Raw genomic sequence first — 72,089 nt, 5'->3', positions numbered from 1 at the left:
ATCCATAATTACTTAATGACCTTATAGTTATATAAACGACTAAACACCCCTTCAAAACTTCTTGATCTGACGTCCGTTTTCGTCTGTCTTTTTACCATTGCGCTACTATTAACGATATTTTTGATTCTCGTTTAGGTTGCGTTGGCCAAAAATCGACCGATCTAAAATTCGAATTTCGGGTTGTGCACTGTTGTGCCAAATCTTAGAAAAATTATAACTTCCTTATACGAAGTCAAATTTTGACGTTGTTTTTATGCACACTCTCGGTTTAACGTCTATTACAACTTACATTTAGATATCTAAGTCTAAAAGGGAGTTTATAAAAAATTCACTTTTTACGTTATGCGGTGACGTGTCGGTTTTGCCGTAAAACTTCGACGAGCCATAACTTCTTCGTTATAACTCGGATTTCGGCGTTCTTTATATGTACGGAACCCTTGTGACATAAAATATAACTTGGTTAAGATTATTAATTCTAAATAATCTTCCATCAAAAATTCATTTTTGACGGTTATTGTCTATAAATTAACTAGCCCGAATCTGCGGGCGTTACAGTTGAAGACAACTGAGCAGATTCAGCAGGTCAGATAGAGGTTACTGACAGCCCAGAGTCCCAGAAGAGTTATGCAGACAGGCGACAATCCGAGCTAGAGTTTCAGGTTGGAGATTTTGTCCTCCTGAAGGTATCCCCATGTAAAGGAGTGATCCGATTCAGGAAACGGGGCAAGCTGGGGCCCCGATACATCGGTCCTTTCAGAGTGACCGCCAGATTGGGCAGGGTAGCATATCGGTTGGAGCTACCTATAGAGTTGAGTCAGATTCGTAACACCTTCCACGTGTCCCAGTTGAGGAAGTGTGTATCTGATGAGACGGCAGTGGTACCCCTAGAGGACATTCAGGTGGATGCGAGCCTGAATTACATTGAGAGGCCAATCGCGATTTTGGATCGAAAGGTGAAGGTTCTGAGGAACAAAGATGTGCCCCTGGTTCAGGTTCAGTGGCAACATCGGAGAGCGTCCGAGTTGACTTGGGAGCCGGAGTCTCAGTTGCGGGAGCAGTATCCAGAGTTTTTTGTTGAGCATGACTTCGAGGGCGATGTCTGATTCTAGTGGGGGAGAATTGTAACATCCCAAGTCCAGGTATACCTTGAAACCCTTGATCTTTTGATCACTTGTCCATTTTAGCCTTTTATTGAGAAAAGGTGGTGAATGAGTACACGGGGCGTACGTGAGTGTACGCTCAGCGTACTCATATGCGTGCATTTGACGCGGAAGCCACCTAGTACGCTGGGCGTACCAGAGGGTACGCTGGGCATACTAGGCCCAGAGTGAAAAATCTAATTTAGGGTAAGTCCCCTATATAAAGGATATGATGGCCTCATTCCTGGCCACCATTCTCAGTCAACAAACCCACGTGTGCCCTAAACCTTCGTACCTAGAGCTTGTGAGTGCATTTGAGAGCGTTTGAGAGTCCTTGTGTGTTCTAGAAGTGAAGAAGAAGCTTTGGAGAAGAAGGAGTGAGAGTCCAGGCCCTTGGATCTGAGCATATCTGTGTTGGGAGCTCCACATAGAGGTATAAAGCTTCAAGCTTTCCCACTCTTTTGTTTTGTGCATCATAGTAGAGTATTTTAGGGTTTTGTCATAAAAGTTGGAGACTTTATGAGATATTGCACCCCAAAGACTATGATCAACCCCCTTTGAGTGTATTTAGTCGTGAAGTGTCATAAAAATCCAGTCTTGGACGTTGGAATCAAGCCATGCATGAGATATGAGCTTTCTGAGATAAGAGAGTGGATGTTTTGTGTGTTTGTGACCATATCAGCAATGCAAAGGCTTAAAGTCACTGACTTTATGGAGTAAGAGCTGTTGGGGAGTCCAGATCTCTGATTTGAGCCAATGTCTTAACTGATTAAGACCAAGTGAGTCAGAAGGGTGAAACTGGGACGTACGCGCAGCGTAGGGGTCGCGCATCCCCGATGCCTGCATGGCAGCTGAGTACGCCCAACGTAGAGAGCCGGTACGCGTAGCGTACTCCCTGCCGTTAACTTTTTGGTTGACTTTTAGGGTTTGGTTAATTTATGGACAATTATGGCCATTGAGGGGTAAAATGGTCTTTTACCCTTCTGTGAGTTCGTAGAAGGGTTAGTGTAGCTACTTGAGAGCTGTGATTAATTAGGGATAATTGTCGTATGTGTTAGGCGGAGGCTAGACCGGTGATTTGAGTTCAAGATTAGCCGATTTCTTGCAAGGTGAGTCTTCTCACTATACTTACCATGAGTGGTATCTTTGCGTGACTGAGATGTCTTATGTGCTTATCTGTGTATTGTGATACTCTACATTATGTCTTTGTGATTTATGCTGAGTATTATTATTATGAGCTTATTGAGTTAGGACCGGAGGATCCACCCGAGTGTGGGACCGGAAGGTGCCCACCGGAACACATTGGCCGAAGGGTCGTATTGAGTTAGCCTCGAGTGGCTAACGTGATGTGTGTGATATTTTGGGGAACTCACTAACCTTCGTGCTTACCGTGTTATGTGTTATGTGTTTCAGGTACTTCTGAGGATCGCGGGAAGGCACCGGCTTGATTGTACACACACTAGCAATGGAGATATGTTTCTGGAGGATCCTGGATTTGTGATAAACAATTTTTGAAAAATGTGTTGATGTTTGATACTTGAGATTTTTTGAGAAATCTGACATGTGTTTATTTGAGTTTGAAAATGAAAAATTTGGTTTGAAAATTTAGGGTGTTACATTATTGTTCGTATTTGAAGACATTCAGTGATTATACTGCTTTATATTATTTCTATTAGTTTTTGTTTTGCTGTTTAATATATAATTAGGAGTTATTTTTCATAAAAGTTCAAAACTTTATAATGGGGAAAAATCCCCGATTACCCATTGGGGATCCCCGTTCCCCATTAGGGATGGGAATGAGGATAGATTTTTAATCCCCGATGGGGATGGGGATTCGGGTATGGGGATGGGGAATACGAAACTCGATATACCCGTACCCATTGCCATCCGTAATTGTGCCTTGGAACTTGGGTGAAGTCGGACGATGCATGCTTCCTTCCGCTTTCTCTTTTGGATCGACACAAGTTAGAGAATAATTAGAGTATTGGGCTTTGAAAAACTAGTCCAAGAGGCTAAAATGAATGGGCTAATACTATATAACCAATATAACAAGTATAAAAATGGGACCCTTTGACATTTGAGGGCCCTGAGCGGTCGTCCAGCTTACCTAGGCTCGTGGACCGACCCTGATTGGAGGGTAAAATCGCTAAGACTGAGGGTAGTAGAGTGGCAAGAAGCTCAGCTATGTAGAGGTGACATATGATGTGGAGAGTTAGGCAAAGACTAGAACACTATCCCCTCATCTTAGCATGCCAAGATTTTGTGTGGAGTTTGGCTTTTTATTGTCGTTTCACTATCTTCGACAAAGGTTGAATCTAGTGTGTAGCTTGACATATTCTACACCACTCCTCTCAGCCTAATAGAGATGGAGAAACTTGGAGGGTACGACTCCAACTGTTAACGTGAATGTGATTGTGCTTTGTTGTTTCATTTCTCTGCCTTTTTCCTATTTCTCAGGGGTTATAAGGATGTTATTTCTCACTTTTTTCTATAAAAAATAGAGTATTAAAAGAGTGGAAAGATAATCAAATTTATCTCTTTTCTTCGTTATCACACTATTAAACAAACAAGAGAATTATCATTACTATTTTTTATTTTATATATATATATATATATATATATATATATATATATATATATATATATATATATATATATATATATATATATATATATATATATATATATATATATATATATATATATATATATATAGGGAAGGGTTGTTTGGAAAACAAACAAACCTTAAAAATCATAAAAATACATAAAAAAAATACTTATAGATCATAAATCTTTTTTTTGACTTTATATATACAAAAATCACAGGTTTTTTAATAAAGTCAAAAAAAAAAAAGATTTGTTATGTCTAAGTATTTTTTATGCATATTTATGATTTTTACGGTTTTTTGTTTTCCATAGAACCTAAACCTAAACATAAACATATATATATATATATATATATATATATATATATATATATATATATATATATATATATATATATATATATATATAAATGAGAAATAAATAATATATTTTTAGGTTTTATACTTTGGCCATAACAATTTTCGTATCTTAATATGTTTGGTTCTTGTGTAGAAATAAATTATAAAAATTGTACATCTAATTTACAGAAAAGGTTTTTGTGTAATTTTTTATATAGAAACAGATCAATGTGTTTAAAACTTTCATATGTTGGCATGTTTGGTTCCTATATAGAAAATAAATTCTAAAAATTGTCCTTGTAATTTATATAAAATGTCCATGTGCATATATTTTTACAGAAACAGTCTATATATTTTAAAAAATTATAAAAATAGGTTATATCTAATAGAAAATTTACTGATTATGCCCCATAAAACGAAAGTAATATCACCCTAGTTATAACAAATTTTATTTCTTTGTATCCATTTGATTTATATAGGAAACATTGAAAGTGCAATCTATAAGAAAACGTTGTTCGTTGATATCTTTGTGTATATATATAACACTTGACGTTTTAAGAAACATTATGTTTACTCTGTATATCAATAAGTGAGTTGGGTAACGTGTCAAATTATATAATTCTCATACATGTCAAAACAGATCACATTGACTAGGGTGACCTTCAAACATCTAATAATATGATGATAAAAAGGGAATTTTAATAGTTAAAATAATAGTTAAGTTTCTAATAAATACAATTTACAAATACATAAATATTTATAAATACTTTGAACGATTTTTCATTCATTTATTTTCACTGTGTCTTTTAAAATTTTATATATCCGATCATGCGAAAGTAAAATACATCCTAAAGCTTCGACATCGAATCAGATGTTCTTAATTTCTTTTTTTGCTACCGTGTCATTTTTTCATAAATAGAAACTCACACTAAATGTACTTAACAAAAAAATCGAAAATCACAAATATAAACAATTTAATCATCAATATAATACTGTGAACACTGATGAACAATAGTATGCAAGTTTTCAAATAAATTTCGGTCAAAAACCCAAATCTATTCTTATATCACCATCACATAGATGGTGTCCCGTGACAAAACCCCCTCCCCCCCACACACACAAAAAGAAAAAAAAATATACTTTAATCGTGTTAAATGTCTAATTTGATATAAATTTAACAAAAATAGAATCATAAATGTAATAATTAAAAATGTTTGAATTATGACGACGTGTTAGAGAAGGAACTCATGTAAATCATGTAAATTCTATTTGTTGCATTTTGTGACGAAGATCAAAGTCTTATGATCTTTGTTTTGTTATGTTCTTAGAGATAACAATGGGGAGTAGTACTTAGAGATGAACAAAAATCGGTTCAAACCGGTCCACAAAACGGACTTGGACAAGAGCAATTTAGGACCGAGCATCAATATAATTATATTTGTTGCATTTTGTGATGAAGATGAAAGTCTTATGATCTTTTCATAAGTAGAAAGTAACACTAAATGTACTTAACAAAAAAAAAAATTGTCCACAAAATTCTATTTGTTGCATTTTTTGATGAAGATCAAAGTCTTACTATCTTTTGATAAGTAGAACTCACACTAAATATACTTAACAAAAAATATCGAAAATCACGAATGTAAAAGATTTAAACATCAATATAATATTATCTTTTGTGAACATTGAAGAACAATAGTATGAAAATTTCCAAATAAGATTCGGTCTTAAACCCAAATCTATTCTTATATCATCATTACATAGATGGTTGCCCGTGTGATGACCCCCCCCCCCCCCTACACACACACGCCCACCCAAAGAAAAACATTCTATTTTTATCGGGTTAAATGTATGATTTGATATAAATCTAACAAAAATAGACTCATAATTGCAATAATTAAAAATGTTTGAATTGCAATGACGTGTAAGAGGAGGAGCTCGTGTAAAGCATGTAAATTCTATTTGATGACTTTTGTGATGAAGATCAAAGTCTTGAGACTTTTGTTTTGTTATGTTCTTATAGATAACAACGAGGAGTAGTACTTAGAAGTGAACAAAAATCAGTTCAAAGCGGTCCACAAAACGGACTTGGACTATAGCAGTTTAGGACCGAGCAGATCGAGGCCGATCTAGACCGCCAGTGTAATGCCCATGTTTTCATATCAAGTACACGCAAAAATTTCCTTTCTCATTTAAACTTTTTACAATTAATTTTGGTGTACATTGGTACTCTGGAATACAAGAAGTTATCACAAGGACCGTACTGGCCTCAAGTCAAGTACAATATCGAGTCGGACGTCACAATAATCTACCTGCAAAATAAGCATCACAAAAACATAAGCCTCACGGCTTAGTGAATAACAGCTACACTAATATAACCATATAAATCACATAAATTGCAATTAAGTAATCATCACTAATGTGTAACAAATAAATTACAACTAATGGTATTCTCATATTCTCTCATCAACTCTAATAATAATCAATTTCTCAATAATGATCTATTACTCGATAATGATCTCTCTCTCTCTCTCTCTCTCTCTCTCTTTCTTTCTCTCTCTCTCTTTCTGAGTGTGATCTATCTCTCAGTAATAAATCTCTCTCTCCCTCTCTCTCTATCATAATCAATATCTCACTCGTGATCAATCTCTTAATCATGACCTGTCTTAATCATGATCAGTCTCTTATTCAAGATCTTTCTCTATCATGATCTATCTCTCTCTCAATGTTTATAAATGTTTCTCTATCGAGATCTGTCTCTCTCAAATGTCAATCATTCTCTATATCAATATCTATCTCTCTCAATATTAATCAATATCTTATTAATGATCTATCTCTCTCTCTCTCTCTCTCTCTATCTCTCTTAATCATAATCGATCTCTCAATCATAATCTATCAATCGCGATCAATCCATCAATCGTTATCTCGATAAAATCTATCTCTCAGTAATATCTTTTTCACAATAATAATCAAATATTTAGATCTCTATATAATTTGTATATTATATAACGAAGTTAACATAAATGTAACATCCCAAAAATGCTAAGTAAAAATTTTAATTTTTAAGTCAAACAAAACCATCAATCATTCATTTCAAACCATCAAAGTATGTCAATGTGGAAAAATATTTATCATAGTACAACCCTAAAATCATAAAATGTGGAACACTAGTGGATGCGATGCAATCATGTCGGGCCCTTCCCTTTCGAACCAGAAGTACCTGAAAAATATTTCCTTGAAATGCCATGGGCTACCCTTATGGTCTAACATCCAAGTGTCATGGGTTACCCCCATGGTATTTCATGGAGTTACCATGGGCTACCCCCATGGTCTTTCATAAAAATGTCACGGGCTACCCCCAGGATCTTCCATGCAAGTATCACAAAGAAACTAGCATCCTACATAGTATAGTGAGAATACTCACCTCAATCCGATGATAAACAAATCACACATACGAACTACTGCTACAAAGGCTCCTCACACTGAACATATCCAAAACCAATACTAATTAATAATTAGTGTAATAACCAATAATCAAGGTCCAAAGCATAATCTCCCTTACTAAAGGTAAAAGACCATTCTACCCTCTCCAAGCTAGACCCAATTAAGCATGGCCTAGGGCCCAAAATGGCCGAAATGTACTTCTATGAGTACGCCATGCGCACTCCTCCATTACACCCTGCGCACTAAGCTGCAACAGAAAGGGATTCGGGACTAAACCCGTTACGCCATGTGTACCCAGAGGTTACGCCCTACGTAATCCTCTGTTGTCCAAAACCACCTTTTAAGCTCTTAATGCCTAAAGACTAAACACCCAGCTCACATATCTTAATCTTGGGCAAGTCTTAACTGATAAAGTCGACAACGTTAAGCTTTTGCATGTCTTAATAGAGCCCAAGACCGGACCCTAAGTCCATAATACTCTTTAATAACCTCAAACTCTTGCATGAGTGGGAAATAGAACCAAATACTTCATTTTTATGACACAAGATCCTCAAAAACAACATAAAGTGACAAACTTGAGCTTTGGAGTAGCTTTTACTCACAAGAACCGGACCATGGGACCAAAAGCATGCAAATCTCAAAGATAGTATAGATCTAATCATAGAACCATAAGGGTAGGAGCTTTATACCTACAAAAGCTTGCAAAGGCGATGAAGGCCCTAGATTTTCAAGCTCTAGCCATAACAATCCTCAAGGAAAAGCTTCTACTCATTTACTATGCACCAAGAACACACAAAAGAGGCTCACACAAGCTAATCAATGATTAGGGTTTCGAGACACTGGTTGGGGAGGATGGAGGCTGAATATGAGGAGGCCTCAAGGGACTTAAGGTCCTTAAATAGGGGCTCAACCCTAAAATTTTGGGTTTGGAGTTTGTATGAGTACGCCCTACGTACTCCTCACGTATGTCATGCGTACTCGACAAAACCCATGTCCAACTTACATGACCTAAGCCCAACGTACGCATCAGGTACACCATGCGTAGGTACTAATTTTTCAAAGAATTTGTTATTTAGGTTAGAAATGATAATACCTCGAAACAGGTGTTACAACTCTTCCCTACTTGAATCAGACTTCATCCTCAAAGACCACCTCCACAAATAACTCTGGATAATGCTCCATCATCTCATCCTCAGGTTCCCAAGTCCACTTTGATCCTTTTCGGTGCTGCCATTGCACCTTCACTAAACCTACCTCCTTGTTTTTCAGAGTGTTCGTCTACCTATCGAGGATCACAACTGGTCTCTCTATGTAGTTCAGGCACTCGTCCACCTAAATATCCTCTAATGGCACCACTGCGGAGTCATCAAGCAAACACTTCCACAGGTGAGAGACATGAAAAGTGTTGTGGATCTGATTGAGCTCGTCGAGTAGCTCCAAACGGTATGCAACCTTGCCCACCCGGACAACAACCCTGAAAGGACCAATATATCTGGGGCCCAACTTGCCTCACTTCCTGAACCGGATGACACCTTTTCAAGGTGACACATTCAAGAGTACCATGTCACTGACCTAAAACTCTAAATCCGATCAGCACCTATCAACATAACTATTCTTCCGACTCTGCATGATCAGCAATCTACAATGCCCCTGTTGGATCAACTCGGTAGTCCGGAGCAACACCTCCGTGCTACCCATGACTCGTTGACCAACCTCGCCCCAACAAATCGGGGTCTGAAACTTCCTCCCGTAGAGCATCTCAAAAGGAGGTCGATCAATACTGGCGTGGTAGCTGTTGTTGTAAGAAAACTCAACCAATAGGAGATATGTATCCCAGCTACCGCCAAAATCCAGCACACATGCCAGAAGCACATCCTCCAAGGTCTAAATAGTCTGCTCACTCTACCCATCAGTATATGTATGAAAAGTCGTGCTGGAGTGTAGTTGAGTACCCAACTCCTCATGAAATCTCTTCCAGAACCTGGAAGTGAACCGAACATACCGATCTGAAACCACTAAGACTGGGACCCCATGACGTGTCACCACCTCCCGAATATAAACATCTGCCAATTCTCTACAGAGATGCTCTCCTGAATAGGAATGAAATGAGCACTCTTGGTTGACCGATCCATAATGAACCATATCGAATCCACCCTTCGCGATGTCCGTGGTAGCTTTGTGATGAAATCCATCGTGATCTTTTCCCATTTCCAGACGGGAATACTCGGCGAGTCCAGCTTGCCGTCAGGTCGTTGATGCTCGGCCTTGAATTTCCTGCAAGTCAAGCCCCTCTCCACATACCAGGCCACATCCCGCTTCATGCAAGTCCACCAATAATCAGGTCTGAGGTCTCTGTACATCTTTGTTGCACCCGGATGAATAGAAAATCTCGACATTTGTGACTCTTCCATAAGAATCTGACGATTACCTCCTAAATACAGAACCCAAACTCTCCAATGAAGGTTCAACAACCTCCGACTATCATAATCAAAAGAGGACACTCAACCCAATATCCCTCACTCTTCCGGTGCTCCTCTTTTATAGCCTCAACCCGAGCCTCACATATCTACTCTAAGAGTGGGGTAATCACTGTCATCCTCAAACATACATCCCTGATAGGAGCACCAACCGCCTTGCGTCTAAGATAATCAGCCACCACGTTGGCCTTCCCAGTGTGATAAGGGATCTCACTAAAAATCCCAAAAATCAAGGAAAAAATTTTCATTTTTAAATCAAGTAAAATCATTGTTTTCAGATACCATCCAAATTAAAACCATTCATTTACAAAACATTGTTCTTAAAAATAGAAATCATATATTAGAGTGTCCCCAAATTAGTATCATCAAAACCAATAGGATGTGAACGAAGCTTATTGAGTCCCCCCAAAGTACCAATACACAAACATATAACATATACAATCATGCATGTTGGGTCCATAACCTCCCGGTTGGATTACGCTTGCCTACAACCTCCCAGTTGGATTGCCCTACATATCGTATACTGGGTCGATAACCTCCCGGTTGGATTACCCTGGTCCACAACCTCCTAGTTTGATTGCCATACACATCACATACTGGGTCCACAAACTCCCGGTTGGATTATCATGGCCCACAACCTACTGGTTGGATTGCCGTACATATCGCATACTCGGTCCACAATCTCTCGGTTGGATCACCCTGGCCCACAACCTCCCGGTTCAATTGCCCCGGGTTTGTTGAATGGCAGCACAAAGCGGTACAATCTCAACCCAACCATACTATGTTCATATATGCATCAGATAAACATAAAACTAGTCAGCAGACAAACAGCCAGATCTACAGATCACTATCGTATAGCAACATCCTATATACTAGGATATAGATCTAACAGATCGCTACATCATAACAACATCCTATATAGCAGGATACATAGCCTAGTGGGTTGGCATTGGTGCATTCCAGCCACAGTACAGTGAGGAAAACTAACCTCTCAGTCTAAAAAGATCGTTGAACAGGAAACTGCTCCGAATATCAACTCTATCGGTCACATATTCATTGGAACATGACCAAACTTAACTTATAATAAAATACCCAAAATACCCCTAAGTCAAACTTGGAAAAAACAAGTCAATGTCAAAAAGTCAAAAGTCAATCCGAGTCAACTCAGCTAACTACGCCTAGTGTAGTTAGCTTGTACGCTTAACTTACTCGAGCCTTGACCAAAAATTGGGTCTTTGACCTCGTACGTGCAGCGTGCCTCGGGTACGCCCAACGTACTTAGTTGCTTCCTTAACTTCTATTAAGAGCTTAATTCCTTAAGCTCTTTCGTCCAAATTCCAGATCTAGTCCTCAAATGTTGTTCTTAACCATAAAGTTCCCAACTTTATGGTCTTGCATGCTCATTAAGTGTTCAATACCAAAAACCCCAACTTCTAAACTCATTAAGACATCCTAGCTCATGCATGGAAGGTAACTAATGACCAAGATTACATTTTTATGGTTACTAATGGCCATATAATGGATAAAGTTTCCAACTTTATCCATTAGAATGGTCGCAATAAACAAGATCTAGTCTTTAATTCTCAAAGGGACCAAAAGTGCATCTTTTCCAACTTAATCCATCAAGTTGAAGTCTCTAACCTTCAGATCTTAATCGACACGATGTTTAGATGGATAAAGTTTCCAACTTTATCCATAACAAGGTTACAAACTTTCAAGATCTAAACTTTATGTACTAAAATGACCAAAAGCTCTTAACACCCAAAACTAGCTAGATCTAACAAATGCATCATCTAAATTCAAGATTTATACCTCTAGAAGAAAGATCAAGGTGAAAAAGGTCTGGATCTATAAGCTCCAATGCAACCAACACTTCTCCAATGAACTCCTTCTTCTCCAAAATGCACAAAGAACTTCAAAACACCTTCTTTTTGCTCTTAAGGCGTAAACTAGTGTTAGGGTTTTAAGGAAGGACATTAAAGGGGTGGAGGATAAGAATGGAAAGCGGTTGGGGGAGTTAAGGAGCTTAAATAGGGCTCAAACCCCTCAAATTAGGGTTTGGCATCTGATTGTGTATGCCTAGCATATGACTGGTACGCCCAGCGTACTAGGTTGGGCCTTCGCGATTGGTCTTCTCTAGCACGCCCAACGTACGCCCCCTATGCCCAATGTACGCATCGTATCCGATTTCGAAGATCTTTATATTCACAGAAAGGTGTTGAGTAGCCCCACAATATTATCTAAATATCTTGGACTAAAAATTCTCGAACAAAACTCCATATTTCATGCAAGAACCCAGCCTATGACTTTTCCCTTTTTACCCTTCGGCCCAAAACTCAATTCAAGGGTTAAATATCTTAACTATTATTACCTCCTTCCAAAAGAACTAAACTTTGTCTCTTTAAGGCGCAAAGCCTTACACAATCGAATTCCGGCCCATGGCCCAGAAATGGTAGGAAATAGGATGTTACGATTCGCCCTTACTTAAATTATATTTCGTCCTCGAAATCAGCTCTCGCTTCCACTTCATGATGCAACCCCTCACATCAACCAAAGTAACCGAAATCCCACAGATTTTCATCAGCTCTAAACCTCCTCGGCCAATCTTCGTCATGCGAATCATGTACATAAGTGCACGATCGCAACGAGAACCAACTGGTCACATACTAGACTAGGCCATGCTCCTACTCGGATCCGATAGCCCTTCTTAGCTATCTACTGACAACACTCTGGCTTACCCCCAATCCACTAACCGACAACAACACAACCCCTGACACCCAGACCAACCTGCACTCAATTACTTGATCCCAACCACTGATAACCACATACCCAGGAGGCTCTAATTCCACACAACATCCACAAACTCCATCACTCATGCAATTGAGAGCAAAGATAATTACTCCATTCATAATGCGAAATCAATTACAACATATCTAAAGAAGATAATTCCATTCAACTGATCATCTAAGATCACAACTGAACTTTGAAAATAAATTAGCCCACTACTCCTATGAGCATAATGATGGTCCATCTAAGAATTTCACGTTGCATCCAAATCTTGTATAAGCTCAGATGTACCTCCACCTGACAAACCACTCAAGACCTTCACAATGAACTTCATGACTCGAGATACCATAACCCATGCCCAACCTCGATCATACTCTTCTATCATGCACACCTCCTTTCACAATATAGGCGGCTACCAACGCAAAATTTAGTCGAAAACATGGTTGCACACAACCATGGAATGAGATAGGCAGTTGCACTCTTGTTCCAATTTAAGGACTACAAACAAATTAAAAACCATGCCAATAGCTTGAACCAAGTGATCTCATGCTACCTTATTTAAACTACACATGTTTCCAAGGGAAACACATGACCAAACCTAGCTCTACTTCACTCATTCTTCTTCACAATCCTTACCCATTGGGTGTGGTACCAGTAGATATAACCGAAATGACGAACCTCAACCATTAACATAAACATCCTCATGAATGGCCGAAGACTAAGATTCCACACCTTGATTGAAACTGCATAGATCCCTTTAATACATAAATAGATCGATAAAACCTCCAGAGCCATCAGAACTCTTGTCAAAACCCTGGTCGATTAGTCCGGCTACCAACCCTGCTGATGCGACATGCCAAAGTTGGATTCTGCCCAGATCCAAAGTCGTACCTGAAAAGCCAACAACGTTGTCCCAGCATCCTACCTTTCAAATAACCTCTACTATTGACGAAGAATGAAAAGTCCAACGATCGAGAGTGCATTGAAAACCTATCCATTGCTTTAATATACTATTGCACAAAGCCCATGAGGGACTAAACATACCAACTCTGAAACTGATTGACCAATCAGCAACTACCCATCCTAGGCTATACATATAAATCTATACAACAAGCTAACAGAATCCCTCAACACTCGATACGCAACCTTAGTGACCAAAACATATCTTGAACTATTCCTCGATGTTTCCGAAAGGAACAACTATCTACATCGAGTTCCTTGGCTAACAGCTTCTTGCCGTGAGGACGCCTCTTGCATTACTGAACACCTACCTCTGATGGAAACTTGCTCTGCACCCCCGTATTGACCAAATCCTGAACCAAAGTCTCTCATAACCGGACCGTAGATCCCTACGGACCCTTCTTCCAATACCTTATACTGAACATACTGATTTTCATCCAAGCAGAATACATAGTTCTCCTCCACTTAGGGTTCGAACTACCACCAGTTGGCGTTGCAAACAAACTATATCTCAAACCGGCTCAACCGGGCACATGACATCCCTGATAACGCAAGATGATCTTCCAGATAAAGACCAAGCAAACCCAAAGAGATTCCGAATATCAAATGGAGACCTCGGGAACTTCCCTAATCACAACCGTATGTAATATCAAGATTCTCATGCAGATGCACAATAATATTTTTGACAATCCATTCAGAACACCAACTCACTATCTAGAACAAATTGACTACCACAATCCTCGATTGCAAAACCCCAACCGTCAGATCGTCGCGAGAACCATTTGCAAACATAAAAGGCTTTATTCTTATAGTCGGGATACATCAGAGACAACAGAAGTTGTCGCTCCCAATTCTCCTGAAATCAACAGGTAGCACCAGACCTGCCTGTATCCCAAGAAGCAGAACATTGGCCTCATCTCAAGGCATCTATACCAAAAAATCCTCTTGTGCATTCTCATACTGTCGTTCTGCCGTCAGAGACCGCAGCCATCCAGCCCCATGTTGGGTTTACATCACAACTCTGAAAATCACATGTCTGCCTTCTCTCTCCTATGAACATGGAAAATCTTGGGAGAATATAATCCCCGGCGTGGATAGTGACCTCCCAATCCATCTGCCAACCGCTCAGCCTCCGGCTGGAATCCTCGAGCCGATCATCGCAATCGCTTCCTTTTTTAGTCTTGCGACTCAATTAGTACTACTGCAAGAAAGTCCCTCGATACCTTAAAATCAGTTAAACCATCTAGGTATGCATAATTCAAAACCATAATAACATGGCCACTAAGGCCCAATCAATCACCATGCCCATCCTCAGCCTGAACAACCATAATCAAAGGATCGATAGAGACAAAAATACTGCTACGAACAATGGTACCCAACCAATTGTCTATTCTCAACCAACTTCTTAGAGTTCCTGAAATTTCCCATGATTCGAGTATGGATCCTGTGCTTCTAGTAGTACGACCCAATACTACCTTCCACACCTATCCATACTTTCCTAAAGAATCATCCCGAGTCCTCTAACTCACCTACTCATAATAGTACTTCCAACACCCGCTAAACTGCGTAGCAACCGCACTAAATCACTTCCTATGCTCTCCTTGGATTCCCTCCTCCCCTACCATCAGCTGCTGAAGAACCCCTATTAATGTCAGGTAACCACTTCATGAATACAATTACATGCAATAAAGCTTATATAATCTTTTGACTAAAAGACTCAACCCTACAACGGTTAGACTCAGACGATAGCTGCATAATAGGACCAATTCCTTTACTCTAATATTATTTAACCTTCGTATCATGTAATTAAATTTATCCATTTGATAGTTAATGCACATCAATATGAGTCCTACAAAGCACAAAGCAATCAACATTCAAGCAGTGGAGTCAACTGGCACTATGATACAATAAAATAAGGCAGATCCTCATACAAAATTCCCGACCTCTAGGCCTAAGCATCTAGGATACACATTCATCATGTATCTACTATCTCAAGAGTGGTAAATCATTCCTCACGCTGGCCTGCTATGAACTGTATGTTGGATATAGTGTCTAAGTCCATAACTATATTTGGTATGTACTTGACCCGACCCGGAATGGTCCATTTGGGTTGCACTTCACCCGAACAATTTATGGATAATCGTTTGAGAATAGTATAAGTTATGATTTATTAATATATTATAAGTCCTAATATATTAATATAAAATCATATTATTTAATTAGTATTGATCTATAATTAATCTAGAATTAATTTAGAGATCAAAAGTATGACTAATTAAATATGGGCTCTTGTATTTATATAGTGTGGGCTAATGCTTATTTGGAATGGGCTAGGCTTGCATGGAAAGTCCATGGATACTCCATGGAGCTTTAACCCATGGATCTCATGGAAATGAAAAGACATGGGTATTAGGGTTTACATGAATGTAACCCTAATCCACCACACTATATAAAGGAGGCTTTGGTTCTTGAAATCACATGAGTTGATGTGTGTAAACCAAGAGGGCCGATTTCAAGAAGTTTGTGACTATTCTCTCAAGTTTCCAAGTTTGTGGTGATTTGTGACTTCCATTTGAGGCATCCACATTATTGGTGCTAGGCTCTAAAACTCCAAGCAATCGACTACAACTACAAGGTAAGTAATTCTACTAGCTTTATTTGATTCAAGTTCCCCATGCCATGCTAGATAGGATAAGAACCTTGGAAAAATAATTATTTGCTTGTATCATAGTCAAACATAGATCCAAGGTTTCTAGGGTTGCATGTACACCATAGGAGTGTTAGAATGCTCAAAACCCATCAGTGGTATCAGAGCCTGGTTTGTTTATTTGATACTTGATGCAAAAAAAAAACCTTGAAAATCGAAGTTTTGTTCAAAAGCTCGTATCAAAATTTCAAGTTTTGTATATGTACTTACGATTCTTGAAATTTCTGATATGAACATTCATAAACATATGAGTTTAGAAGATCATAGAAATTATGTGTTAATAATTGATTAGATTAATTCTTGATCTTTATGTGTTTTAATGGAGTCCATAACTAGTTCTTAAGTTATGGATAACCAAAAGTCACATTTATAAATAACCATTAAAAGAACACATAGGTTACAAAAAATAAAGAGTCTTCATTTTTAATAACCATTAACTCATAAGTTATGAGAAATGAAAAGTTTTGAAAGTTTACAAAACTTGCCCTCAAGTTTTGGAACATGTAAATTCATATTAAAAACTTTAGTTCCAACCCCTAGAATTTTAAAAGTTAAAATTCAACCCTTATACTTTATAATATTATAAGTTTAATAATATTTATATATGTATAAGATCAAGTCGTCTTACCGCTACTACGTCTCATTCACGAAGCCGGTCTATAAGGGGGGAATAAGGTTGTTGCCTATAAAATGGCAACTTAATGGGTGTCCACTCTCACCCACCGCTTCCTTGATCGGTGGAGGGTCGTTAGCCGAACGGGTAGGACAAGGACTTATAAATTCTCATTAAAAGTATAATGATAATACTAAAGTAACAAAACTTTATTGAATTCCCAATCTTAGTTATTTTAGGAAAATGTGAATAAGGTGCTAATCCATGAAATTACACTTTACACTTTGTTTAAGTCGTTAGTGGAGCGTGTGTGGTTAACCGGCACACTAACTTGAACTTAACAAGGTAGGTAAAGGGTGACTTAATGTTTATCATAGTATCGATAGAGCGTGTGTGGTTAACCGGCACATCGATTGAGGGGTAATACATTAAGGGTACCAAGTAATTTGCATGGTTACTTCACACCTTGTTTTGTGATCCTCGGCATCCCAGTCACAAAACTTGAAGGGCACACTCGAGATTGAAACATGCCATTGAAGAAAGTTCAATGAATCTCAAAGAATCTAGGAGTTTCTAAACCAATTAAAACCTAATTAAAGATTTTGTTTTTCATGGTGGAAATTGGTGAATCGTCATTCACCTACCTTCAAATATCTTATAGCTTAGATTACGGCATCCCTCTTCTAAGTTATAAAATATTGTGTTGGGTCCTAGCCTTAATATTATATTTGGGTGTTTTGTTAAGGACTATCTCTATATCTAATCTAATCTATTCCCTCTTCTTTTCAGATGTCTTCCAATAACAATGCTTCTGGCTCAAACCCTACTAGCTCCTTCTCTCTCATGAATCTTTGTGGGATAGTCATCTTTGATGGGTCCAACTTTACAGATTGAATCAGAAACATCAGGATGGTCACTCGGTATGAGAACAAAGAATATGTTCTCGACAAGGAGCTGAAGGTACCCGAGCCAACTGCCACTCCTGAAGAGCTTGCTGAATATGAGGTACATGAAAGAGATGCTACAAAAGTGGCATGCATCATGATGGCCACCATGACAGCCGAGCTCCAAAAGTCCTATGAGGACTATTATCCTTTTGAGATGCACCAGGACTTGATGGACCGCTACCATCAAAGTGCTCGTCAAGAGCGATATGAAATAATCTCCTCCATGATAACAACCCGAATGAAGGATGGTGAACCCATCACGGGCCACATGCAGAAAATTCAAAGGTATGTGGACCGTTTACTGAAGCTGAATGTGAACTTCCCTGAGGAGTTAGCAATAGACATCATTTTGCACTCCTTGCCATCGTGTTATGATCAATTCCGCATGACATATCACATGAACAAGAAAGAAGTCACCCTCAGCAAACTTCAAGGACTCTTGAAGACCGCCGAAAGTGGTCTAAAGGGTAAGTCGGTTGTTACTACTCCTACTCCTACTCCAACTGCGGCCAATGTCTTGGCAATCGGGCATGGCAAAGGGAAGAAGAGAAAGAACCCTTCTAAGGGTACCAAGGGTAAGACCCTTGAAGGCTCCTCTTCAAGCAAAACCAAGAAAGGTTTTGTCACTCCTTCTGCTAACCCTAATGAGGCTGAATGCTTCTATTGCCATGAAAAGTCGCACTGGAAGCGAAACTGCCCAAAGTACCAGCAAGATTTGAAGGATGGGAAAGTAAAACCCAACCATGCAGGTATATACACTATATTGTCTAATAACTCACCTCATTCTAAGTCTTGGGTCCTTGATACAGGTTGTGGTATTCACATATGTTGTGATTTGCAGGGACTAAAAAGAAGTGAGAATCTGGAGCAGGGAAAGATAAACTTGATCATGGGAAACAGGAAAGCTTCACCTGTCACCAAGATAGGAGTTTATTCCTCAGTGCTAAATAGTGGGTTTACATTAGATTTGAATAAATGTTATTATTCGCCAGAAATGGCAAGAAATGTTATTTCCTTTCATGCATTGTATAAACAAGGTTTTACCTTTTATTTTGATAATAATAATGGTAGTATTGATGCTTTCTTTAAAAATGTTCTTTATTTTAAAGCATTACCTTGTGATGGCGTGTATGAAACTGTATCTGTTGTAGATAATCTAGGAAATAATGTATTGTGTATTAACTCTTCCACTAGCTTAGATAAAGCATCCTTATGGCATTGTCGTCTTCGACATGTAAGCAAGAAACGCATAGGCCAACTCCAAAAGGATGGAGTCTTGGAGTCATTTGACCTAAAGTCAGATGATAGTTGTGAATCTTGTTTGCTTGGTAAAATGACAAAGTCACCTTTTACTGGCACTTGTGCTAGGGGTGAAGGTTTGTTGGACCTCATACACACGGATGTGTGTGGACCCTTCAGAACCGCCACAAGAGATGCTAATCGGTTCTATGTAACTTTTACTGATGATTTTAGTAGATATGGATATGTCTACCTAATCAAGCATAAGTCAGAAACCTTTGAGAAATTCAAAGAGTTTAAGCAAGAAGTGGAGAATCAGTTGGGCAGGAACATTAAGATGCTTCGATCCGATCATGGTGGTGAGTATCTTAGTACTGAGTTCCTTGACTATCTTAAGGAATGTGGGATTGTCTCACAATTGACACCTCCTAGGACACCACAGTTGAATGGTGTAGCTGAGAGGCACAATCGGACCTTGTTGGACATGGTTCGTTCCATGATGAGTTGAGCTTCGCTACCAATCTCATTTTGGGGGTATGCCTTAGAGACTGTCACCCATATCCTTAATCTAGTCCCTACAAAGAAGGTTGCCAAAACACCTTACGAGGTGTGGACTGGAAAAGTTCCCAATCTAGACCACATCAAGATTTGGGGTTGCGAGGCTTTCGTGAGACGCGAGACTCACGATAAGCTCGAACCCCGAAGCGAAAGGTGTATTTTTATCGGCTACCCACAGAAATCCTTTGGTTACCTCTTCTACAGACCCTGTGATAATGTGGTCTTTGTAGCAAGAAGATGATTCTTTCGAGAGAGAGAATTCATGAGCCAAGGAGACAGTGGGAGGCAAATTGACCTTGAGGAAATTCAAGAGTCAAGTGGTGAAGGAACCTCAAACCCTAGCCCTCAAACCGAGGAGGAAACTCATGTTGAGCCGACTGAAGAATCTATACCTCTGAGGCGTTCCACCAGAGTTAGGAATGCACCTGAGCATTATTATGGTTTTCATATTACTGCAGAAGGTGAGACACTTATCAGTGATAACACACTGGTAAATCTGGATGAGCCTAACAGCTACACGGAAGCCATGGCAGGCCCTGAGGCTGCTAAATGGAAAGAGGCTATGGATAGCGAGATACAGTCCATGTATGACAATCAAGTTTGGAACTTGGTTGACAATGTACCTGATCGTAAGATAGTTGGGTGCAAATGGATCTTCAAGAAGAAGACCGACATGGATGGTAATGTACACACTTATAAGGCATGACTGGTTGCAAAGGGTTATTCTCAAACTCCGGGAGTTGATTATGATGAGACCTTTTCACCAGTGGCCAAGATTAAGTCTATTAGGGTTCTGTTAGCCATTGCTGCATTTCATGATTATGAAATATGGCAAATGGATGTCAAAACGGCTTTCCTTAATGGAAAGTTGGCTGAAGATGTTTACATGGTTCAGCCAGAGGGTTTTGTCAGTACAGAGTACCCCAGTACAGTGTGTAAGCTCGAGAAATCCATTTATGGATTAAAACAGACACCTCACAGATGGAATCTTTGCTTTGATGAGAAAATCAAAGAATTTGGCTTTTCAAGGAGTGAAGATGAATCTTGTGTCTATATCAAGGCGAGTGGGAGTATAGTCAGCTTTTTGGTACTGTATGTGGATGACATATTACTCATAGGAAATGACATCCCAACCCTGCAGGAAGTAAAGTCCTGGCTTGGGAAGTGTTTCGCTATGAAGGACCTTGGAGAAGCTGCCTATATCCTAGGGATAAGGATTTTGAGAAACAGGAGTAAAAGACTAATTGGACTTAGTCAAAGCACCTATGTGGACAAAGTGTTGAAAAGGTTCAACATGCATAACTCCAAGAAAGGAGAGTTACCCATCCAGAGTAACGCCAGATTGAGTAAGACACAAAGCCCTAGTACTGAGGCTGAGATAGCATAAATGAGTCGAATACCTTATGCTTCAGCTGTAGGATCGATCATGTATGCTATGACGTGTACTCGACCTGATGTAGCCTTTGCTTTGAGCATGGTTAGCAGGTATCAGGGGAACCCTGGCAAGGCACACTGGACTGCGGTAAAGAATATCCTCAAGTACCTACGGAGGACTAAGGACTGGGTCCTTACCCTCGGTGGCAGTGAGGACTTGAGAGTTGTAGGGTACAGTGATGGTAGCTTTCAGACTGACAGGAATAATTTCCGCTCTCAGTCGGGCTGGGTCTTTACTCTAAACGGAGGGGAAATTACTTGGAAAAGTTCCAAGCAGGAGACAGTGGCTGATTCCACTTGTGAATCAGAGTATATAGCAGCAAGCGAGGCAGCAAAGGAGGCTATATGGCTAAAGAACTTCATCGGAGACCTTGGAGTTGTACCAGCTATAAAGGAGCCAATGGAGATTTTCTGTGACAGCAATAGTGCGGTTGCCTTAGCCAAGGAACCAAGAGATCATGGGAGATCCAGACACATTGATAGAAAATATCACTTCATCAGACATCGAATAGAAGAAGGAATCCTTGTGGCAAAGTGGGTATCATCGGATGAGAACCCAACAGATCCCCTCACGAAGGGACTGACTCGGGCTAAGCATCTCCAGCATGCTCGGAGCATAGGGCTGAAGGATGATATTAGTTTTAGTAGTTAGATAATCTTGAAATTTGTAAAATGTAATTGACATTTGATGATAAATAAAAGCTGTTATTTATGAGTAAAGTGTTGCTATCTCTTGTCAATCGTTTACTATTATTTCTTTTTGCATGTTTTGACTTCCAGAATAATTATGTTATGGTTTATATCATATTATTCAAACTCTCCACAGTCGGTCATATGTTAGAAGTAGATATGAATCAAGACTGTCATGGGTTGGCTTGTAGAGGTCTAAGATGTTAGACAAAGCGGGGCTACAGCACTCATGAGTGCTCATAAGTTCTGAGTATTGGATTCAACCCACGCTCACTTGTATCACTTCATGGGATTTATCTCGAGTGATCGTGAGACGATAATATCATATAAGTCTTCAAACCTAGAGATATGATTTGTTACCTATGAGTTGGTTATGCATTGATTGCACGAAAACGTATTGGTAACTCGATGTTATAAACCGTGCTTTTGTGTGTAATTCAACAAGTAGTAGAGCAAACATATGATTCGAAGTTTATCTGTTCCTTCTAGGATTAGAAGCGATATCTGGGCCCCTCGATGATTTTGTTTTGACCTATGTACCGGGCACGGTCAGAACTAAATTGATGTGTTCAGTTAAGTTCTATGTCAAACAAATCGGAAATCGGGAAACAAATGCTGGACAATAAGCAAGACCATGTTCCATGTATTTGTCCGGCTGATATCTAGAACAGAGGATTATATGATCACTTATTTAAAATGGCGCTTCATAGTTCAACAGAGTTTAAAGAGCTACGATTGCTGATCGGTTCCTGAAGTCATACTTGCAACTATAGTTATTAGACTTATCCAAGTGGGAGACTGTTGGATATAGTGTCTAAGTCTATAACTATATTTGGTATGTACTTAACCCGACCCGGCATGGTCCATTTGGGTTGCACTTCACCCGAACAATTTATGGATAATCGTTTGAGAATAGTATAAGTTATGATTTATTAATATATTATAAGTCCTAATATATTAATATAAAATCATATTATTTAATTAGTATTGATCTATAATTAATCTAGAATTAATTTAGAGATCAAAAGTATGACTAATTAAATATGGGCTCTTGTATTTATATAGTGTGGGCTAATGCTTATTTGGAATGGGCTAGGCTTGCATGGAAAGTCCATGGATACTCCATGGAGCTTTAACCCATGGATCTCATGGAAATGAAAAGACATGGGTATTAGGGTTTACATGAATGTAACCCTAATCCACCACACTATATAAAGGAGGCTTTGGTTCTTGAAATCACATGAGTTGATGTGTGTAAACCAAGAGGGCCGATTTCAAGAAGTTTGTGACTATTCTCTCAAGTTTCCAAGTTTGTGGTGATTTGTGACTTCCATTTGAGGCATCCACATTATTGGTGCTAGGCTCTAAAACTCCAAGCAATCAACTACAACTACAAGGTAAGTAATTCTACTAGCTTTATTTGATTCAAGTTCCCCATGCCATGCTAGATAGGATAAGAACCTTGGAAAAATAATTATTTGCTTGTATCATAGTCAAACATAGATCCAAGGTTTCTAGGGTTGCATGTACACCATAAGAGTGTTAGAATGCTCAAAACCCATCACTGTACTCACTCATGAAACTTCCACCAACCATGCGTCCACTCGTGCATGCTAATCATACATAATGCTGGATCTTATAGACAGTCGAATACTTGATTCTAACCTAAGACCTTTATTAGACAAGAACATGATATAAGGCTAAATCAAATATTCTCAAGCTATAAAATCTTAGTTATGTACAACTATGATACAAACATTAAGCAACTACAATAATGATTACAATTTCATTTAGCATATACTAGATGCTCCTAGGCTACCAGGCATCATTCATCAGACAATTCTATCGTGCAATACCTGAAGATCCCTAGCCTACAACTAGCATGCAGTTCTCTCATAAACATCATAAGCAAATAACAGTGTCGGTATCTTAGGGTAAACTTTCTTGCTCCGGCTGATCGTATACATCTCATCCTTCCTTGGTTACTTTTGAAAATAATTTGAATTTAATTTGAAAATAATTTGAAAACTTACATAGATCCTTAGTTTGAGTCTGGATTCACATGAATGTTTATCCAATTCTCTAAAACTAAGGCTCTGATACCAACTTGAAACCTCCCAAAAATCAAGGCAAAAATTTTCATTTTTAAATCAAGTAAAATCATTGTTTTTAGATACCATCCAAATTAAAACCATTCATTTACAAAACATTATCCTCAAAAATAGAAATCATATATTAGAGTGTCCCCAAATAAGTATCATCAAAACCAAGAGGATGTATACGATCACGCCTTCGCCTTGTGTCGATCATCTAAAGTACCTGAAACATAAAACTGAAACTCTAAGCACGAAGTTTAATGAGTTCCCTCAAAGTACCACCACACAAACAGATAACATATATAATTATGCATGCTGGGTCCATAACCTCCCGGTTGGATTACTCTGGCCCACAACCTCCCGGTTGGATTGACCTACATATTGCATACTGGGTCCATAACCTCCTGTTGGATTACCCTGGCCCACAACCTCCCGGTTGGATTACATTGGCCCACAACCTCCTGGTTGGATTGCCCCGGTTTTGTTTACTGGTAGCACAAAGCAGTACAATCTCAACCCAACCACACTATGTCCACATATGCATCTGATAAATATAAAACTAATCAGCAGATAAACAACTAGATCTACTGATCACTATCACATATCAACATCCTATATACCAGGATACAGATCTAAGAGATCACTACAAGTAAACAACATCCTATATACTAGGATACATAACCAAATAGGCTGACATTGGTGCCTTCGACCCACAGTACAATGAGCAAAACCCACATCTCAGTCTGAAAAGATCGTTGAACAAGACACTGCTCCGAATATCAGCTCTACCAGTCACCTATTAATTCGAACATGACCAAACTTAACTTAGAATCAAAATACCCAAAATACCACTAAGTCAAACTTGGTCAAAAACATGTCAATGTCAAAAAGTCAAAAGTCAATCTGAGTCAACTCAGCTGAGTACGCCCAACGTACTCAGCTTGTATGCTTTGCGTATTTGAGCCTTGACCAGAAACGGCGTCTTTGACCTTGTACGTGTTGCATACTTGGGGCACGCCCAACGTACTTAGCTACTTCCTTCCCTTCTATTAAAGCTTAATTCTTTAAGATCTTTCATCCAAATTCCAAATCTAGTCCTCAAATGTTGTTCTTAACCATAAATTTTCCATCTTTATGGTCTTGCATGGCTATTAAGTGCTCAATACCAAAAACTCTAACTTCTAAACTCATTAAGACATCCTAGCTCATGCATGGAAGGGAACTAATGACTAAGGTTACATTTTTATGGTTTCTAATGGCCCCATAATGGATAAAGTTTCCAACTTTATCCATTAGAATGATCGGAACTATTGGATTGGGTGTCTAAGCCCATAACTATAATTGGTATATACTTGAATTGATAGTAGCACAAGCCTTTTGGGTTGCCTTCATACTAGCAACTAGACAAGATGATTAATTGAGAAAGAGGAAGAATTTATTAATTTGATTAATAAATTGAAATAAATCATTTATTAATGTATTATGTGAATAATATATTAATTAGAAATCATATTATTTAAGTAATAGTTAATCAGAAACTAATTGGAATTAATTTTGGGATTAATTGAATTAATTAAAAGTGTAGGGGCTGTTTGGTAATTTATTGATAGTTGAGGAAGAAGCTCTAGAACCCTCCTAAGAGGATTGGACGAAAATCTTCCAGAGAAGCCCTAGAATTTTCTTCCAAGGGTTTGTAGATGGAAGGTTTAAGGCTTGCTTGGTCCTTAAGCAAAACAATTAGGGTTTCCTACTCTTAACCCTAGCTTTGGCTCTAAGTCACCTCACTATATAAAGACCCATACCCTTATGAATTTCGGCCACTAGAAACCCTATAGAGTTGTAGCCAAAATTTGAAGTCTCTTCCACCCTCTCATATCTCATCCTCTTGCTAAGTGTGATTGTGATTCATTAGAGGTATTACACTTGTGATACTTGCTCTCAAGCTTCAAGATCTACAAGGTTTTAGATTGTTATTACTACATAACAATCAAAGGTATGTACCTCAATCCTTATTATGTGATTTTCAGTTATTATCCATAGATCTAATGTTTACATGTTGTTGTTCATATGGTATGTTCAATTAGAGAAAGCATAGATCTTATTAGGGTTGCATGCACACATAGGATTGTATGTTTATGCTAAAACCCATCACCAACAACCAAGATCTAGTCTTTAAGTCTCAAAGTGACCAAAATTGCATCTTTTCCAACTTAATCCACTAAGTTCAAGTCTCTAACCTTCAAATCTAAATCGATATGATTTTTAGATGGATAAAGTTTCCAACTTTATCCATAAGAAGGTCACAAAATTTCAAGATCTAAACTTTATGTATTAAAAAATGACCAAAAGCTCATAACACCTAGAACTAGCTAGATCTAACAAATGCATTATCAAAATTCAAGATTTATACCTCCAGAAGAAAGATCAAGGTGAACAAGGTCTGGATCTACAAGCTCCAATGAAACCAACACATCTCCAATGAGCTCATTCTTCTCCAAAATGCACCAAGACTACTCCAAAGTTCATTAAAACACCTTCTTTTTGCTCATAAGTCTCAAACTAGGGTCAGGTTTTCAAGGAAGGATGTTGAAGGGGTGGAGGCTGAGAATTGAAAGGGTTTGGGGGAGTTAAGGAGCTTAAATAGTGCTCAAAACCCTCAAATTAGGGTTTGGCATTTGATCGCGTATGCCCAGCGTACGCCTAGTACGTCCATCATACTTGGTTGGGCCTCCGCGATTGGTCTTGTCAAGTACACCCAGTGTACGCCCCTACGCCCAGTGTACACGGCTTAACCCAAAACCTTCCTAACTTCAGACGATCATAACTTCTTCGTTCTAACTCTGATTTCGACGATCTTTATATCAACAGAAAAGTGTTGAGGAGCCCCACTATATTATGTAAATATCTTGGATTAAAAACTTCTCGAAAAAAATCCATATTTCATGCAAGAACCAGTCCTATGACTTTTCCCTTTTTAACCTTCGACCCAAAACACAATTCAAGGGTTAAATGTCTTAACTATAATTATCTCCTTCGACAAGGACTAAAATTTTCCTCTTTAAGGCCCAAAGCCTTACACAATTGACTTCCAACCCACGACCCAAAAATGGCAGGAAATAGGATGTTACACTCACAATCATAATCCTTCACCACATCGAGCCACCTGCGTTGTCTCATGTTCAAATTTGGCTGACGATCAATTACCTCAAACTCTTGTGGTCTATGTAAATGATACAATGAACCCCATACAAGTAATGAGGCCAAATCTTGAAGGAAAAAATCATTGCCCCAGCTCCAAATCATGAGTGGGATAGTTCACCTCATGAGGCTTCAGCTGTATCAACACTGTACTTAATCCCAAAATTGACGCACCGTAATATAACACGAAATCATCCATACCCTATGGCAAAGTCAAAATTAGAGCCTCACATAACTACTACCTCAAAGTCTCAAATGTCTTTTGCTGCTCATGCCCTTAATAGTAAGTAACCGAATTCTTTGTCAACCTGATCAACGGAACTGCGATCCTGGAGAAATTCTCAATAAACCTCCAATAATACGGGCCTAAACCAAGGAAACTCCAAATATCAGATTCAGACTTCGGAACCTCGCACTGCATCACGACCTCTATCTTGGCCGTATCAACCAAGATACCCTTTTGATTGACGAGGTGCCCCAAGAACTGTACCTCGCTCAACCAAAAATCACACTTGGAATTTGGCATAAAGCCTCTCCCTCCTCAGAGTCTCCAGAACCTCTTGCGAATGATCATCATGCTACGCCTTGGTCTTAGAATAGACCAAGATACCATAAATGAAAACAATCACTGACTAATCCATCATCGGCCTGCAAAGCCTGTTCCTGAGGTCCATGAACGCTGCTGGTGCATTGGTGAGCTCGAAAGGCATCACCACAAACTCCTAATGACCATAATGAGGTTTGAAGGCTATCTTATTAACATCAAAATATCAAACCCTCGTCTGATGGTAGCCTGAATGCAAATCAATCTTGGAGAACCAATACACACCCTGTAACTGGTCGAACAAATCCTTAATCCTCGGAAGCAAATAACAGTTCTTCACTGTTAACTTGTTTAGCTCCCGGTAGTCAATGCACATCCTATGGGAGCCATCTTTCTTCTTCACAAACAGTATCAATGCTCCCCGGGGTGAATTACTCGGCTTGATAAACCTCTTGTCTAACTACTCCTGCAAATATGTAGACAACTCCTGCATCTCTGAAGATGCTAACCGATAAGGTGCCTTGGCTATTGGAGCCGTACCTGGAACCAGATCAATACAGAACTCAAACTGCCTCTCCAGAGGCACTCTAGGCAAGTCCTCCGGGAACACATCTGGGTAATCTCGAATGATGGGCACATCATAAATCGTCTTCTTACTCTCCTTTATGGTATCCAATACATAAGCCACAAAACCAGAACAACCCTGCTGAAGGTATCTCCTAACTCTCGCTGTTGAACAGAGAGCTAGCCCACATTGAACACCATCACCATGATTGACTACTTCTCCCCCACTTGGGGTTTGAACTCGAACTAACTGCTTCCCGCAATCAATTATCGCCTCATTAGGGCTCAACCAATCCATACCCACGATTACCTTGCTCTCGCGCAAAGGTATAATAACCAAATCAACTGGGTACCGTTCATGAAATAGCTCTAGTACACAACCCCTATGAACCCTCGTTCCACGTACTGGATGATCATCGACGATATCTTCCTCTAGCAAATAATCAAGCTCCCCTGGAGCGTCACCAAATCTCTTGTTCAGCACAAGAGATATGAATGATCGGGCGACGCCCGAATAAAAAAGAACTAAAGTTGGAACACCATTCAATAGGAACGTCCGTGTATAACATCATATATATATATATATATATATATATATATATATATATATATATATATATGTATAATAAGCATAAACATCAAAGCGATAAATGAAATAAGTAGAAGATACATACCAGTAACCACATCTAGTGTTGCACAAGCCTCCTTGGCTGTCCGCTGGAAAGCTCGAATCCTCATGACTAACGCATCCGTCTTGTCCAGGCAGCCAACAGTGATTCTTAATGTTGCTAGAGCGGGGGTTGCAACTGCTCCTCCTGCCAATCTTGAACATTCGGCCTTCTTGTGGCCCGTCTGATTGCAATGGAAACAAATCTTACCTGATCCCTGAGTGCAGTCCATGCTAAAGTGACTGGTCTTGCCGCACTTGTAGCAGCCAGAACCACCCATCCTGCAAACTTCATCATGTATCTTTCCGCACTTGCCACAACGGCCCTGACCCCGTTGGCCCTTCGATCGAGAATCAAAACCCTTGGGCTTCTTTGCAGAGCCCTCTGTCACCTGAGCCTAAATCGACTGCCTCTTCCTCACAGTCTCCAAATCAATCTCCCTGTTCCGGTCCTTCTCTTTGATGTCCTCTAAGGTCCTACAACTGGACAAGCTCACAAACTCACAAATCTCATCCTTCAGCATGTCATGATACCTCACCTTCTTCATCTCCTCGTCACCCACATATTGCAAAACCAAAAAGCCCTCTCACGGAACATGGCGGTCATCTGCGCCATAGTCTCAGTAGTCTGGAGAAGGTCCTGAAACTCCCTCACCAGCTGTTGAACCTCGATCACTGGCGCAAAATTAGCCCCGAATCTTGTCACAAAGTCCTCCCAATACATTGTCTCAACAGCCTCGCCTCCTAAAGAATGGTCTACCTCCTCCCACTAATAACGGCCTCTGTCTTTCAAAAGACAGGATGCAAATCTGAACTTCGACCCTTCGGGGCAGAAGCTAGTCCGGAAGGTATTACCGATGCCCTCTAACCACCATCTGCTAGCAATGGGGTCCTTCTTCCCGAAGAACTCAGGATCCCCACATGCACGAAACGCTCGAAAAGTCAGAGATCGTGAACCCACCATAGCCACCATCTCAGTATGGACTGCACCCAGACGCTCATCTTGCAACTCCATAATGCCCTCCTTGATCCTACCCAAGATCACATGAGTCTGCTCCAGAATACCATGAGTGATCTCTGACTAAATGAACTTTCGCATCTGCTCATCCAAGGGTCCGACTCCAGAGCTCGAATCCGATCCCTCACCAGGACCTGAATCATCTCGAGTGACCACCATACTAAAGATAAACAATACAACCATCAGAAAACACTCGAATAATTTCCACACTTATCAAGTTCTTTAGTATGCTCGTGACTTTCCTTGTCTCGAGTACGGATCCTATGCTTTCAGTAGTACGGGCCCTATACGACCTTCAACACCTATCCGTACTTTCCTCAAGATCTGTTTCGGTTCCCCCAAGTGACTCCTTTACTGCCCATCATTCGCTCTTCCTGCTAAACAACACATTTGCCAAACTAACATACTTCCTAGATTCTCCTAGGATTCCCTTCACACCTTTCTCCGCCATCAGCAGTGGAAGAAACTCCCACTAATACCCACTAACTACCTCACGAGTACTCTTTAATGCAACGAAAACTAAATAATTCTTCGACTGCATGGTCTCACACTACAATGGTTGGACTCAAAACAAAAGCTGCACAATAGAGTTAAACCTAACCTTCTAAAATTATCTAGCTTCTGTAACATGTAACCTATCATATTCGCTTGATAGTTAATTGTTATTAGTGGAGGTCCCTAAAAGCACAAAGCATGAATCATTCGAGCATCGACTTCTAACCAGTGCACTACCTAAACAGGTTGTCCTATCATATCATATGTAATCTATACTAGCATGCAATTCTAGAGGATCATATAGTAGTCATACAAAGGCACCTCTCCAAGCATACAGTTTTGAGCAGATCCTTAGCCCTAATCTAGCATGCTATACATATATTTACATACCGAAACAAATAAACATGTATGGCTATTTTGGGAAATACTTACTTTGGCTCGGCTGATTGCTCGCATCACACACCATTTTTATAAAAACCCTTTAGAAAAACTTTTTGTTTTTTCCAATTCCTCATTTTAAGTTCAGACACACCCGAGAGTGTGCGCGAATCCCTCAAACCAAGGCTCTAATACCAACTTGTAACATCCCAAAAATGCTAAGTAAATTTTTTTTTAAGTCAACCAAATCCATCAATAATTCATTTCAAACCAACAAAGTATGTCAATGTGGAAAAATAGGTATCAGAGTACAATTCCAAAATCCTAAAATGTTGAACACTTGTAGATGCGATGCGATCATGCCAAGCCCTTCCCTTTCGAACCAGAAGTACCTGAAAATCATTTTAAACATAAATTGTAAGCACAACTCTTAGTGAGCTCCCGAATATACTACATACCATACATACATTGCCATGGGCTACCTGTAACATCTCGTTCCCATGTAAAGTCTGTAAGGTTTTTATATATTAAATTTTTTTTTGCAAGGATGACGATTATGCGGGGCGTAACTCTTTAACTTGGATGCACGATTTCTCTTGGGTATGCATGGCATACCTAGAGTACGTAGGACGTACTCGTGGTGAAGGCAACCCCTAATTTTAGGGACTTGGGCCCTATTTAAAGACCTTAAACCCTTGGAAATAACTTCTTATCATCATCTACCACCCTCTCTTTCAGCCACTTTAAAACCCTAGCTCTATTTGTGAGAATCTCAAGCTTTTGTGTGATTTTTGGTGTGTTATAGTGAAGAAGGAGAACTTGGAAGGTGTTCTTGGAGTCCATAGCTTGTAGATCCAGACTCTACTCATCTTCATTATCTTCCAGAAGGTATAAGGTGTCAACCTTTATGATTCTCTTGCATAGATCTAGAATAATTTAGAGTTTTGGCATGTTTTGGTCCCAAGGGTTGGCTCTTGTGAATAGGAGCTACTCCAGAGCTTAGGTTAGCTTTTCTTGATGTTTCAGAGGTCCTTATTGCATAAAAATTGAATCACGTTGTGAATAGTGCAACCATGCATGAGTTATTGACCATTTTATGGAGTTAAGAAGTTAGAGTTTGGTTTTGGGCTCTATTAAGCCATACAAAAACTTAAAGTTGTCAACTTTATCGGTTAAGACCTTCCCAAGAATGAGATCTATGAATTGGACGTTTATACTTTAGGTATTAAGTGCTTAATGGTGATTTTGGGCAACAGAGGAGTATACAGGGCGTACCCTCTTGGTACGCAAGGCGTAGCGGGATTTTCCCAATTTCCCTTTTACTATAGCCCAGTATGCAGGGCATAATTATGGAGTACACATGGTGTACTCCAAAAGCCCATTTGGGCCATTTTTGGGCCTTGGGTCATTATAAGTTTGGGCCAAGTTTAGTTGGTTCAAATATGGGAAAGGTAAAATGGTCTTTTACCCTTAGTAAGATAGCATATGTTTTACACCAATGATTATAGGTTATTACCCTAAATAATAATTAGGGATTGGTTTAGATGTGTTCAGTGTGAGGAGACATTGTAACCACAACTCGAGTATGTTTGACTTGCTTATCATCGGATTCAGGTGAGTCTCTTTAGTGTACTCGTGGGTCGAAGGCACCAATGCCGACCCACTGGATTATGTTTGTAGGATGCTAGTTGTCCGTGTGATGCTTGCATATTTTGTATGTTGGGCGGGAACCGTTATGCGATTTAGGGTGAGGCCCGTTATACTCATAGGGTGCGGCCTGTTATGCGAGTTAGGGCGAGGGTTGTTACACTCATTTGGGCGGGCTCGTTACTTGTATGGTACGTGGTATTTTGGGGAACTCACTGAGATTTGCGCTTTTGGTTTATGTTTAAATGTTTTTCAGGTACTTAAGTTTCGAAAGGGAAGGGCCCGACATGATTGCATCACATCCACCAGTTTTTAGTATTTATGATTTTGGGATTGTACTCTGATAACTATTTTTCAACAATGTTATACTTTTGATGGTTTTGGTTGATATAAAAACAAATGTTTATCTAGTATTTTTGGGATGTTACACTACCCACATTGTCTTTTCCCTGGAATGCCATGGGCTACCTCCAGGGTCTTACAACCAAGTTTCATGGGCTACCCCATAATTTTTTCTTGAAATGCCATGGGCTACCTTCATGGTATAACATCCAAGTGTCATGGGCTACCCCATGGTCTTTCATGCAATTTCCATGGGCTACCCCCATGGTCTTTCATACAAATTCCACAGACTACCCTCGGGGTCTTCCATGCAAGTATCAAGAAGACAACTAGCATCCTACATATTATAGTGAGAATACTCACCTCAATCTGATGATAAACAAATAACACATTCAAGATGCTGCTACAAAGACTCCTCACATTGAACATATCCGAAACCAACCCTAATTAATAATTAGGGTAATAACCCTTAATCAAGGTCCAAAACATAATCTCCCTTACTAAAGTTAAAAGTCCATTCTACCCTCTCTAAGCTGGACCCAACTAAGCATGGCCCAAGGCCCAAAATAGCCTAAGGCCCAAAATGGCCTAAGGCCCAAAAATGGCCCAAATGTACTTCTGGGAGTACGCCATGCATACTCCTCCATTACACCTTACGTACTGAGTTTCAACAGAAAGGGATTCGGGGCTAAACTCATTATGCCATGCGTACCCAAAGGTTACGCCTTGTGTAATCCTCTGTTGTCAAAAACCACCTTTTAAGCTCTTAATGCCTATAGACTAAACATCCAACTCATATATCTTAATCTTGGGAAGGTCTTAACTGATAAAGTCGACAACTTTAAGCTTTTTCATGGCTTAATAGAGCCCAAGACCAAACCCTAAGTCCATAATACTCTTTAATAACCTCAAAATCTTGCCTGAATGGGAAATAGCAACAAAGACTTCGTTTTTATAACACAAGATCCTAAAAAACAACATAAAGTGACAAACTTGAGCTCTAGAGTAGCTTTTACTCACAAGAACCAAACCATGAGACCGAAAGCATGAAAATCTCAAAGCTAGTCTAGATCTAAGCCATAGAACCATAAAGGTAGGAGATTTATACCTACAAAACATTGCAAAGGTGATGAAGGCCTTAGATCTTCAAGCTTTACCCACAAAAATCCTCAAGGAAAAGCTTCTACTCCTTTAATATGCACCAAGAACACATAAAAGAGGCTCACACAAGCTAATCAAGTATTAGGGTTTTGAGACACTGGTTGAGGAGACTGGAGGTTGAATATGGGGAGGCCTCAAGGGACTTAAGGTCCTTAAATAGAGGCTCATACCTAAAATTTAGGGTTTGGAGTCTACATGAGTACACCATGTGTACTCCTTACGTACGCCCTGCGTACTCAACAAAACCCGCGTCTAACTTACACGACCTACGCCCAACGTACGCATCAGGTACGCCATGCGTAGGGATTAATTTTGCAAAGAATTTGTAATTTAAGCTGGAAATGAAAATACCTGGAAATGGATGTTACAATAAATATCATATATGCCACATATATAATACAAACAATTACTCATCTTGAATTTACTTTCAATATCATCTATCTCTCGGTTATAATCTGTCTCATCAAGGATCTAACTCATTTATAAGTTATCCTTCAATTAATAACCCATCTCTTAATTAAAATCAATCTTTCAATCAAATATTAATCTATCAGAATAATCAATCTCTTAGATGTCATTTGATTACTTGATAATAATTAATCATATAACTCATGTAATGCGTATCACATATAACATATTAATGGATATTAGAGTAGTGTTACTGAGCTAGTTAGTTAGCAGACTAATTCCAGTTTTGATCCTTTGTTGCCTATTAGCTCATCACATGGTAACATCTATTCTTCAAATAACAAGCTCCTCTGAATCTGTCATGACTCATTACTAGTTATATCCTATGACCTCTTTTCATAACAATAATCAAACATTATAATATAATCACAATAGTCTTAACCCGTAAGCCATTAGCTAATTCTCTCATAACGGGTATTTCTCAAATATTAGGGTTTATAACCTTTACAGTCTTTACGAAATATTTAGTTGTAAGATTTGCTCACAATCTCACCAACGGGTCCATAATAGCGCCATGTCACGAACACCCGTGACATATACTCGGGTCTATCAAGTCTCAATATCTATCACATATCATAATTACAAATTAACGGGGTAAAAGATGTTGGTTTTTTTGTACTATAACACTCCTATGGTGCATATACAGCCCAAACAGCTTTGGATCTAAGTTTTCTCTAGTTATACATGCAACAAAAATTTCCAAAGCTTGAAACCTACAACTACCATACAATATTGGTAATTAAAACATAAAAGTAAGTTAAAAGAATACCTCTTAATTGTAGCTTGTAGGAATCGGTCTTTCAAGAGCCTAGCACCTCAAGTGTGATGCCTCAAATGTATTATACAATACAAGTTGCATGATTCCAAGTTTCTTTCCAAATGAAACATGGTTGATGAGAATCTTTCCTTATTTGGTAAATCTTGACACTACCACAAACGAAAGAATCAAATCCATTTTCAACATTGCTAACAATAGAAACATACAAACATCAATCTTCACAAATGCCATTGCAAGGAAATGTAAAATAAGATAAAATCAAAATTTTTCTTTATTTATAAAAAATTGCGAAAAACTTGTCCTTACAATGCAAATACATATGAAAACTATGTTACTAAATATTTCTAAGCAATCCATCATAACTCCTAAGTAGCAGCTCAAAGATCCGATCATCGAACCATGCGATCAAAATCCATCTCTTCGCGATCAGACTCTTCTTACTCTTCCTTTAAGCTTCCTTTCTTTTCTTCGATCCTACAAAGACATCAAAATGCAATCTTATCACATCATTTAGTAAGAATCTATAAATAGGAACTTAATAGAGTTAGACAGTGGGCTTACCTGAAGCAGAGTCAAACACTTTGAGTTTACCATCCTTGTGGTCCTTCAGGTAGATAGGGCAGCTTCGCAACCAATGCCCCATCTCTTGGAAATAGAGACAAACATACTCTTTTGGAATGGCACATGGAACAATCTCAGACTTAGTCTTTCTCTTTACCATTTGGTCAAACGGTTTGACCATGGCTGATCCCTTTCCATAGGGAAGAGAAGACTTTTCTGGACTTCCAATGTTTCCATTGTCAATGTCCATGGAAGTTTAGGAAGTAGATCTTCCAATCAAATTTGCATTACCAGTGCGCCAAATCATTGCTGATTCAGCAACAATTAGCAAATAGGTAAGATCGATAAGGGTCACGTCGTGGACTGTCATATAGTAGTCTTTAATGAACTCACTATACGACTTAGGAAGTGATTGAAGAACCAAGTCAACAACCAACTTCCTCGACACAACGACACCTAACATTCCCAGCCGGTCAATGTGTGACTTCATCTCTAAAAGATGTGCACACACAGACCTTCCATCTTTGTGTTTGCTTGCCAATAGGGTTTGAGTGACCTTGAACTTTCAAGTCGACGAACATGTGGGTTAGAGAGAACTTTTGGAGGAGGTGGAGGAAGTAAAGCATGATATTCATTTCCACGATCTAATCGTGGGACATCATCTTCATGAGGAAAGCTTTTTCCATAAGATTCGGGAAGACCATAGCTGTCTGAACTAGACATCTACAAGGGAGAAATTCAAGTAAGTTGATTTAAGTCCTTAATATACCACCCAAATGAAATATTAAGGCTAGGACCTAACATAATAATTTACAATTCGGAAAAGGGATGCCGTAATCCAATTGCAAATTATTTGAAGGTAGGTAAATGACGATTTACCAATTTCCACCATGAAAAATGAAAATGAATTTTTGGTTTTAAATGAATTGAAATTCCTAGATTCTTTGAGATTCATTGAACTTTTCAATGGCATGTTTAATCTCGATTATGCCCTTCAAGTTTGTGACTGGGATGTCGATGATCACAAACAAGGTGTGAATAACCATGCAAATATGTTTGGTACTCTCAATGTTACAAATCACCTAATCAATGTGTCGGTTAACCACACACGCTCAACTAACAACTTAGCAAGGTGCAAAGTGCAATTTCATGGAATAGCAGCAAATTCACATTTTTCCTAAGTAACTAAGATTGAGAATTTATAAAAATTTTAGTTACTTTATATTTCATTATACTTTTAATGAGGATTTAAATGTCCTGTCAAACCCATTCGGCTAACGACCCTCCACTGGTCAAGAGTGTGGTGGGTAAGAGTGTATACCCAATGGCGGTCATTTTATAGGCCGCTTCCTTAAACACCCCTTATAGACTAGCTTTGTGAATGAGGCCTACTAACGGTAAGACTGACTTTTTAACTTATACATTTATAATATATTATAGTTTTAATGTTATATAGTATAAGGGTGTATTTTAAACATTTAAAATACTAGATGGTTTAATCTATTAATTAAACTAGACTTTTAACTTAATTAAACTCAAACCATATAATTATGGATTTATTAGTACTCTTTTAATTAATTATCAACAAAACCATAATTAAAAACTTTTAATTATAAACTTAAGTTATGAAGTCAAAAGGTTTAGCATTTAATATTTCACAATTAAAACCTTTTTTAATCAACTTTTAAATTCCAAAACTTGAGGGCAAATTTTGAAACTTTTTTTAAAAACCCTTTAGTTTTATAACTTATAATTTTATGTCACATAAATGAGACTTTCCAAGTTCCATAACTTGAGGACAAGTTATGAAACTCTTCAAGACCTTTGGACTCCAAAACTTGATGGCTAGATTTGTAACCTTTCAAGACTCTTGAATTCCATAACTGAAGGAGTTAATTTGTTTTATGAATGAGACTTTTCATATCCATAACTTATGGAGGTTTCATGAACTTTTTAGATCAATCTTTTAAATTAATAAAATAATCAAATAATTTCATCTTTAACTAATTTGACCTAATTCAAGTTCATATATCAAAATGATTCAAATTTTACGAATAATTAGTTTTTCATAAAATCAAGTAATTATCTTAAAATTTGACAATCATCATGTTATTGGATGGGGATAATCATTACCATATTAACAAAATCAAATTTTATGAACCAAAATAGTTTGTGGTAATGATCCTAATCTAAAATAGGCCAAAAAAACTCGAAAATTATGCAACCAGACTGCCCAACTTGTCTAATCAAGGCATGGACTCGACGAGTTCATCCCTAGATGATCCAACTCGACGAGTTCCCTTATGGACTCGTCGAGTCCAGCAGTCAGAATGCAGTTTTTCCAGCTTTGAACAATTAATCAAGCAACAATATAACAGAAAACTACCCATGACTCTGATACTACTGTTAGGTTTTGTGTACTATAACACTCCTATGGTGCACATACAACCCTAATAGTTTTGGATCTAAGTTTTCTCTAGTTATACATGCAACAAAAATTTCCAAAGCTTGAAACCTACAACTAGCATACAATATTGGTAATTGAAACATAAAAGTAAGTTAGAAGAATACCTCTTAATTGTAGCTTGTAGGAATCGGTCTTTCAAGAGCCTAGCACCTCAAGTGTGATGCCTCAAATGTATTATAACAAACCAAGAACAAGAGGAGGAACTTAAGAGAGAGGTTTGGAAACACAAAAATCATCTACAGCTTTTTGGAATCACTAGTGCACGATTTTTGGCTTAGGGGTTACATTTATATAGTGTAGAATCCAAGAGTTAAACCCTAATCCACTTCCTTAGGCCTAAATCCAATAATCCATATGATAAGCCCTTTGGACTAACTCTTCATGGAGTCTTACATGAACTTAGTCCATTACTAATCAATATGGATCATTAGCCCAAACTATATATCACTGATTTACAGAATCAGTCCCTGTTAATTTAATTAGCCTCTTTTGATCACTAAATTAATTCCAAATTAATTCTTGATCGATACTAATTAAATAATATGATTTCTCAATGGACCATGCTTGTATCGGGTCAAGTACATACCAATTATAGTTATGGGCTTAGACACCTAATCTAACAAAAAATACCTCAACGAATCTCGCACTCAACCTCGTATCTCCCATACAATGACATATCACCTTCGTCATAATCTCCCAAGAATGATTCCTGGGCATCGTCAGGTCATGGCCATATTTGTGCCATGTTGTGGAGATCAAGTAGAGCCCGATTTTTCCACGTGGCACTCTCTCCCACCAAGTGTCCCGATGACTTGCCTTATGCCACGTTGTAGTGAATCTTCTACCACGTTGTGGTGATCATATTTCCATATGTTTCTCTCTTGTTGACATGTATCTCGCGGAGTCATTCATTGCCACGCCATGGAAAATAAACCTCTACGTCGTTTTGGTCAAAATTTTGACCGTTGACTTTGACTTCCATTGACTTTCTCAACTTCAAACTCCATTTTCGAAGATCTTTATAACGATGAAATCTTCTAAACAAAATCTACAACTCTTCTCAATTATCTTTTTTTGAATAACATTTCTTAATTTCAAGCAACTCTATTCTCTATTTCGCCTACTTATCTCATATCAATTTACATTTTCCGAAGTAATTCCTGCTACGAAAAATAGCTGTAACATGCAGTGTCAGACCGTTTGTTTTTCATGTACCTGACGGTCCTTAAGAGATCTCAAGTCAGTCTGAGTGAAGTTCCAACAATTAGATTTTAATACAGGTCACCCAATAAATACCTAATATTTTTCAACCATTTTCTTACCCAAAGAATTATTTCTCTTTTGAAATCTCTCATTTTATCTCTTGAAATCTCTTATTCTTAGCAATTTTCAATTTTCAAAAATATCGATATTCGAGGGAAGTAGAGTGTCAGTCGGTTCAGATCCATTAGCAGCAAATAAGCAATCTAGCAAACCAAGTCGTACCATACCAATTTGGAATAATTCCGCATAACTCAAACAAAACAACATTTTTTTAGTAGATTCTATCGATGACGACCTTCAATAGCATGTTAGATTGACATAATGTAAGTTTTTGTGATTATTATCGCCTTAATAGTTTAGTTATTTTATAATTTATTTAGCTTAATTATACTATTTTAATATTTTTGTTTTTTATAATTAGTTTATTATACTTTTTATTAGTCATTTTTATTATCTAATCTAATTATTAGTTGCAATTGTAGTGACTAGTTATTCTTCACTAATAAGTATCGACCAAAGGGCCTTTGGCCTAACGATATTTAGAGTTGAGTGATAGCTGTCCTTTAACTTTGGTTGAGGGTTCAAGTCTCGTTTGAGACGAAAGGTGTAGAATATGAGTAGTATAGTGGGTGCGTGGGTAGCCGTTCAAAAAAAGAAATAAGTATCGACATATCATGGTTTCATGATTATTCTTAATCAAAATATTCAAAAGTTCAAAAGCTTTTAAAGAACTTTCAGTTTATAAAGCAAACGACTATACTTGTAATGTAATTGCCAAGAATTTATAAACTTTGATATTTTAAAATGGCTAGTGACATACTAATAATCTAAACTACCAGTATAGCTTCAAAATCTTATTTTTCTCTTATTGAAAGGATATTAAGTGCAAGAATGTATATGTTTACATAATAATCGCTGTAGAATTTCGTAATGCTTAAAGACTACTATTATTTGATTAAGAGAGCAAAAAACTACTCGGGTCTTGAAGAAGGTATAAAACATATGGAAAAGTAGATTTTGAAGAGTACATGTCGAAAATGTGAAAATAAATGTCATCATATAATAAAACCGATATTGAAGAAATTTGCAAAGACTTAACTGCTGACACTCATGAACAAAATCCAACTTGCACAACCAGTACATCATCCAACACTACTCTTGGACAAGAATACTTCATATTGCAATGATAACTACAATTATTCGAATTTCCATTTGGTTATGTTGTTCCAATAATATTGATGTTCACAAAAGTACCTACTAGTTTTAAATTTATAAACCTAACTAACTTAACTAAATTATGCACCTATAGGCAGTGTACCTAGTTGGTTTATAGAATAGCTTACGTAAGTCGGGTGTCGAACACAGATAACGGAATTTAATTAATTAATATACCTACTTCTAGTTAAACTAAAAAAAGAAACTTAAATTAGGGTTTTTACTAATTTTTCAAGATCAGAGGAACTTGATTCAAATTACTACCAAATTAACAACTAAACAAACAAATAAAAACAAATTTACTTCAAGATTTAAAGAGTACTTATGTTTAGATCCGATTTCCCCTTCTCCTATGGTTGATTTCTGATGGATGGAGTATACTGATTACCAATTCATTAACTAGTTATCATGATCAAATACCTAGATGTATCAATTTATGAATTACCATGCAATAGTCAAGCATAGGTTAAACATAAAATCGATATAAACACAAATTGGACTATGAATGATAAATATATTAGCTGCTTTCCTATGATCAAATTAAGCAACCAAGCACAAAATAAAATTAATTATGCTCTCTAACACAGTTAAAGTTACTAGCTTTAATTACCTGGTCTAAGATGTGATTAACCCTAGCTCTAATTATTTAATGATCATAAACAATTAGGTAACAAATTCATGCAACTAGATTGATCATCTACCACACATAACTTGATTAATAGGTAATATAAATTAGAACTTCAACATGCTAGGATTTTAATTATCAAGCACAAGCAAAATCAACATATATCATCCATAAATCGAAATCAACACAATAAGATTAGGTTCATCTTAACCAAACAGTTGTATAAGGTTTTTAGCCTCTTATAATAGCATAAAAACACACTAAATCAATGCAATTTAAAATAGACATGAGTAATGCTTAGCAAACTGAATAGATCTATGTAGAATTCTTCTATATCTCTTCAATTCTTGAGCTCCAATCGATTCCTGATCTTTTCCAAGGTTTCCAGAGGGTTTTAGTCGCAATCCCTCTCAGAAAATCGGCTAGAAGTCCCCCATTCGACCTAATGTTCGAATATATATATAGTTTTCATAAATTTGATCACCACGACGTGGGGATAAGTGCCACGCCGTGGGTATCTTTTAAATCATGTATGCGGCAAGTCATTGGAAACTTCTAGGTTAGGACAGGTGTCGCATCATGGTTTTTACATTGCCACGTCGTGGCATGCAAATCTACACAACTTCACTTCTTTTTTTCCATGTGGTTGCTATCTTTGACCTCCAACTTTCCAAATTCTGTTATCTTTGGTCCTTTTCCTTCAAGAATGTCCTTTTTGGCTGCAAAAATGTAATTTAACTCAATACGTACCAAATATCTTTGCAAATAACCAAGATATAGCTTAAAATGTATTAAAATACTGCCTAAAATATATATAAATATGGCAATATCAAAATACACCACACTTGTCTTTTGTTTTCCCTCAAGCAAAACTGATTTTTATTATCATAGCATCACATTAAAACCCTAGCTACCAATATCGAACAAGATAATCCATTTTGAGCCTCTCCATTACATCAAGACCGCAACATATGTATTTGTGTCTAATTTTCCTAAAAACTTCCCCAATCCTAAATACTCACAATCATCATAAACACTTCCCTACTTCTTTTGAACAACATTCTTTTTATGCATCCCTCCAAACATATCCTCCGAAATCTTTCTTAACCTCAAGGTAAACTCCCTAGCATACATATGAAAAAATAACGTAGAAAGAAAAGATACAACAAAGAATAGGTTGGCAAATTGCCTTATTATTGAGTCTTCGATTTTTGAAATTTTCTTCATATTTGTTGATCTTCATAGCTTTGTAGACTCTTATTCTCTCAAAATTTTGCAACTTTTTTTTCTTTATCTATTTTTTTTTCATTTTCTCACTTTTTTTTCACTCAAAACTAAAAATCCTTAAAAAGAAACAAATGCTTAAGCAAGGGAACTTAACTTCAACTCTTATTGGTTAGAGGTATTAGTCTAAGGTGTAATGACTACATAAGCTCTACTGGATACATTTCTGGTACATGATGCTAACCATATTATGGCCCTCAAACTAAGTAAGGTCGTGTTTTTGTTCCATGATTTCACTAGGACATGGAAGCCAGAAATACACTAGAACATATATTGGCTCAAATAAACATTGAAACTCGCATCAGATCGTCCCACACAACACTAGCAACCTAGGTATCATCACAACAACACAACAATTTTTTTAACTAGATTCATTTTTAGATTCTTATTTCAAATCTTTCTAATAATTTTTTTAAAATCCTAGTCATTTTTTAATCATTTGTATAACTATTCTTGCATTCCTAAGTTCAACCCCCTACCCCACACTTAATTGATGCAATGTCCTTATTGCATACGTAAACAATAAAAGAACATTAAAGTAAAAAAAGGAAAAATTAGAACAAAATCCCCTGGGATAGTAGCAGTGAGATCGAATTCTTGAAAGTGTGTGGGAAAGATTGGGCATCTCGTATAATGGCTGGAAACAATACTTTTGGGCTCTTTTCACGTGAATGTAAATGTGCCAAATCAAAATAAACCAAAGAACCATCTTCAAAAAGTATGTTGAACCACAACCATGACGTGGTAAAGCAACGCCATGTCATGTTGTCAAGTAAGAAGTCGTCGTGATCGTGAAATATAAGAACGCCACGTCGTGGTCTAATGATGCCATGTCGTGGTGACAGATCTACAAGAGTTTTTTATCATGATAAACTCAAATACCACAGTGTGGTCTGGTGATGCCACGTCGTGGTGACTTCTCATAAGGTCTTCTAGATCCAAAATTTTATGCATCTTTACTTCTTAATGACTTAAAACCATTTCCGACCTTTTCTTTTTGTAGAATTATTCAAACTATTCTACACATCTTATAGGAACCCCACACTTATTCTAATAATATGGTCTTCATTTATAATCTTTAAAAATCTCTCGGTTTTTTTCTTCAATTAAGTTCCTTCACTGCTTCACTTGCTTACGACAAAATAAGATCAAAAGACTAAAGAAACACATGATCATTTGGTTAAAATGAAATAAAAACTAAAAATAAAAACAAAAACTAAAAAGAAATCAAAAGGAAAAGAAAATGCAAACTCTTAAAAATATTGGGTTGCCTCCTTAGAAGCGCTTCTTTTTGGAGGAGTTATGAGCTAGACTCCTTCCTGCTCTACGTTGTTGCGGGCGAAAGTGGGTCCTCCCGCTTTTCCTTCTGCTCTTTCCACTTTCTCTTGTATGCTTGTAGCCTTAAGATGTACTCTTTCTTCAAGTTTTCCTTTTTCTTTTGATTGGCACTTTCTTCATGTTTTCGTTTCATCCCTTTATTCTTTTCAGCTAAGTTCGTCTTCCCTTCCTTTCATATTTCTTCCATTGCTTCAAATTCCATCTTGACAATGATCATATCATTTTTTCTTATTCAATCTCCATCTTGTTCATCTCTTCTTCATCACTTGCTTCAACCTCTTGAGCCTTGGGTGAAAGGTCCAGTATGCTCAAGAGTCATACTAAAGTGATATTGCTAAATAACATATGATACTAATGGGTCACACTAACAGCAACTTGATACAATTGATTATTTAATAGAAATTTATTTTAATAAATATTCAATAAAACTCTTATAATTAAATTGGAAATTATTTATTTCATGGAAATAATAAATTCCATTAGCAAGTAACTTAATATATATCATATGGTATGATTTGTAAGTCATGTACAAACTTTTGGACTAGTTGAATCCTTTTGTCTTTTTCCTAAAAGACAAGGTTTATATTTTATAAAACAGTTTATAAAAGTTTGACTTTATTTCTTCTTCTTTATGAAATTTTCGAGATATGCATAAAAAGAAGAAGTGTATGACTTGTCTAATCATGCTTTAAAGGCATGGGAGACATGCTTATGACAATGGGGACAAGTTTGCTTAAAGTGCTAAGGACTAATGGTTAATAACTTCACTTTATGCATATAAATAAGAGAGCTTCCATTTGGATTATTTTCTCATTCATTCCTTGATGCAAAATCCGAATCCTCTCTTCCCTCTCCCTTTCTCTCTAGTTTTGGTTAGAAACCTTGAAGAACACTTGCATCTTCAAGCCCTCTTTAAGTTCATATTGGTTATGAACTTAAAGCTTAAGGGTTTAAGAGTTTTGGACTAGCATCCACATCAATTTGATTCATGGTTGGTGTCTCAAAGGTTCCATATTCTTCATTAACTTCCAAGCCTCCCGAGAGGACCCAAAGAACTACAAAGGTTGTTATTTCTCCACCTCTTCTTTGGTTGGTGTTTTAATCTTTCTATAACTTGCAAGAAGATCCTTGGTGGGTATAAAATGTTTATGTTATTTCAAAAATTAAAGTCTTCCGTTGCCATAGTTTTAAAGTTTATGAAACTTTTTTTTGAACTAAAACCCAACATTGGGTGTAGTGAATGCAAATACTTCAAAGGTCATAATTTGAACACTTTACTTCTTTAATTTTAGGCTTTTCCCACATTTTCAACTCCTCGTCCATCAACTTCTCCATCTCATCTAATTCGTTGAGATTTATTTCTTCCAAAGCATTCGCCCCTAACACTTCATCTTTTGGCTTGTCATAACTCACTTCTTGATTCATTTCAAAAGTTATTTCGTCATCTTCAACACCAGTGTGATCTTTGAGTCATGAATGTCAACGAGGGCTCTTGCGATACTCAAGAATCGTCTTCGCAAAATTATGAGAAGGTCTCCATCTTCTTTCATGTCTAGAACAACAATTCCGCGTGGGTTAGTGATTGAGTGATCCGCCATTCAAAGTGTCATCTTTGTGTTTTGGAGCCTTGGTAGATTGAGATTCTTGTAGAAAGAATATGGTAAAAGATTGATGTTTTCCCTCAAATCGGCTAAAGCATTTATTGAGATAGAATTGCCAAATTCACAAGGCAAAGTTAGCCGACCCAGATCTCCCATTTTGATTAGCAATCCATCAATGAATTAAAAAAAATACAACTAATTTAACACGATGGTAGATGTTTTCTCCAATTCTTTTCAGTTAGTCATAACATCTTTATAAAATTTGGGAATTTTAGCCATGGACTTTAAAAACAGAGCATTTATTAATAGAGATAGCACTTGTTCCATAAACTTCTTATGTTCTAGCTCTAGAGTATGCTTAAGGGCTCGAGATGCGAATGACAGAGGAGGCTGGTACAGTTGTAAAAACGAAAATTTTTCATCCTCCAGTGGCCACGTCGTGGGCACTGGGCATATGATTTTTCTTTTTCTGCTTCGTGCTCTAGTTTTTCCGGATGTGAATCGGGTTGTGGCTTTGGATTGGGATTTGTAGGAGGTAACCTCTCGTTAACAAGTGTTGTTAATTGCCTAAGTTGAGTCTCAAATTTCTTAATGGATGCTTGATGATTTCTCATGGTAGCATCAGTAGTGTCATGTCTCTTCTCAGAAACGGCTGCAAAACACGCAAGCATTGACTCGAAATCGGATTTGTTGTCAGATGGTGATTGATCTTTTTGGTAAAAGCCTCGACCAGTTTGCCTAAACTTTTCTTCTTTTTGCTTCAAGAATGCATCATGAGGAAACCACTCTTTCTTGGAATTCCTCCAATCCTCATCAAATCGATCACCACTCGAGTAATAAACTTGTGCTTTTCAGTTTCCATTCTCATATAGATTACAATCCTTGGTAAAGTGAGGTCCACTATAATTATCACACCCTACACAAAATGCATGGATAGATTGATCCATCTTCGTCATCCTTCGCTCCATTGACTCTAGTTTTGCCATAACTACCGCTATGTTCTCATTTCCTCCATCCAAACTTCTTTTGCCTTTTGTAACATCTTCTCATGGGTTATGATATTCAAGCGAATGTGTTGCGAATTCTTCAATCAACTCCTAAATCGTAGTCGGTTCCTTCTTTTTCATTGGTCCTTGAAATTCAAGAAGTTGTCACATGGTTACGTTTATCCCATCGTGGAAAATGGACACTTCTTGTTGGACATTTAGATCATGTTGAGGACAACTCCTAAGTAACCCCTTGTATCTCACATGCTTTATATAAGGAATCTTCATTGTTTTATTGGAAATTAGCTATTTTCTTTTTGAGTTTGGCTATCTTTGAAGGCATGTTGAATTGCTCAATGAAGGCTTCACAAAATTTTGTCCAACTTCTTATTATTCCCAGATCAAGTGGCTTCAACCATATTTTTGCATCCCCTGTAAATGTCACTGGAAGCATCGTAAGGAGTACCACATATCTTGAAACATTTGGCACATAGAACTAGTTGGATATCTCTATCATTTCATCAATGTGTTTGAAAGCGTCTTCATAGTCCTTTCTAGAAAATCAAATGTCCTTCAGCATCGAGAGAATATGTCACTTGAGCTCAAAGTTTGTTGCAGTCGGAATTTCTCGTGGTACAAGCCTTTGTCCATTATCCTCATGGATCCACTTCTTGTAATATCCCTTAATGTGACAATCATCAATTTTTGGCCAAGTCAAAGTCAACTAAAGTCAACAAGTCAAACCGGTCAACTCATTTAACCCTTGTATATTAGGGTTTCCATTATAATTCGTATTGTACTACTCGCAATCTTAAAATAAAGTATCACTTAGAGTTTTCACGTGTTCGGAAATTCTAAACCCTAATCAGGGTAAGTGATGAATCTACTCGATAAAACATTATTCCTTAACCCTCGGGGGCATATAACAATCATAACAAGACTTAACGAGGTTTACAAACCTTGCGTTACAAAGCCAAACACTCAAAAAGGTCACAAAAGAAGTCTCTCCAAATCTCTTTCACTTTAACTCTCCCATAACTCTCTAAGGAGGAGAATCTCTTCAAGTATGTGAAATCTCTCCCAAATCTCACTTTATGAGAAATCTCTCCAAGAATGTCAAATCTCTCCCAAATCTCTCCAAGTATGTGAAATCTCTCCCAAATCTCTCTCTGTATGAGAAATCTCTTCAAGAATGTCAAATATCTCCCAAATCTCTCCAAGTATGTGAAATCTCTCCCAAATCTCTCTCTATATGAGAAATCTCTCCAAGAATGTCAAATCTCTCCCAAATCTCTCCAAGTATGTGAAATCTCTCCCACATCTCTCTCTGTATGAGAAATCTCTCCAAGAATGTCAAATCTCTCCCAAATCTCTCTCTGTATGAGAAATCTCTCCTAGAATGTCAAATCTCTCCTAAATCTCTCTCTGTATGAGAAATCTCTCCAAGAATGTGAAATCTCTCCTAAATCTCTCCAAGTATGTCAAATCTCTCCCAAATCTCTCTCGAGATCTCTCTCAACTTTTTATAATCACTCGGGGCGTCCCGCCCCTCGAATTTGACGAAAACAGCCCAAAAACGGAAGTCTACGCGAAAAACGGACTTAAGGAGCCGAACCCTCTTAGGATCCGAAACCCCTTAGGAACCGAAACCTCTTAGGAACCGAAACCTCTTAGGAACCGAAATGGACCGAGTGCTCAGTCTATTTCGGTCCCTTGACAAATCCGAACCGAGACTCTCCCCTTCCCACCTTCGGCCCGAGAGGGCTTGACCTTCGGTCCGAGAGGACTTGATCTTCGGTCCGAGAAGCGACCCGTGCAGCCGAACCTCCACTCTCGGTTCCTCTTCTACTCTCGGTTCCCATGCACAACCGAGCCTCACCTTCGGTTCTAAGCTCCTAAGGAGCCGAACCTTCGCATCCTCGGCCTGAATTTCGGAATTTTGCAGTTTTTGCCCGGTTTTCAATATTTTTAGCGTTTTGAGCCTGTTTTTCGAGATTTTAACGCGGGATTTTCACCCAAAATCATACTTTAACATATAAAACCCCTTATTTCATAATTAATCACGTTTTGGGGCATAATCCTTATCCAAGAAGAGTGTGTGGGATATTATTGGTGGAGTGTTGACTTTGCTTTAGTGTATGACACAAGCAACCCCCATGCCCACTCCATTAACCACCCTTGTCCTTCCACCATACATGGTCATTCAAAGAGTACTTTCCCCACCATTTGACCAGCCACACTCTTGGTCAAAGGCTGAAAACTCCTATCTCTCCTCACTTTCCTCTCATTTGTCTCATTTTTCCTCCAAAAGACAAACATCATTCTCTCTCAATTCTCTCTCTAGATTTCGAGATTCAAGACCATTCTCCAAGCTTTTCTTCTACTATTGGTAAGTATTATCATCCTCCACAAGATTATTTCACTTCTTTCTACTCAAATCATATACATCTTACATAAACATCATCACATTCATGTTAGATCTTCGAACCTTCAAGGCATCTTCTTAGTGTTCTTGAGTAGAACACTTCTTTTCTTCAACATCCATCCACTAAGAACACACAAGGTGAGTTCATACCCCTACATTTTCATGTTTTCTTCAGTTTTCAAGGGGGGGGGGAATACAAGTTAAAATACCAAAAACTTAACTAAACTCAAACAATAGCTTTCATCAGAAAAGTTGAGTCTTATTCACGGACTGTTTTGACTAACTTAAATTTAATATCTTTCAAAACTGTATAATATTCAAATAGTTCAGGTTCATACCTTTAAAATGACTACTTGCACATCTCCATACGATTTTTCTACAAATTATGGTGATTTTTACAAACCTGCCTATCATTTCAAAAACGAATTCGGACCAGTCTGTGAATATGAACATTTTAACACAAGTTAAAGGCTTCCAAAAATCATAATAAAAATTATGAACAAACTAGACACATTTTATGAACTCTCAGAATTTACGGATTCAGTGTTCGACTTCGTATGATTTTTCTATGATTTTTCTAAAACAGTGCAGAACGGTTAAAAAACTAGTTAACAGCTTATGACTTTCATAACACTTTGTATTATGTTGAGCAGAGTGTATAACCATAAGTTCTAAATATTGAATGTATTTTCTTGTTAGTTTATCATCATAAACTGAAATTTAGTCATTCATGATAAGGTTTACTCATTCATTTCGAATACATATAATAAACTTCAATAAGCATAGTTTATGGATTTTTACTACATGAAAAAGGTTTTACTCTCAAAACAAATGGGTTTTTCATATCTTACGTAATAAACTATAATAGTAATAGTTTAAGGAATTTATATCACTAATTTATTCAGAAAAGGTGATTTTACTTCCTTCACGGAAGAGGTTTTAATATCAAACTATGTGTAAACTAGTTAACTTAGATTGTGAGGCAATTCTCTCCCCGTACGTTCGAGTACGGGATCCCAATTCCTGTAAGTTATAACCAGAGTCTCTTGTAGGGAGAGAGTGATAATTGTGTATAGATCTATATTGGGTTTGACACCCCACACCTTGCTGCTAGCTACAGTGGGACCTGCAGGTCTACGGGTGACAAGAGTCATAGTATCTTAACGTCTGAAAAACGTTGTGCAGGTTATTTCTCGTCATAGTATGGTTATAGCGACTCACATAGGTAGTTAACAATCTTTCAGGTTTACATGGAAAATTTTACTTTGAAAAGGGGTTTACTTCTTCGGTCTTAGGATTAAAGACAACACATAACACATAAAGTTTACGGGATTTTTCTTAAATCAAAAAGGGTTTTATGCCGAATTAAAACCACTTTTATATCTTTAAGTATGGAAAATACTTGTTCATTTTGGGTCCTGGGATTTAGGACCACATAACTTTTATAAGGAAAATGTAGGATTTTCTTTGGATCATATTTCTATCAAAACTATTTCATCTATGATTGTTAGACTTCAGCTATAATTGCTAAGTGTATATGATAGAGTTATATAAGAATTTAGTCACAATCAACTTAGAATTGGTGGGCCCGCCTCATCTCTTGTTCCTTGTTTGGTTGTGGACCTAGGGCAGACCCATTATATTCAACGGTTTATTTAACTTAAATTTTATATAACTTATATACGCTGGACGATTATAGAAGGAATCTACAGGTCTTTCTAGTGTTCATTATTGCATAACATAGGAGCATTCATTTCACGCTTAATTAAGAAAATATCGGATTTTCTGGAAACATACTTTGTCGCTTTTACAAGGAAAACGGTTTCTTTCTCAAACAAAACTCTTATGAACTCACCAACTTAATTGTTGACACTCTTTTCAAAACTACTTGTATTCTCAGGAAATCAGTGAAACAGGGAAAACATCAGCACTTTGAGGATGGGACGTTAAATCGTCAAACAGTTTATTTTGTCATCATAATGTAATTGATTTTGAAACATGTAAACATATACTATAGTGTAACCTTTTCAATTATATTTATGATGGCTGTATTTACTTTGAGCACTATTATACTCGTTGTTGTGATACTTTACATGAAGTCCTCCACCCCCGGACGTTTCCGCCATCCTTGGTTTGGGGGTGTGACAGATTGGTATCAGAGCATTGTTTATAGTGAACTAAGTATATCGAACCACATAAGATATACAAACTATAAATACATTGGGACTAAGGTCTCTGGTTTAACATTTTCAAATAACTATATTTGTAGAAATAAATAGTTTCTTGGTAAAAGTATACATGCATGCATACATATTAAGGACAACATTATACTAGAACAAAACAAAAGTAATGATTGTTGAACGACACGAGTAGGCTTGGGGATGTGTGGTCCGATCTGGGAATGACATAGCTTGATCAACTATGTCTAACCCAGAAGCGATTAGCATATGCCCGGGAATGGTTGTGTTGTTGCAACAAGTCTAAAAACTTACCAACTCTATCTACAAACAAACATTGAAAAACATAAGTCAAACATTAAAATACTATAGGAGTATTTGGTGATACTATAACCAACTTATGTGAAAACTAAAGACCCCTATTAGTAGGCCTATGATAACTGAGTGCATACACCGAGGTTATACATAATTAAAGATATTATAGACTCAGAATCTATGACTATTGCTCTACTTCCTGTTCCTTGTTTGGTTGTGGACTTAGAGTAGAGTCATTTATTCGAAGGTCTATTCTACCTCAGATTATGTATAACTGGTATGCACTACGTGATTATAGACGTGACTAATAAGGATCACCCCCTATAAGTAATTATAGGATTAGGCGTCTATTAATTATCTCTTCTACCCCTATTCTCGCACGAGCAACATGATGGGTAAACCTTAACACCCGTACAAAACCCACTTCTACCCACTACCATAACTCCGTCTCAGGGACGTTAGCAGAAACACCAAGAATAGTTCAGTAAAGTGCGAAATTTATACGTGTGTATATAAATGGTAAGGATACAACCAAAGTATATCAATAAAAATTGGCATGCATTTTATTTCAGTGGGAGTTTACCACATATTACAAAACCTGTTATTACAAACAATTTGCTTATGGTAACTCTAAGATTACTTGATGTATACCTCAAGGTTATGTATAATTAAGAGACGATCGACTTAGAAATGGTAAGTCCGCCTTAGGTCCTGTTCCTTGTTTGGTTGTGGGCTTAGGGCAGACTCATTAAGTTCAATGGCCTATCGGACCTTAATTACACACAACTGGTATACATTGGGTGATCTTAGGGGTAGATCGGGCATGGAACAAATCACAAGATTATAATCGAGACGTTTCTACTACATTCATAAGTTTATTTATATAGACCTCTGGTATGAATTGTTTTCCACATTCGAAGAATCGAGAAATACTATACTTAAAAACTAATAACCATTACTAAATACGTCTTTGAAATTCTATAACAGAAAGATGCCGCCTCGAAGGTCTGTTAGACGCACTAGCGGAACGCAAACAAATCCACCACCGCCGCCTCCCCAATATGATCATGTTATGTTCCAAGCTGCCGTAACCGCAGCCCTAGCTGCCGCAATGTCGCAAATTGGTATGAATGGTACCGGTGGTGCTGGATCTGGAGCCATAAACTCTAACCACGGGGACAGTACGGGACGTACAAGGGAATGTTCGTACAAGGACTTCACTAGTTCCAAACCCGATTCTTTCGATGGAAGCGGGGGCGTCATCACCTTGATGCAATGGTTCGAAAAGACCGAAACGGTCTTCGAAATTTGTGCATGCCCCGAAGCAAACAAGGTCAAATTTGCAACTTACACTTTCTCTGGTCGGGCCCTCACTTGGTGGAAAAACCACGTTAAGTCATTAACGCTTGCAGTGGCTAACTCGTTAAGCTGGGAGGACTTAAAGACAATGATGTTGAAGGAATATTGCCCAAGAGGCGAAGTGCAAAAGCTGGAGCAAGAACTGTGGGATCTTAAGATGACAGGCTCTGACCTTGCAACTTATACCGCCCGATTCTGTGATCTAGCACTCCTTTGTCCCGCTATGGTCACCCCGGAAGACAAAAAGTTGGAGCGATACCTCTGGGGATTGTCTCCCGAAATTCAAGATAGCGTGTTGGCCTCAAGACCAACTACCTTCGACAGCACCAAGGAGTTGGCACAACAACTTATCGACCATCGTGTCAGCCATGACACTACGACAACCACCCCTAATCAAGCAAGAGGAGGGAACAACAAAAGAAAGTTTTGGGACAACAAGAAGGACCAACCAGCCCAGGACGTCACTAAGAAGCAACAGATCGTTGTTGTTCATGCTGCCACAACCCTCGCCACGCCAGCACCCATAAAACAATACGTTGGAACCCTTCCGAAATGCAACAAGTGTAACTTCCATCACACTGGGGCTTGCCGAAAAATGCATTGCAAAAATTGCAACAGAGAGGGGCACACTGTCCGTTTCTGTAAGGCACCAGCACGACCCATCCACCAGGTCCCTGGCTTTGGAGTAAGCCCAGCCTGTTACAAGTGCGGCGAAACGGGACACTTTAAAAGGGACTGCCCAAGAGCAAGAGATGTCGGTGATGGTGGAAGGGTGCTTGCGATCACCGCAGGAGAGACCACCCCGGAACCGCCCGTAAATATCAGTACGTATTTCTAACATCGACGTTTAAATTCTAAAATTTCTTTTTTTTACTAAAACTAGCATCGATTAAAGTATATCAACCATAAATTTCGAGAACACGTCAAAACCCGAATAAGTCTTACCATCTATATAAAAACACAGGGTTTTTACTGGTGAATCTATGATGGCTAGTGTAAACATTATGGTCATATATCATTAAGATTCTATGGACTTAGAATGTGTGACTCCGCCTCATTTCCTGTTCCTTGTTTGGTTGTGGGCTTAAGGCGGGGTCACCCATCCGAATGCCCTTGCAATCTTAATGATATACGACTAGTTTACACCAAGCGATTATAAAAGAACTAGTAGGACTTATAATGCAAATTTCGTCACAATTGATAAAGCATTCATAATGCTAGTACTCGCAAATTACATTATAAAATATTCATAGTGGTAATACCAAGTATAAAGCGGAGAGCATAAAGGCACACGTAGAATACACTATCATTCCAAAACAATAACTCCTTTAAATCGACTCAGCCCAAGTTACAATAAGAAATTCCAAGGTCGTTATTTAACATCAAGCGGGTTGTTCCCCACCATATCAATTCCTTATACTACGAAACGTTCCCCCATATTTCCTCCAAATTCTAGAAGTCCCAGTCGAAACACTAATTTCGGGACGAAATTCTTTCTAACGGGAGGATGATGTGACAATCGTCAATTTTTGGCCAAGTCAAAGTCAACTAAAGTCAACAAGTCAAACCGGTCAACTCATCTAACCCTTCTATATTAGGGTTTCCATTATAATTCGTATTGTACTACTCGCAATCTTAAAATAAAGTATCACTTAGAGTTTTCACGTGTTCGGAAATTCTAAACCCTAATCAGCGTAAGTGATGAATCTACTCGATAAAACATTATTCCTTAACCCTCGGGGGCATATAACAATCATAACAAGACTTAACGAGGTTTACAAACCTTGCGTTACAAAGCCAAACACTCAAAAAGGTCACAAAAGAAGTCTCTCCAAATCTCTTTCACTCTAACTCTCCCATAACTCTCTAAGGAGGAGAAATCTCTTCAAGTATGTGAAATCTCTCCCAAATCTCACTTTATGAGAAATCTCTCCAAGAATGTCAAATATCTCCCAAATCTCTCCAAGTATGTGAAATCTCTCCCAAATCTCTCTCTGTATGAGAAATCTCTTCAAGAATGTCAAATATCTCCCAAATCTCTCCAAGTATGTGAAATCTCTCCCAAATCTCTCTCTATATGAGAAATCTCTCCAAGAATGTCAAATCTCTCCCAAATCTCTCCAAGTATGTGGAATCTCTCCCAAATCTCTCTCTGTATGAGAAATTTCTCCAAGAATGTCAAATCTCTCACAAATCTCTCTCTGTATGAGAAATCTCTCCTAGAATGTCAAATCTCTCCTAAATCTCTCTCTGTATGAGAAATCTCTCCAAGAATGTGAAATCTCTCCTAAATCTCTCCAAGTATGTCAAATCTCTCCCAAATCTCTCTCGAGATCTCTCTCAACTTTTTATAATCACTCGGGGCGTCCCGCCCCTCGAATTTGACGAAAACAGCCCAAAAACGGAAGTCTACGCGAAAAACGGACTTAAGGAGCCGAACCCTCTTAGGATCCGAAACCCCTTAGGAACCGAAACCTCTTAGGAACCGAAATGGACCGAGTGCTCAGTCTATTTCGGTCCCTTGACAAATCCGAACCGAGACTCTCCCCTTCCCACCTTCGGCCCGAGAGGGCTTGACCTTCGGTCCGAGAGGACTTGATCTTCGGTCCGAGAAGCGACCCGTGCAGCCGAACCTCCACTCTCGGTTCCTCTTCTACTCTCGGTTCCCATGCACAACCGAGCCTCACCTTCGGTTCTAAGCTCCTAAGGAGCCGAACCTTCGCATCCTCGGCCTGAATTTCGGAATTTGGCAGTTTTTGCCCGGTTTTCAATATTTTTAGCGTTTTGAGCCCGTTTTTCGAGATTTTAACGCGAGATTTTCACCCAAAATCATACTTTAACATATAAAACCCCTTATTTCATAATTAATCACGTTTTGGGGCATAATCCTTATCCAAGAAGAGTGTGTGGGATATTATTGGTGGAGTGTTGACTTTGCTTTAGTGTATGACACAAGCAACCCCCATGCCCACTCCATTAACCACCCTTGTCCTTCCACCATACATGGTCATTCAAAGAGTACTTTCCACACCATTTGACCAGCCACACTCTTGGTCAAAGGCTGAAAACTCCTATCTCTCCTCACTTTCCTCTCATTTGTCTCATTTTTCCTCCAAAAGACAAACATCATTCTCTCTCAATTCTCTCTCTAGATTTCGAGATTCAAGACCATTCTCCAAGCTTTTCTTCTACTATTGGTAAGTATTATCATCCTCCACAAGATTATTTCACTTCTTTCTACTCAAATCATATACATCTTACATAAACATCATCACATTCATGTTAGATCTTCGAACCTTCAAGGCATCTTCTTAGTGTTCTTGAGTAGAACACTTCTTTTCTTCAACATCCATCCACTAAGAACACACAAGGTGAGTTCATACCCCTACATTTTCATGTTTTCTTCAGTTTTCAGGGGGGGGGGGGAATACAAGTTAAAATACCAAAAACTTAACTAAACTCAAACAATAGCTTTCATCAGAAAAGTTGAGTCTTATTCACGGACTGTTTTGACTAACTTAAATTTAATATATTTCAAAACTGTATAATATGCAAATAGTTCAGGTTCATACCTTTAAAATGACTACTTGCACATCTCCATACGATTTTTCTACAAATTATGGTGATTTTTACAAACCTGCCTATCATTTCAAAAACGAATTCGGACCAGTCTGTGAATATGAACATTTTAACACAAGTTAAAGGCTTCCAAAAATCATAATAAAAATTATGAACAAACTAGACACATTTTATGAACTCTCAGAATTTACGGATTCAGTGTTCGACTTCGTATGATTTTTCTATGATTTTTCAAAAATAGTGCAGAACGGTTAAAAAACTAGTTAACAGCTTATGACTTTCATAACACTTTGTATTATGTTGAGCAGAGTGTATAACAATAAGTTCTAAATATTGAATGTATTTTCTTGTTAGTTTATCATCATAAACTGAAATTTAGTCATTCATGATAAGGTTTACTCATTCATTTCGAATACATATAATAAACTTCAATAAGCATAGTTTATGGATTTTTACTACATGAAAAAGGTTTTACTCTCAAAACAAATGGGTTTTTCATATCTTACGTAATAAACTATAATAGTAATAGTTTAAGGAATTCATATCACTAATTTATTCAGAAAAGGTGATTTTACTTCCTTCACGGAAGAGGTTTTAATATCAAACTATGTGTAAACTAGTTAACTTGGATTGTGAGGCAATTCTCTCCCCGTACGTTCGAGTACGGGATCCCAATTCCTGTAAGTTATAACCAGAGTCTCTTGTAGGGAGAGAGTGATAATTGTGTATAGATCTATATTGGGTTTGACACCCCACACCTTGCTGCTAGCTACAGTGGGACCTGCAGGTCTACGGGTGACAAGAGTCATAGTATCTTAACGTCTGAAAAACGTTGTGCAGGTTATTTCTCGTCATAGTATGGTTATAGCGACTCACATAGGTAGTTAACAATCTTTCAAGTTTACATGGAAAATTTTACTTTGAAAAGGGGTTTACTTCTAAATCAAACGAGTTTATGTCGATTTAAACTTGCATGAATTACTTTAAGTATGGAAAAATACTTGTACACTTTCGGTCTTAGGATTAAAGACAACACATAACACATAAAGTTTACGGGATTTTTCTTAAATCAAAAAGGGTTTTACGCCGAATTAAAACCACTTTTATATCTTTAAGTATGGAAAATACTTGTTCATTTTGGGTCCTGAGATTTAGGACCACATAACTTTTATAAGGAAAATATAGGATTTTCTTTGGATCATATTTCTATCAAAACTATTTCATCTATGATTGTTAGACTTCAGCTATAATTGCTAAGTGTATATGATAGAGTTATATAAGAATTTAGTCACAATCAACTTAGAATTGGTGGGCCCGCCTCATCTCCTGTTCCTTGTTTGGTTGTGGACCTAGGGCAGACCCATTATATTCAACGGTTTATTTAACTTAAATTTTATATAACTTATATACGTTGGGCGATTATAGAAGGAATCTACAGGTCTTTCTAGTGTTCATTATCGCGTAACATAGGAGCATTCATTTCACGCTTAATTAAGAAAATATCGGATTTTATGGAAACATACTTTGTCGCTTTTACAAGGAAAACGGTTTCTTTCTCAAACAAAACTCTTATGAACTCACCAACTTAATTGTTGACACTCTTTTCAAAACTACTTGTATTCTCAGGAAATCAGTGAAACAGGGAAAACATCAGCACTTTGAGGATGGGACGTTAAATCGTCAAACAGTTTATTTTGTCATCATAATGTAATTGATTTTGAAACATGTAAACATATACTATGGTGTAACCTTTTCAATTATATTTATGATGGTTGTATTTACTTTGAGCACTATTATACTCGTTGTTGTGATACTTTACATGAAGTCCTCCACCCCCGGACGTTTCCGCCATCCTTGGTTTGGGGGTGTGACACTTAGTCATTATGGCAATATCCGCTATTTCTTCTACCTCAATTTTGATGTTGTCTTCCAAATCTTCCTTGGATTCTGGTTCGTGTCCAATTCCTTTCTCGTTAGGAGTATTGTCGAAGATTTCGAAGACTTTTTTCTGTTTGAAAACTACTACTTGAATCGTCATTCTTTTTATCTATCTTTTTGTGGAATGTGGATTCTGGATCTTCGAGTGGTGATATGATAGGAAGCTGAGATCCCCTGGTCATAAATCACTGAAATAAAACAAAATGTGTAAAACGAATAAAAATAAATAAACTAATAACTGACTGTAACGTGACCATGACGTGGCCAGAATGCTCACGACGTGGTTGCTGCTCCGACAGAAAATTAAAATAAAATAAATGCAGAAAAATAACTTTTTACGGTTTTTACCCCACAAAAAGGATCAAATAACAAAAATCAGTTAAACTAAAAATCAAATAAGTCATTCCTTGGCAACGGCGCCAAAAACTAAACTTGTTGTGCGCAAAAGCACCTACTAGTTTTAACTAAATTATGCACCTATAGGCAGTGCACCTAGTCGGTTTATAGAATAGCTTAGGTAAGTTGGGTGTTGAACATAGGAAACGAAATTTAATTAATTAATATAACTACTTCTAGTTAAACTAAGAAAACAAACTTAAATTGAGAATTTTTTTTACTGATTTTGCAAGATCAGAGGAACTTGATTCAAATTACTACCAAATTAACAACTAAACAAGCAAATAAAAACGAATTACTTCAAGATTTAAAGAGAACTTCTATTTAGATCCAAATTCCCCTTCTTCTATGTTTGATTTCTAATGGATGGAATATATTGATTACTAATTCATAAAATAGTTATTATGATCAAATACCTAAATGTATCAATTTATGAATTATCATGCCATAGTCAAGCACAGGTTAAATACAAAATTGATATAAACACAAAATGGACTATGAATGGTAAATATATTAGCTACTTTCATATGATCAAGTTAAGAAACCAAGCATAAAATAAGATTAATTATGCTCTCTAACACAGTTAAAGTTACTAGCTTCAATTACATCGTGTAACATCCCGATGTCAAGGTAATTTCAATTTCAACCCTATGTTTGAAAAATATTGTATTTTAGCCCTTGGGATTGAAAAAGATTGGAAATTGGCCAATAGTGGCAATATGGTAATTTTGTCCAGGTGTAGTACGTTAAGCGTCGTTGTGTATGCCAGGCGTACTAGGGCACGCCCTAGTGCGTTGAGCGTACACCTCGTACGCTAGGCGTATGTGAAGAAAGTGCAAACCTTAAATTTTAGGGTTTGGTCCATATATAAACCCCATTATAGCTTGATGTCTCATTTCTTCATCAGTCTCTCTCTATGAAAAACGACCCCAAGCAAACCCTAAATTAGAAGAGTGCATTTTCAGCCCATTGGAGTGTTTTGGAGGTGTTCTTGAAGAAGAAGAAGGTGGTGAGAAGAGCTTGGAGCTTGGAAGCATCTTGGATTTGACATTTCCTTCTTGTTAGCAAACTCCAGGAGGTATAAGGGTTACAACTTGATCACTACATCCTGTAGATCTAGACATTTTCCTTTGAGACACTTTTTGTCCTAAATATGGTGATTCTTGGGCATGACATGTTCTTGACCCAATAAGTCGTCCTTTCAGACCTTAGCAGGGGTCTTAAGTCATAAAAATGTAGTCTTGATGGTTAGTTTTGCTCCATGCATGCTATAGAAGATCCTAATGCATTAAGATATTGAGATTTTGTGTTTTAAGCACTTAATGGACATGCAAAGTCATAAAGTTGGAAACTTTATGACTCTTGAGGGTATTTTGGCTTTGGATCTGAGTTTGGACGTGAAGATTTGGAGTATTAAGCTCTTAATAGGGAAAGGGTTGAACATGGTGCGTATGTTAGGCGTACCAAGTGGTACGTTGCGAATACGAGGTCAGCGTCCCATAAGCTGGTCAAGTACAGAGTACGCCCCACATACATAAGAGTACGCCTAATGTACTCGATTAGGTCGACATGGTCGGGTTGGCTCGGCTGGGTTGACTTGGCTAGGTGTTGACTTGACTTGTGACCGTTAACCAGGTTTGACCAAGGTATGTTGGGGAAAATATTATTAATGGATAATGTTTTGACATTTAGGATTTGGGTTGAGCCGATATTTAGGAGCAGAGTATTGATCAGCTATTCGTCAGATTGTGAGGTGAGTTTTCCTTATTGTACTTATGGGTCGAAGGTACCAAGGCCGACCCATTGCAATGATATCATGTTATACATTTATTTATGATATGCTGAGTATGAGATAGATCTGTATGATTATATGATAGTTGTTGATATGTATAGACTGGTATATCTGTAGGACTACCTGTGATTTCTGGCTGCATGACTACCTCTCTATTGAATATGTTTGTTATCTGTTATATGTCGACATATTGTGCTGGGTTGAGACTTTATTGCTATTTTCATGAGTGAACAGACCGGCGGTATCCCAATCCGATGACTGAGTGGACCCGAGGGTATTCTAGTCCGATGACTAGGTGGGCTTATTGTATGTTGGTATTCCAGTCCGATGACTGAGTGCACCTGTTGTATATTGCATTCCAATCCGATGAATGATTGGGTAGGGGGTGTGACATCCCGGAATTTAAGGCATAAACCATGAACGACTAAATTACGGTAAATCTGTTTGTAATCTAACTCGTTTGGTTTTTATTTCGTCTAATGAAATATAAACAATTTTAATTCAATTTATATATGATATCAGATGATACTTTGCTTCAAAATGTGTAAATTGACTAAAAGATTAAACCGCTCAAACTACAACGCTAATTAATGCATCTGAAAAAATGAAAATTTTCATTAAGAGGTTTTGAGAAAAGAAAACATTGAAATATTATAGAACATGCTTTCTTGTTTCCGAAAATATAAAGAACGTTCGAAACGGGGTTCGTATGCAAAAGATACGATGGTTCTAAGAAACCAAACTGGTATAACACTGGTTTTACCTGTTCTAAGTAAACTATTTCACACCGTTTGGGTACTTACACATTGCTGATGATATTTCTTAGAGCGGTTTTGGAATCAGACTATTGTCTATTATTGAATTTCATACTCGAAATATTTTTAGTAAAAATATTTACAAAAGTCACGAAAATGGACACCGTGAGCCGTTTAGACACAAAACTTCAAACACGATTTCCCGGAGTTCCGTAACTCCAAAAATTATTCCGTTTGGGTTTTTGAAATCCTTGTATTAAATACAATCCATCGGTATATTCGAAATTTTTCCCGACATCCGGATCCCGACGCACCCGACTATGGGTACTATTAAGCCATTAAAGAGGATGCAAACTTTGGGGTGGGGCCCATGAGATTTGGAAGGAAAAAAAATCACCAGCCCTTCCCTAAGATTTTTCCCACGTGACCTTCCCCCCATTCCTCTTTTCCATTTTACTTACACTCCATCCCAAAGTACATGAATATTGCTTGATGGGATTTAAAGAGTATGTCCTCCTTGGCCAAATGAGTGCGTCCTCCTACTATAAATAGAACTCATCCCTTCCTTCATTACTCACCATATCAACACATTCATCTCTTCTCTCAAACCTCTCAAGCCTCTTACAAATCTCTCCCAAGTCTCTTGTAAATCTCTCTCGAATCTCTTTTAGTAACCAACATGTAACATCCTAAAATTTAAGACCGAGTTCTTAAATTAATAAAGTAAATAAATAAAAAATGATTTATATAGTTAAATCATCAAGGTATAATCATATTGTTAGTTGATATGAAGTTTGGAAGTTTAGAAGGGAAAATAATAACATTTTAGAAGTTAAAGGAGCAAAAGTGTCAAATTAGCAAAGTGAGTTGACCAAAAGGGTTGAATTAGTTATTGCAAAGGACTACAAAAGTTATATAATGGATGGGAAGTGCTTAGTATGCCAAAACTTAAGTTAAAATTATAAATAATGAAGTTTTGTGGGTTTTGGCCAAAACAAGTAAACTTGAGGGGCCAAATGTGAACAAATGGGAAATAAGATGAACACTCCCTTCTTTCTCTTCCAGTTACGTATTGAGCATGCTAGAGAGCTTCAAATGGAGATTTTCTTCTCCTTTCCATCTAGGGTTCGATCCAAGTGAAGAATGAAACAATCAAACAAATGAGAGAATGAATCAAGGCTTGAAAGGTAAAAATCTTCTCATCCTTTAGCTTAGAATTCGAATTTGTGAAGTGGGTCTAACCCCCAATGTCAAAATTAGTATGATTCTTTGATTAGGGCTTGGTTTTAGAACCTCCCTTGAGTTGCTTTGATGATCCCAACCTCAATCCAACCATCCCATTGATGGATTTGAGGATTTGGGTGAAAACCCTCATGAAACCTAGAAATCAACCTTGGAGATTTCATGTTGTTATGTTAGGATTTAGAGATGTTCAATGACCTAGATGATGTTTAGAAGCAATAAATCCAATTGGAATGCTCAAACACATCTATGATGGTAGAATGTTACATAAACATGGAATTTATATGGTTTTGGGGAAAATGTGATGAAACAATGGAATCCTTTGAATTTGAGCATTTGATGAGTATATGATACTCATAATCATGAGTTGATACTAAAAATATGATTTGAATGCAATAACATGAAGGTTTGAGTGATTTATGGTTGAATTTATAGAATATTTAGGGCGTAAGGGTATTTTGGGAAATGTATAGATTACTACATAAAGTTTGACATCTAAGAAGTGAATGACATTCATGAATGTGAATTGACACTATAGAGATGATATTGGAACATAAACACGAAGGGATGCTAGTATGGTTCTAGCTTTAGTGATTGTTTTGATCCAAAGGGTAAATTGGGAAACATGGAATGGAATCGAGGATTCCATGGTTAGTTTAAGTACTTGCAGTGAGATTAATGGTGGTTTAATCTACTTGACAACACCTAATGATGTATTAAATGATTTGGGAATAAGTCATATTGGCTAAAGAGTGTTTTTGAGCAAATTGAGCTCTTAACCCTTTCATTTGAGTGTTTGTAAGCATTATGAACTTAACATTTTGATTGAGGAAGTAATGAATTAAGTTGAATATTTTGACATGATAAAACATCCTCTAGTAGTGCTTGAAAACCTTTAAAAGTGTTACAAGTGGTTACATAAAAGACCAAAACCACCCAAGCAAGTTTAGGACTCAAAAAGTGACTTTTTGGGGGTGTTTTAGCTGCTACGGGACGCGACCCGCGTGGTCATGCACGCAGCCCGCGCACATACAACAGAGTGCTAAGCTAGACCAAAAATATGAACTTTAGTATTTTCCTCATAACTTTCGCATACGGACTCGGATTTACGCGCGGTTTTCGCCTTCAGTCACATTTTTGCATAAGGAATGAGATTAAACAATAAAATTTAGTAATGGAACCTTTGAGGGGTATTTTGGTCATTTTAATGACTTGTGTCCATGTTATATAGGTGTTGATTGAGAGTGCTTCAATAAGGAAATGAACTAGAAGAAGACTAGTTATCCTATTTATGATTGAGGTGAGTACGTGTTGGCATTTTTCCCACTTTGGGGTACATGGAAAAATGATTTTATGATAATGAAATGCAATGTTTTGATATATGAAATGTTTTGAAACGAAAGCGTCAAATGTTTTTGGAAAATGTATTTTGAAAGAGTGCCTTAAAGGCAATAATGTTTTTGAAAGAAAAGAACGTTTTGGAAGATCGAATGTTTTGAAATTATGATTGAAATGTTTTGAAATATAGATGCTTTACTTTTGAAATGATTTTATGATACTAATGTATGAAATGTGTAAAGCATGGAAAGTAATGAAAATAAATGTACAGTAATGAAAAGGAATGGAAAGTAATGAAAGGAATTGGAAAGAAATGAAATGAAAACTGCCCGGGCCATGATACCTCGTAAGAGGCATTGGAGGAATCTATCGGGGTGGCGCCTCCCCTTCGCGAGATAGATGTCATATTATGATAACTTGGTGGATTGATTTGTTCTTTCCACCTTGGCCTTGGAAATGATACCTTGGTGGATTGATTTGTTCTTTCCACCTTGGCCTTAGAAATGATGCCTTGGTGGATTGATTTGTTTTTCCACCTTGGTCTAGACTTGGGAGTGGTTCCTTTATTGGATGTAGACCCTAAGTATAAAAATGGCAACGGTATAATACCGAAATTAGCCTTAATGATAAAAGAAAATGAAATATGGAAATATGGCTTTTGAAATGAAATAAAAGGAGATTGAATGAGAAGATATGAAATGATATTTATGAAATGTATGAAATGAGTTTTCCTTGAAAATGCTTGAAAATGTTTTATGGTCTAAACCTATGTTTTGCAAGGATGAAACGTTTTTGATGAAAATGTGATAAATGTTTTGGGTCTCAAACCCACGTAGCTCACGAGACATTATTGTCTTACGTATCTCTTTTTTTAATGTCATGTATCTCAGGTTACACTTAAGAAGAGAAAATGATAGATGGAAGCTAGAAGTCAAGTGATAGAGAATGGAGTGGAACTTGTTAAGTTCCTTATTAATTGTATTGATGTAATTCTTATTTGCTTGCTATGGTTGTATTGATGATTAATGGTAACACCCATTGTTTTAAATTTGTAAATGTTTTTGTGGGACCGGTTTTTGTAAAATGTGGGTTAACTCCCAAATGTTTTTAAAACCATAGCATATTAAAGTTTAAAAAAAAAATTGGGGTGTTACACAACACCCATAATGATTCCACTACCCAAAATCACTCTTCACCATACTTAAAACCTCTCCCTTCAACATCCATATCACCCCAAGCCTTCCTTTTGTTGAAATCAACTCAAAGTAGGAGAAGAAAACCAAAAGCAGCAACACAATTTCAGAATTTTAGCCAATTTCAGAATTTTAGCCAATTCGGATGCCTTCCGTCATCATAGAAGCCTTCTATCACCTCTCCGTTCATCAAAATTAAGTTAATCTCGAAATTTCAAATTCACAACAAAACATATCGATTCTCACATCCAATACTCGAAACTCGATAACCGCACATTAAGGTGAGAGTTATGGCCACTCTTTTATATTTATTCGTTTTGGAGGAGAATACATGTGCTAAATAGTATTTAGGATACAAAATACATAAGTCTCATATGATATGCATGCTACAAGTTTAAAGTATTTCAAAGTTTCAAAGACTACTACACATGAATACTTTTATGTATAAGGCTTTACATACATATACAAGGTCGTTACGTTGAACTACATTTCTCAATAAAAGCGAGTAATTTATACTTTTATAAATACGTCGACCATATTCGGCTTTTATGAATGCTATACTACGAAATTCATGATGCCTGGTACTTAATTATAATTAAGTTAGGGCTGAGAGTTATTCACAAACTTTTAGTTAATGGCTTTTCGTGAGACGATATTTATTCATTAGCTAAGTCTAACCACATAGCCTGCTCCACACTACTATAATCGTTAATCTTCGTAGCAGGATACATATGTATAGATCTATATGGGGTCGACAACCCCACATGCAGTTGCTACCTACAACCTTCGACTGATCAATTATAGCAGGTGATATGTGTCTACGATCGTTACTACAACGTCCAATGAAGCATTGTAGGGAGGGGTACATTTCGTCAATAGCTCAATTATAGGACTCACTATAAGCATTAACACGAATATCTCTCTCTCTCTCTCTCTCACTACAACCATAGGTTTGGTTGCTTTCAAAACTATTTTTAAGTATGGAAATTACTTATACAAAGGGTACATTTTGACTTTCAAGCACATTTTAAAGCTTGGATTTACTTATACAAAGATACATTTTGGCTTTTAAAGACCCATGGCAAACACTGTTTCAACTATTGTTATTTATACAAAGAAAATACTTTTGAACTTTATAAAAGTATCATTACTGCGGCTAGCAGAAAAACTATGACACTCACCAACCTCGTGTTGACTTTCAAAATACATGTAGTCTCAGGAAATCAGTGAAATTTCGGGCACACTCAAACATTGGAAATCATGGCTTGCAAGTACTTTAATATTCTATTTTTGTACTGTTATGCCTAACTGTTTAAGGAAAACTCATGCTTGTATTATTATGATTATTATTATCAGTAAGAACCTTGTATGAAAACATAAATTTGTAATGCAAATATTGCTTTGTTTATTGTTGTACTTGTTCTGTATATTCAATTTATCTGTGATCCATGAACTTTATTAGACAGCCCAGTGTGTTCTGCCGCCTCGGCTGTGGGTGTGATAGATTGGTATCAGAGCTAAATTGGCTATAGAGAACTCGTATCCTAGAAAGAGGAATACAACTATAGCAACTAGCTTCTAATAAAAGTATTATTAATAATAAAAACTACTTCTCGACTACTTATGGTACGGAGAATCTGGTTTGAAGGACCGCATAAGGTTGTCGGATTTCAGAAGAACTTAAATGTCAAAATGGTCCTTCCCTCCGATGTTTCATGTATGGCCCCTGTCTGTGCTCGGTAGTTGGGAAGTACAAAAAAAATTAATAATACTACAAACCCCACCAACCATAATATATAAGACTTTATATATACTCTAACCTGCGGTGAGAACACTTAATAAAAATTCTAAACATCCTTTCAACTAAAACTACTAACTCAACCCTTTAGATCAGACGCCTCAATTAAAGGTTAGTACAGTACATAAGCCATACCACAAATAAACCTGGAACGTGTGCCTATGTTATTTATGGTCGGGCCGGTGCACAACCAATCTTGAGCAAGGAGTCTGACAGACTACAACGGTTGAGAGTTTTAGAAGTTGAAGAATGTTCACAAGATCCGTCGCTGAAGCTTAGTACCCTAGGACCCTTGTACCAACCTTAAAAAACTTATGAAATACTTATACAATTTTAGTAATCCACTTAAAACCCTTTTATGTAGATGGCTGGACCACCCGATGACTGGTTTCGCATCGAGGATCCTGAGGAGCTACAGGAAGTTCTGTTGCATTTAGCTGGAGACCCATATTTTCCCCACAACGCTCCAGCTAACCCAGAAGAGAATGATCCGAAAGAGGACCCATCAGAGGATGAGGAAGAAGTCGACCCTGAGGAGGATGAGGAAATGGATGATGAGGACATACCACAGGAGGCCCAGGAGATTGATGACGACGGTCCTACCGAGGACGAGGAGGATCTCGTTGAGGAGGAACCCGATCCTCATACTCCACCAGTCTTGTGACAACCGTCAAAATTTGAGACAGTTCTAAATTTGGATAAACTTAGTTGCATGTATAGGCATGACACATACTAGACTTAGTAACTAGAAGCTAAGTTATAACCTACTAGAAACTTGGAAAGAATTAGAAACAATGATAGTGTACTTAGATTTCACATTGATACGTGACTTCTATAGTTACTTTAACTGTAACAACTATTCAAATTCGGGTCATTCCTTGACTTGAACACCTTTTCATGAATCATATACACACATCATGCACTTGACCTAGTAGTAGAAATTAGTTCCGAGTCTCGTAGGAACTTAAGTCAAAGTTGAAAACTAGGGCTAGTACACTTGATTGTTCAATTTCACTTGAATCACAAAACCGCTACATAGAATGCCAATAATCTGACAAAAATGAATTACAAACATTATTTTTAACTACAAAATAGTTATAAAACTCTAACATAATTTGAAGTCTCAAAGAATTCAGTTTATTTTGATATCCAAAGATTAACATACTCCTTAAAACTCTAAAAGCCTAAAAACCTAAATTTTTATAAATCTAAAATCAAAATTTATAAAAATGGTTATGAACCTTATAAAAACATCTTAGAATAATTAAAATTTGGGAAAATATAATCAAGGAAATAAAATTTGGATCATTAATACTTAACCTTATTTTCTAAGCCAAAAATCCAAGTGTTATAAACAAATTTTTATTTAAAATGCATATTTTTATAAAATTTGGAAAAAGGTTTATAAAAAATAAAATAAATAAGAGGGAAATTATTTAAAGGAATAAATAAAAAGAGAATCTCTCTCCTCTCTCTCTCCAAAATTCGGCCATACACTCCCCAAGAGAGCCCTTCCCCAAAATCATAATCACTTTCACTCTCTCACACACTCCATTTCTCTACTTTTCTCTCTAAAAACTTCTCTCTCCTTCTCCCTAACAAATCCGAACTTAGATGAATAATCCATATGAGAGATTTACCCACTCTGTTTTTCATAAATCAAGTAACAATTATGGAGCTTATTGTATGATTTTGGTGGAGTATAACCCCAAAGAGATAACGAGAGAGATATAATCTCTCTTTTCTCACTTTTCTTCTCTCTAAAAACCAAATTTTTTTCTCCATTAATCAACCCCAAAAGCCACGAAATTTACAAGTTTAGATGGTGTTTTTGAAGCCACAAATCATAGAAAAGGTAAAACATATACATCTTTTGAAGATCCATAATAATTTTTAGAAGTTTTCTTGTTATTCCTCTTTATTTTCGACATATTTTTAGTATCTTTCATCTTCATCTTTCTTCATGATAAAATCTTATGCATGTTCATCTACCCTTTGGATTTGATGATGATTGTGGTAGATTTTCACCAAAAACATCTTGCATGTTACGAAATGGTGAATATCCATGACCTATGTCAAACCAAGGAAATGAACATTTCTATAAGTTTTGATGTTCATCAACCACATGCATCCGATTTTTCTTCTTAAAAACACCATTTTGAACAAATCAAGTTAATGCATGATCTTCAAACCATAATGTGTGCGATGGACTCAAGCTTAAATGCTTGATGTTCAAAGTTCATTGCTAAAAGGCTTTTAAATATGTTCATAAAAGATTTTAATCCACAAAAATATGTAATACTTCGATTCTATACAAACATAATTCTTCCTAGAAAGCCAGTGATATAATAAGATGATCTGGAAAGTTTCATTATTAATTCATTTTTTTATTGTAATTTTTGCAAGAAAATAAGGCCATAAATCACATAAAATACTTACTGAGGTCAATAAATCCTACAAAAATTTTTGGATGACCCATAAAGTGAAGAAACATCTCTCACGATGTTTCATCAATTTTTGTTACTGTTTTCTTTGATTTTAAATTTTCTTTATGATTAACTCAAATAAATCACAAAACCGATTTCTGAGATATTAAAAGAGCATTTAAGAATTTTCAAATCTTCTAGGTCATATGTAATACTTAGAAAAATATTTTGGAAATTTTTCACAGCTTAATCCTAATTTCCCTTGATTTTTGTGTATTTAATGGACTAAAAACAGGAAAAATAGTTTCTCATATACAAAATTCATGAAAATGCACCAGGACATCTTATGTTATGGTAGGATATGAAATAAAAAGTTTAGTGACTTTTCTCTACTGTTTACTATTTTCTTCCTATTTTCCTAAGATTAAACATTCATAAATCCAAAAATTCGACTCCACTCTTTACAAATAACTCTTGATATTTGTTCCATACTATATACAACATCAAACAATTTCACAAAATTTTTTAGGAATTATCTTAACTGTTTACTATTTATTCTAATTTTGTTTATTAAATACACATAAATTATAGAAATCAGACTCTTATATATGAAAATCACCTTTGGCGTTTTTCCCAGATTATATATGTTTAATAAAAGTGGAACACCAAGTTTGGAAAATTTTACAAACTGTTTTCTAATTATCTTCATTTTTGTTAGAATAAACACACAAAAATCATAAAATCAGGTTACACTATTTGAAAATCAATTTTGGTATTTTTCCCAGCTTATTTACACTGTATATGAATTGTTCAAAACGTTTGGTAATTTTCATTTCCTTGTAGCCCAGCGGTATCAGGTGGTGCCCTCCCTTTTTGAGGTCGATGGTTCAAGTCCCGTCGTGGACATATGTGGAATAGGTGTTGTTAGCTTAGGAGTAGATTAGATTGTCGGTTCAAAAAAAAAGTTTAGTAATTATTCATGAATTAATACTTATTTAAGTGAATAAAGCAAAGAAAAATATCTAAACTGTTTAGAAACCAACTTTTATATTTTTCCCATATTTTATGTGTCTAGTAACACTATTATAAAAAGTTTGGAGAGTTTTCTTAACTGATTGCTATTTCTAATGAAATTGTATCGATTTAAAGAATTAAATATAGGAAAAAAGGTTACACATATCTAAATTGCATGAAACATTTTTTTGGAAATGTTTTACTGCAATTGGAACATAAATAAAAAGTTGTGTGATTTTTAGTTACTATTTGCTATTTAATTAGAATTCATTGATGTAAAACACAATTAAATTATGAAAGCCAGGTTTTATTATTCAAAAGTAGCATTTCATAATTTTCCCAGTTTAGGGATACTGTGAAACAGTTACATAAAAAGTCTAAGATTTTTTCATGATCATTTACTATTTTTTTTCATGATTTTGTGATTATTCAAGAAATTAAAATGGTGAAAATAGTTAGACAAATCAAAAATTCAAAAAAATTTATCTTAAGGTCTTTGATTTCAGGTAGAACTGAAATACAATGTTTGAAAAGTTTTGGAACTAAATTGATTTAGTTTTTGAATAATCAATCATTGAAACACCTCCTAAAATGTTAAATTTTAACATTTCAATAATAGGGATTTCCACTTGAATTTGTTATACAACAAATTGATTCATATTAATCTAAATTTCATAGAAAAATGTTTGTAACTTAACAATATTAAATTTTGACACAATATTAGCATAATTTTATTGTAGTAGTAAGTATACTAGTATTAGATTTTAATTAGAGACTCATTAGTATGTAACATCGTTGTAGGAATCGATACTGGTAAGAGTGGAGTGTAGTTCAAGGCATCATTTTCATTATCTCAAAGCATTGTGAGTATTCGTGCCTCCCCATATTTTCAGTTTTTACGTTTTGGGGTGGAAAAGCATGTCCAAAACCTGTTTATTGTTCGTTGTATTTAATTTGATTTGTATCAAACTTGGTTGCAATAGTTTGTTGTGTATGTGTATGCTATTGTTAATTTATGAGGCCTTATCGCGTTTAAGTCCCTGGAATCAGTTCACACAACTCATTAACTCATTTGAGCCCATGGTCATTATGGATAACGCTATTAGGAGGTAGACAACTCCTCACTCGCACGATTCGCTTGAGTGCATTTTACCATATTTCTCCCTATGTTAGCGATAGGCATAGCATTCAAGAGGGCAATCGATCTTAGGCTTGGATTGTGAACTCATGATTTGATCACTATGCACATACAACCTTTGTTTCTCTTGTTGCTAACGAACTTTATTTCTCATGACAACAACGAACTTTATTTCTTTTGATAACAATGAACTTGTTTACTCATTATAGCAACAAACTCTTATTACTAGAAACTGTAACACTCTTTTTAGCAACGAACTTCCATTTTTGGAAACTTTTATCAATATTCTGATTTTCATGATTTAAAACTATGTTATGTTATAAACATGTGAACTCACCAACTATTTCGGTATTTGACCGCTCATTTTACATGCTTTTTCATGAATCATCTAGTAAGAAGCACCTAGAGACACATCACTTGTAGAAGCATTCGCATGTGTTAGATTTTTTTTGTGTGTATTGTAACTTAATTAAACATTGTTCAAATTTATTGTAAATTATAATGCTTTTAATACTATGGTTGGTGTTGTCTTTTAACTTTTTCTATGAGACCCATTGTACAGTCGCGTCCC

At 37.1% G+C, this 72,089-nt stretch overlaps 1 protein-coding gene and 1 non-coding gene across 2 annotated transcripts; one reads left to right on the top strand and one right to left on the bottom strand.

Moving 5' to 3' along the window:
* Positions 1–27,508: 27,508 nt before the first annotated feature.
* LOC145106919 (uncharacterized) lies at positions 27,509–29,239 on the bottom strand. The gene is made up of 3 exons (XM_079043835.1): positions 29,014–29,239; positions 28,316–28,864; positions 27,509–27,597 (listed from the first exon to the last, which is right to left on the bottom strand). Exons 1-3 carry the CDS (start codon positions 29,237–29,239, stop codon positions 27,509–27,511), a joined length of 864 nt encoding a protein of 287 aa, XP_078899961.1.
* A 17,614-nt stretch (positions 29,240–46,853) lies between these two features.
* On the top strand, positions 46,854–46,958 carry LOC145110181 (small nucleolar RNA R71). The gene has a single exon (XR_013709562.1). It is a non-coding gene; the product is annotated as a small nucleolar RNA R71 (small nucleolar RNA).
* The last annotated feature ends 25,131 nt before the right edge of the window (positions 46,959–72,089 follow it).

The sequence above is a fragment of the Lactuca virosa genome, chromosome 4 (genome assembly GCF_052849685.1).
Source record: "Lactuca virosa cultivar CGN04683 chromosome 4, Lactuca_virosa_CGN04683_v6, whole genome shotgun sequence".
Lineage (NCBI taxonomy): Eukaryota > Viridiplantae > Streptophyta > Magnoliopsida > Asterales > Asteraceae > Lactuca > Lactuca virosa.
This window is presented reverse-complemented; position numbering and strand designations above follow the sequence as displayed.

Bases quoted from the DNA above. Each gene is read 5' to 3' on its own strand.
- LOC145106919 (XM_079043835.1), bottom strand. From the start codon at position 29,239: ATGGACTGCACTCAGGGATCAGGTAAGATTTGTTTCCATTGCAATCAG. The intron at 28,865-29,013 runs GTATGTATCTTC...TTCCAACTTTAG, and splicing joins AACACTAGATGTGGTTACTG to TTCTTTTTTATTCGGGCGTC. The intron at 27,598-28,315 runs GTACGGCTCCAA...TCCTTGGTTTAG, and splicing joins CTGTATTGATCTGGTTCCAG to GCCCGTATTATTGGAGGTTT.